Source organism: Lactuca sativa, chromosome 7 (assembly GCF_002870075.4).
Source record: "Lactuca sativa cultivar Salinas chromosome 7, Lsat_Salinas_v11, whole genome shotgun sequence".
NCBI lineage: Eukaryota > Viridiplantae > Streptophyta > Magnoliopsida > Asterales > Asteraceae > Lactuca > Lactuca sativa.
In genome coordinates, this window is record NC_056629.2 from 92,257,188 (window position 1) to 92,329,276 (window position 72,089).

General features: G+C 36.5%; 1 protein-coding gene, 1 long non-coding RNA gene and 1 pseudogene across 3 annotated transcripts; 2 read left to right on the top strand and 1 right to left on the bottom strand.

The window, feature by feature from the left end:
* The first annotated feature begins 10,199 nt into the window (after positions 1-10,199).
* On the top strand, positions 10,200-26,359 carry LOC111883717 (phosphatidylinositol 4-kinase alpha 2-like; annotated as a pseudogene).
* Positions 26,360-37,946: 11,587 nt separating this feature from the next.
* LOC111883740 (uncharacterized) lies at positions 37,947-40,159 on the bottom strand. Of its 2 annotated transcripts, XR_006184868.2 has the most exons (5): positions 39,691-40,159; positions 39,552-39,592; positions 39,337-39,477; positions 39,141-39,245; positions 37,947-38,608 (listed from the first exon to the last, which is right to left on the bottom strand). It is a non-coding gene; the product is annotated as an uncharacterized LOC111883740 (long non-coding RNA). The 2 variants fall into 2 exon arrangements; XR_002847518.3 differs by lacking the exon at positions 37,947-38,608 and having other exon boundaries at positions 39,026-39,245.
* Positions 40,160-41,251: 1,092 nt separating this feature from the next.
* LOC122195069 (replication factor C subunit 3-like) lies at positions 41,252-42,997 on the top strand. Its single transcript, XM_042896540.2, has 4 exons — positions 41,252-41,680; positions 41,888-42,017; positions 42,105-42,168; positions 42,629-42,997. Exons 2-4 carry the CDS (start codon positions 41,897-41,899, stop codon positions 42,702-42,704), a joined length of 261 nt encoding a protein of 86 aa, XP_042752474.1. The 5' UTR covers positions 41,252-41,680; positions 41,888-41,896; the 3' UTR covers positions 42,705-42,997.
* The last annotated feature ends 29,092 nt before the right edge of the window (positions 42,998-72,089 follow it).

A 72,089-nucleotide genomic window follows, 5' to 3' on the forward strand; every position in this document is an offset into this window, starting at 1 on the left:
AAGAAACAGAGTTGTATGATTATTTGTTATTTTTATAGGAATGTATAACCCATGTTAGCAATGTATTATTTTTGTTTAACATTTGAATGATTCTTTGTATGACATTATAATTTGTGCAATTTATTTTATTTTTTGAGTATGAAATTTTATTTTATATTATGCAATGGATTGTATTTTTTGTATATGGTATTTTATTTCTATTATGAGAAATTAAATGCAAATTTAATTTAAAAAATAATAAATACATAATTTTTTTTTAAACACTTAAATTTACGATACGCAAAAATGTGGGTCATCTTCATTTATGACATGGCCTTTCTTGACAGGGGCTTTCTTGATACGCATTGCGTGTCATTAACACGCGCGTCGTAAGGTTACGACACGTGAATGCGTGTCGTAAACGCGCGTCGTAAATGAGCGTCGTAAATGAGCGTCGTAAATGAGCGTCGTAAATGCGCGTCGTCTCACTTTATGATAGGGCCTTCCTTGATGCGCATTTGCGCATCGTCTGAGCCTTTTACGACGCGCAATGAGCGTCATAAAAGGCTGTTTTTCTAGTAGTGCATGTTGGGTCAAAGCTTATGCTTACTTTATTTGACCTGTAACAGATGGAAAACGTCTTATTGGTCTGAGATTCAGTGATGCCTCTGTATAGAGTGACATCAAGTTTTGACTGAACTTCCATATTTATTTTCTCACATGGTAATCCCGAAATGCAACATGCCACTAAATCTTACATTGCACACTCTCCAAATATGATAGTTTTATTATATTGATTTTTGGAAAATATAATCTACATATGTTTTGATTTTTTTATGTAAATTTATCAACCCATTTCCATCTTTATGGAAATAGATTCCACAGTTGATCTCATTATTTGTATCTCTATGCATACATGTTTAAAAAAAAATTCTTAACACTTGTGATGTTTCTAAATATTCCATTTTAATTTTATTGTTTTATAGAATATGGAATTACGAGGAAGCTACTTTGGTGAACAACTTCAGTAATCATGAGTGTCTTGACAAAGGGATATCAAAACTATTCCTGGTGAATGAGCTTGATGAAAGCTTGCTGCTTGTTGCCTGAAGTAAGCTATATATATATATATATATATATATATATATATATATATATATATATATATATATATATATATATATATATATATATATATATATATATATATTATCTCATGCTTACTGATGTAGTTTGTTTAATGTTAATATTATTTACCTAATGAATAAAGGTGATGGAAATGTGCGTATATGGAAAGATTACACTTTAAGGGGTAAACAGAAACTTGTAACTACATTCTCTTCCATTCATGGTCACAAACCTGGTGTCAGAAGTGTGGGTGTTGTAGTAGATTGGCAGCAGCAATCCGACTTTATGGTATCAACTACTCTTACTTTTCATTCACTTTGATGTTTTTTTTGTAGGCTTTCGTTTGTTTATAACAACATATGTTTATGTTTTACTTATTAATACAGTTTGCTTCTGGTGAAATTTCATTAACCCTGGTTTGGGACCTGGATAAAGAGCAAATTGTGAGCTCTATTCCCCTAGCATTAGATTGCAACATTTTAGCATTGGTAGCTTCTCAAGTTCATGGAGGTCAATATGCAGCTGGCTTTGTGGATAGATATGTGAGATTAGTTGACATCCGAATACCTGATAGTTATGTTTGTCGTTTCATCTTAAATTACTCATATATGAATTCATTATTGTTTGTGTTGCATGACCACACACTCGAAGAGTAGAAAGAGTTGTTGGAGGTATAGAAAGAGTTGTGGGAATCGGCTTCCAACCTGGACTCGATCCAGCAAAGGTAAATTTTTATTTTTATTTTTTTGGAAAAATTATAACTTAACGTTTACTTATGTTTTATTTTCTATATTGTGAAATTCATTTCAGATTGTGAGTGCATCTCAAGCAGGAGACATTCAGTTCTTGGACATAAGAAATCAAAGCGACGCGTACTTGACCATCGATGCGCACCGTGGTTCATAACTGAAGCAAACACATATTATCTGCCTATGATGCTGTTGCAAGTATTATAAGAAATAGCAACATACATAACAAATCAAAGAGGAAGTGGATACATCTGGCTATGATGTTGTTGCATGTATTATAAGATTTAGTATTAATTGTTTATAATTTGTTAATATAGCAATTAAAGTTGTAATCATTAAGTCTTTTAATTTCAAGAAAATACATTTGAAGAGGACGAAGGAGAAGCAAACACATATTATCTGCCTGGAGGGTTTGAAGGTCACAAATCTTCAAAAACTGCTCAAAAAGAAGGAAAAACTATAAAATTTATGGGGGGAGATCATATGACATGGGAGGTGATGTGTCATTCATGCAAGCTGCTGGGACCCAACCCTCTATTTTGAGTGGGAAAAGACCTGCCGCCAGTTTAAATGTCTCAATTTCAACAAAAAGAGTGTGTAGCGCTTCTCAAGTCATGAGTTTCTTTTAATGTTTTACATGTTTTGTTTTCTATAATAAATAATATGCAATATTAGCAATGTGTTACATTTACTTACTATTGGAATGATTATTTGTATTTGACATATTAGTGCAATGAATTATCTTTATTGTTTATGGTATTTTATTTTGTATCATGAGATTTTTAATGAGTTATTTAATTTGAAAATTAGTAAATCTATCAAAAATATATAATTTTAAAAACATTTAAAATTATGACACACAAAAATGTGTGTCGTCTTCCTTTATAATATGGGGTTCCTTGATACCCATTGTGTGTCATAAACACGCTCGTCGTAAGTGATGGGTTTAGAGCAAAACATCATTCCTATGGTGTGCATGCAAACCCTAATATCTTTTGGATCTAGTTTGTCTAATGAACATGCAATTGAATATCCAAAGCTATAAACCCTAGATCTAGCATACAATTAATCATATTAACATAAGAATAGGGTTTAGATCTTACCTTGATTGTTATGTAGTAATAACAATCTCAAATCCTTCTTTGTAATGGCTTTAGGAAGCTTAAAGTCACAAGTGTCACTCCTCTAATGGCTCACAAACACCAAGAGCAAGAGGATGAAGAATAAGGAGAGAGGAGGCTGCCCAAAACGTCCAAAAACCCTAGTGGAACTCTTCCCCACGTTTTTGGGGCTTAAGGGTACTATATATACATGTAGGCTATTAGGGTTTTTCAACTAGGAAACCCTAATCTGACTGCTTAGTCACTAAGTAGCCCATGGACCCTTTTAGAATATCCCTTGGACGATTTCTAATGGATTTCCCCATAGAATTCGTCCAACCTATTATTCAAAGGTGATCCATAGGCCAAATGCAATTATCTTATAATTATAGTTCCAGTCTCTTAAGTTTAATTAATCTCTTTTAGCCACAAAATTAATTATCAATTAATTCTTGACTAATATTAATTAAACAATATGATTTCTCCTTTTAATATATTATTCTCATAATATATTAATAAATCATAATTAATCCTTTATCTCCATAATTCATCATATCAAGTTGCTTTGGTGAAGGCAACCCAAAAGGACCATGCACCATCGGGTCAAGTACATACCAAAATAGTAATGGACTTAGACACTAATCCAACAGTCTCCCACTTGGATAAGTCTAATAACCAAGGTTTTAGAACTCGTTACTCGATACATGTTCGGCTGACTACCGAGTAGCGAGTACTCGGGAGTACTCGGATTTGGAAATTTGTGTAGAAATATTTTTAGGGAAATTATATATGTCAAAATCATAAGTTGATTGAAATATATAACAAAATTGGATACATATGAATACACAAAAAATGAAAAACACATAATTGTCTCACTTCGTGAATAATGATTGAAAATTTAAGATATATATATGTAGTAAAAATCGCATGTGTGTGTGTTGAATAATAAATCATTAAGTACATTATACATATTAATCACCGAGTTGACCGAATTTCACAACACTACTCAGTTCAGTAAGGGGTCGATCGGGGAGTACTCGAGATTATGTAACTCGCCTCGGCAAGGGGGGGGGGGGGAGTAGCGAGTACTCGGAGGAGTAATCGGCCAACTCGGCGAGTTTTACAACACTGCTAATAACTATTCTACGTATGACTTCAGATCCTGATCTGCAATCGTAGCTTTCAAAAAACCACTGTCAACTCTGATCCTATCAAAAGCGTGTCCTTTAGATAAGGGATCATATATTCCTCCATTCTAGATATCGTATAGACTGAGACATGGATTTAAATCATTCTCTCTGTCTATGTGTTGTTTCCCGATTTCCGATTACGATGACTGACAACAGACTAAAATTGAACACATCAAATTAGTCCCGGCTTGGCCAAGCGCTTATGTGTCATCACTAAATCATCAAGGGGCCCACAAATATCGCTTTCATCCCACTTTGGATAAAAGGAACGGATAAACTTTGATTCAATACGTGCTTGCACTCACTCACCGAATCACACACAACAATATGTTTTATGACACCAAGTTACTGGTGCGTTTACATATTATCAATGTGTAACCGACTCGCAAGATACAACTCACACATCTCGGTTTCAAGAATATAAGATATTATCGTCTCACCAATCACTCGTGATAAAATACATGAAGTGATCCAAGCGAGCGTAGGTTTAATCCAATGCTCAAATCATATTCATAAGCACTCATGAACGTTGCAGCAAACATTTTCTTATGTCTAATACACTTTAGACAATCCACACACCAATTCAAGACAATCTTCATTCATACCTACTTCCAACATATGAACGACTGTGGTCCGTTCGAATAATTTGATTGTTCTGAACCAATTTAATTATTCAGGAAGTCAAAACATGCAAAGTGAAACACAATAATAATACTAATCCCATATGGCCCCAAACTCTGGGTATAAATAAAACATTTTATTTAATCACCATATTGATTACTCATTATTTGTTGTTTTGGGTGGTCAACTTCTTACTTGAATTATTACTACACTTGTCCCATGCTCTCAACATGCACACAATGTTTACCTACGGTCCTTACTTTTTGAAATAGATCAAATGAACACATTTCCAATCATACTCATTTCATAACTCCCAATCCTTATCATAAGTATAAGAATATCAAATTCTTGTTACTTATTCTAGATTCTAACATTTTATGCAATGATTCTTTCGTAAAGTCATAGCTCAAAATCATCAAGACTTGGCCAATCTCTATCAAAAACAATTCTATAGATATGATGTCTCTCACTCAAAGTACATTCCTTTTAACATCCTTCTTGCATAAAAGTTTCTAATCTAGACATAGATTCTCAATATCCAACTCCCAATATGGAAACATTTCCATATTTGCCATATGACAATTCATTCTTAATAGAATCTTATCTATTCATAATAATGTCATCCAATACCATACTTCCAACTACTCACAAGCGACCAATCCTCAACGAACTTTGGATCGTCCTTTGATAGTTGTTTAATTATCTTAGTCAAAACCGATTCTTGTCCTTTTTCCCTCTTAATGCGCTAGACATTTGGAAAATTTTAGAATGGTCAAATATTATAGCACTTGCAATCGATCCTATACCCAAAGCGTATGGAACACGATGCATAATAAAGATATGATACTCTATCAATCTTCTGCCATAATATTTTATGTGTCACGTTCTCATAATTCGAACTATGAAGAGGAATACCGTAATCATAATCGAAATTTAAGAACACAATATGTATCCTTTGACTAAATTTATCAAAAATTTTCAATCTAAGCTGTAGATTTTGAAACAAAGTACAATATTCTCTCCCTTAATTATAGCAAAACAACTTTTCAACCCTTACGACTTTGCAAAGTATAACTCTTGTTTTCTATAATTAATATTGCAAACTTGCAATACTTGCCTTAATAATCATACAAGCACAAAATTTATGCTCCCACTATCATGATGATTATTATCATATAAGCATAACACTTATGCTCCCACTAGCTTTGACATGTTTTAGAAAACAAATGAACTTCCAGAAAACAATACTTATTGAATTTCTGAAGTTCATATTTCTAATACCTAATGCTTTGATAATCCTTTATCTAAGCTTCTTAAACTTATACACCTTTGCCTTAGATAGCTCATATGTGTGTCTAAACAATTCAGACTAATTGCCAAATCTCACAATTCGAATTATGGAAAGGGATACCGTAACCATAATCGAATTCGAGAATACAATTTCACAATCACTATCTTCTTAAAATCTCTTTTAGTGAAAGCATTTCCTCACAATCATTTTCATGAAGAAGGGAATCTTATGACACTTAGATTTTAATGGTGTATGTGTTCCTATCCATGCGAATTTGTCAAAACTAAAGTTTGCGACAAATCCAAACTCATATGGACCGAACTTTCTCAATGTTGATTTCTTGCCTTATGGTAACACGAGTGCCCACCATGTCTTCCAAGTAGTTAAGCAGCTCACCCTTTCCTATTAATGTACTTTTCATTGATCAAGGTGCTTGCCTTTTATGCGTTCAAATGAGAACTCATAGAACTCGCATGCATAATTAACTCAATTGGAATGGCACAGAAACAAAATAATGTCAACACGATAGGTTGTAAACCTCAAGTCGTGTGCTAGTGATGATCGATAAGGTTTATTCTTGATTAGTTCTTGAAACTTTTCAAGACCATTAAGACTCCCACCGACTCCTTGACATATAAGATTCTTTTGTCAATAAACATTTCTCGACAAACAAATATTTAAGAGTTAGTGTAGCTTTTATCAAAACAAAACACTTCACCAAATTGGTCCTAGTTGGTCTTTGTCTTATCCAATACATCACAACTTTCCAATTTCAAATGTGCAAGAATAAGAAAACCCTTTTCAAATTCCACATTTGATGAATGTTATAAACCTTCTTAAGACTTGTCACTCAATTCACAATCTTAAATCTAAGACTTGATATTGAAACGAAGTATGATTGACTTCTTGATTTAACCATTTCTTCAATTCTTGATTCCTCTTCTCAGACATACAATTGCACTAAGACTCACTTAGAGGATCAATTGAGATATGGTTCTTAATCATTAAGACCTCTCATAAAACATAATAAAAGGTACCCTCCCTTATTCTTAGAATAGAGAAACTTTTATCTTTCTGCCTACTTGATTCTTCTTTATTCGTTCTGCTATTTATTGAAACTCTTTCAATCAACTGAGAATTACACTTAATCTCATAAGTATAATCATATTTACTTAACCTTAGTAAATCATGACGAATATCTTTTTTACTCTTGTGGTGGACTTGATCAACACACAACCTTGTGTACTCGATCTCCTAGTCCTTCACTTGACATTTTGTCAACACATTAGTCTAATTTCCAAATATGTAATTTCTCATTCATCATGCAATCAATCTGTATGATTCCAAGTTTCTGTCTTGGGCGATGAGAAACTTTCCCTATTTGGTAAATTCTTGACCTTTCCACAAATAACATAATTAAGAGTCAAATCCATTATTGCTAATAATAGAAACTTACAAACATCAATTTTTCATATACGCCATTGCAAGGATAAATAAATAATATAAAATCAAAATTTATTTTATTGCGGAAAGTTTTTTCCTTACAATGCAATTCAATTGAAAAACTATGTTAATACATATATCTTAGCAATCTTATTCTAACTCCAAGTAGTTGCTCAAGATTCTAATCTTCAAGTAATGCGATCGAAATCCATTTCTTCACGATTAGATTCCGCTCACTTCTTCCCTTAAGCTTCCTCTCTTTTCTTCGATCCTACAAAACATCGAAATGTAATCTTATCACATTATGTATTAAGAATCTAGAATAGGAACTTAAAAGAGTTAGTTAATGGATTTTACCTAAAGTAGAGCCATACGTTTTGAGTCTCCCATATCTTAGATCTCTTAGGTAAATAGGGCAGCTTCGTCTCCAATGCCCCTTCTCTTGGCAATAAAAACAAATTGACTATTTTGGAACAGCACATGGAACTACTTATGACTTTGCCTTTCTCTTATGATCAAACTTTTCGATTATGGCATGCCTTTCATTGCCATTGCCTATATCCATAGAGGTCTGGAAGGCAGATCCACCAATTAACTTTGCTTTTCCAGTGCGCCAAATCATCGCTGATTCAGCAACAATAAGCATACAGGTGAGATCGATGAGGGTTACGTCGTGGTTCATCATATAGTACCCTCTTACGAACTAACTATATGAGTCATGAAGTGACTGAAGAACCCAGTCAACAGTCAGCTCCTCACAGACAATAGATCCCAACATTCTTAACTTATCAATGTGTGACTTCATCTCTAGGACATGTGCACACACTGAATTTCCTTCTTCATGTTTACATGCCAAAAGGGCTTGAGTGAGTTTGAACTTTTCAATCTTTTGAACTTGTAGGTTAGGGAGAACAATAGGAGGATGTGGATGAAGTGAAGCATGATCTCGTGTTCCTCGATCGAATCGTGGAATATCATCTTCATGTGAAAAGCTTGTTTCACGGGATTTGGGAAGACCATAGTTGTCATACTTTGACATCTAAAAACCGGGAGAAAATTCAAGTTAGGTTGATTAGAATCCTCGATGTGACACCCAAATGAAACATCGAGGCTAGGATCCAACACAATACTCTACAACCTAGAAAAGGGATGTCGTAATCTAGTTGCAGAATATTTGAAGGTAGGTGAATGACGATTCACTAATTTCCACCTTGAGAAACGAAAAAGAAATTTAAGTTTTAAATCTATTGAAAATTCCTAGATCTTTTGAGATTCATTAAACATTTCAATGGCATGTTTAAATCTCGATATGCCCCTCGATTTGTGACCGGGATGCCAAGGATCACAAAACAAGGTGTGAATAACCATGCAAACTTACATCGTGCCCCACATGTTACAATCATCTATTCAATGTGCCGGTTGACCCAACACGCTCCACTAAACTATGACAAACATTGAGTTACCCTTTGCTACCTTTGCTTAAAACCATTTAGCACTACTAGAAAACAACCATTTAATGACGCGCAAACAATGACACTCGCTGATAGAGGACGTGCATATGTGCGTGCCTTAAAAAATAATGTCAGTTTTGCAAAATTTGAAGGATAGAAGGCACGCATTTGTGCGTGCCCTAAAATTAGTGTCTGAAAAGAAAAAAAAAAGCAGAGGGCGCCTTTCATAAAATGTGCGTCGTCTGAATGTGTCGCTTTATAACATTTTAATGAAACACGCGTTTTTAAGGTGGGATTTCACCCGCCTATTGAATCCCAAAAATTAACCCCCCCCTCTTCCAATTAACAAGAAAAGCCCTAGGTCTTCATCTTCATGCCTGCCGCTTAAGAGAACGGTACCGTTGATATCTCTATTGAAGCTGTGGTTGTCGATGATGACGTCAAGTTCAGATTCCAAAGTGATGTACACCGAGAATCTCTCCGGGAGTTGTCGATGATATCTCTACTGAAGCTGTGGTAGTTGCAATGGCTATCATCATTTCCCTTGTTCGCTCTTTCCATCGTCCCCTATGCTCTTCTTCATCTTCCACACCTAAACATCTTCTTAAATCTCGCATCTGCCCCCTTTGGTCACTTTCCTTCTTATTCTGCCTACCTCCTCCTCCTCGCAGTACTATCCTCCGCTGCTGCTACTCACATTCGCTTTCCCCCGCCGCCGCTCATCGCCGTGGTTCATTCTGCTCCGCCACACTACCATCTTCAATGTCGATGGTTTCTGATGATAATCCTCTATTAAAGGACTTTGTGTTCCCTCCGTTTGATGCAATCGATGACTGTCATGTGCGCCCTAGGATGTGTGCCTTGTTGAAGAAGCTTGTAAGTCTGTGTGATTGATTATAGATTTGTGTTTATTCGATTGTTGATTTGGGGAAAAAACATCGTAGGACAGCGATTTGGTTGAATTGGAGAAAACTGTGGAGCCGTCGTGGCTGAAGCTGGTGGAACCGTTAGAGAAGATGCTGGATCGGTTGAGTGTTTTTTGGGGAGCTGTTAATCATCTTAAGTCTATTAAAGATACTCCTAAACTACGTTCTGCTATTGAAGAAATCTAGGTTTATTTCTATTACTTTTCGCTGATATGATTTACCTTTTGAAAAGGCAATATCTATCCATATAGTGATGTCTGCTTATGTGCGTTTATACGTGTTTTCATTTCGAAGGTAAAACTATAGTTGATACAGTATATTATGGAGGAAATGGACGCTAGTAACTCTCGGTGTATGCCATATCATGCAATATCAAGAATTTGTGGATTTGGTCTGACATATCAATTTGTGTACACATGCAGCATCACTAAAGGAGGCTGTTCTTAGTGGTGTCGGAGGTGGGTATTGGCAACAACTCCCTTTGTCACCTATACTTTGTCACACTCACACCCTTTAACTGCACATAATTCACTATTGCCTCAAAATTGCAGAAGTTGGTTGAAGGATACTTGCTTAGAGATGCTCAAAGGAGTGACTGTGTTTGCTCATATTCTAATTTGGCAGTTACAGGTATTTTCAAGGAAAAATTACATTTTTTTCCACGTGGTATGATTTTGTTTTAGTTGTTGTCCCTAACTGATGTAAAATGACTATTTTGCCCTTCTTTATTTTTTGTAATTTTTTTACTATGTGTTTGTTATTGTAATCGTTATTAGTCATTGAGACTTAGGGAGCTTGCCTGATCAAAGGGTTAATCATGGAGGGAGGAAACAAGGGTAGAATAGTCATTCTACACAAGTTAGAGATCGAAACAAAAATAAACTGAAACCACAGGGGCGATCCTGGTTAAAAACTAGTTTTAGGGATGGTCGTGGTATCCATAACTTTTGTTAAACCACAGGGACGATAAATGTAATTTAGCCTATTTTCAACATATGTCTATTGAGGTAATTGGAATGTTTATTGATTGATCATAGGGGGAGACGTGTGCAGCAGAAGGTAAAGAAGTAATAACTGCAAAGGTAAATGTGTCTTATTACCTATATGGCTATATCTGCTTTGCACTAACATCACTTGTTTTTTATGATTTACAAACATATTTCTGAGTTCTGATCATTTTGTCCTTCTCAGACACAAGAATTTCTAGCTCTACTGCCCATTGTTAGAGACCACATAATTGATGGTTTTAGCCCCGAGGCACGTGAAGTATTTCACAGAGAATTTGATTTCTTTGAAAAAGTCACCACTATATCAGGTGCTCTGTATCCACTCCCCAAAGAAGAAAGGAGAGCTGGCATCAAGAGGTATATCTCAGTTGTGTCACAATAGTCAAAATCGGGTCAAGTCTAAGCCGGTCAAGGTCAACGAGTCAAACCGGTCAACTCAATTAAAACCTTGTATGATAGAGTTTATATTATGTAATTACTGTATAACTCACTATTCTAATGAGAAAACACCACTTGGAAAGTTCATGTGTTTAAATTTCCTTAGCATTAGTCTAAACAATGAACAAAAACAATAATACAATGTTGCATACTCATAGGGAGTGCGTAAGATCCTAAATCATGGCACAACGGGGTCTAAAGACCTTGCATTGCGAAGCCGAACGCTCTCATTCATCACACACGAAAACACTCTCAATCGTTTTGACTCTATCTTCCTGTATATCAAATCTCTCCCAAATCTCCCTAAGTATGTCAAATCTCTCCCAAATCTCTCTAAGTATGTGAAATCTCTCTCACATATCTCTTCGTATGTGAAATCTCTCCAAGTATGTCAAATCTCTCCCAAATCTCTCTAAGTATGTGAAATCTCTCTCACATATCTCTTCGTATGTGAAATCTCTCCAAGTATGTCAAATCTCTCCCAAATCTCTCTAAGTATGTGAAATCTCTCTCACATATCTCTTTGTATGTGAAATCTCTCCAAGTATGTCAAATCTCTCCCAAATCTCTCTAAGTATGTGAAATCTCTCTCACATATCTCTTCGTATGTGAAATCTCTCCAAGTATGTCAAATCTCTCCCAAATCTCTCTAAGTATGTGAAATCTCTCTCACATATCTCTTCGTATGAGAAATCTCTCCAAGTATGTCAAATCTCTCCCAAATCTCTCTAAGTATGTGAAATCTCTCTCACATATCTCTTTGTATGTGAAATCTCTCCAAGTATGTCAAATCTCTCCCAAATCTCTCTAAGTATGTGAAATCTCTCTCACGTATCTCTTCGTATGCGAAATCTCTCCAAGTACGTCAAATCTCTCCCAAATCTCTCTAAGTATGTGAAATCTCTCTCACGTATCTCTTCGTATGCGAAATCTCTCCAAGTACGTCAAATCTCTCCCAAATCTCTCTAAGTATGTGAAATCTCTCTCACGTATCTCTTCGTATGCGAAATCTCTCCAAGTACGTCAAATCTCTCCCAAATCTCTCTGAGAACGAGGAATCTCTCTCAAATCTCTCTCGAAATCTCTCCCAACTTTCTATAATCACTCGGGGCATCCCGACCCTCGAATTTGGCGAAAATAGCCCAAGAACGGAAGTCTACGCGAAAAACGGACTTAAGGGAACGAACCCTTCCGAGCCGAAAGTACTATTCACGAACCGAACCGAAAGCACTATTCATGAGGGTCCGAACCGAAAGTACTGTTCATGAGCTGAACCGAAAGTACTGTTCATCCGAACCGAACCCGGCCATGAAAGAGATCCGAACCGAACCACGCAAGGAGGAAAGGTCCGAACTGAACCTCACATGGAAGGAAGGTCCGAACCGAAGTTACTGTTCACTACTGTTCACCACAGTAGCTTCGGTTCTAGCCACCCTTCGGACCGAACTCCACCTTCGCGTCGGATAGCTGCCTCGGACCGAACCGCTTTCCGCTTCTCGCCTTCGCTTCGGACTGCATCGCTTCCGAGCCGAGCTCGCTTCGCCTTTCGCCTCCCCGCCTCAGCCTGCCGCGTCCGAGCCGAGCCACCCTTCGCGCCTTCGCTTCCGGATTCAACCCCAGCGTCCGAACCTTCGCCAAGAGGACCGAGCCTCGGCCGAGATCCGAAGGGTCTCGCTGGGCAGCTCGGATTTCGCCTATTTTTACCCATTTTTGCATTTTAAACCCATTTTTGATTATTTTAACATGGGATTTTCACCCAAAACTTTATTTTTAATTATAGGACCCCTAAATTAATAATTTAATCACATTTTAAGGGTAAAATTTTATTTAAAAAGGGGTTGGTAAAGTACAAAAAGAAGAAGTGTTGACCTTACCCTAGTTATGACGCAAGCAACCCCCATGTCCACTCCATGACAACCCACACTCCTCCCCACCATACCTTGTACCTTTTTACCTCCCTCACAAGCCACCTCCATGCTTTGAGAGCTGGACATTCACCCCCTCTCCCCTCTTTTCTCTCATTTGTTCACACTTTCACAAGAAGATCAAACTCCTTTCTCTCTCACTCTCTCTCTAGAAATCCAAGATTCAAGGGCTGATTTTGAGAGTTTCCTCCACCTTTGGTAAGCATAATCCATTTCCCTTATGATTATCTCAGTTATTTCCACTCAAATCATGGATATCTTACACAAACTCCATTATATTTGTGTTAGAGTTTCGAATCTTCAAGCGATCCTTCTAGTGTTCTTGGATTGAACACTTCTTTTCTTCAACACTTATCTACTGAAATCACATAAGGTGAGTTCATACCCCTACATTTTCATGTTTTCTTAAGTTTTTAGGGGGGGAATACAAGTTAAAACACCAAGAACATAACTAAAACTTTCTAACAGCTTTCATCAGAAAAGTTGGACTCCATTCACGGACTGTTTTGGACACCTTAAACATTTTAGTTTTCAAAACTGTTTTAGGTGCATATAGTTCCACTTCTTAGCTTTAAAATGACTACTTGCACAACTCCATACGATTTTTCTACAAATTATGGTGATTTTTACAAAACTGCCTATCATTCCAAGCACCAAACCGGACCAGTCTGTGATTATGGACTTTTTCACCCAAGTTGGAGGTCATTAAAAATCATGATAAAAATTAGGAGTAAACTAGACACATTTTGGGAACTCTCAGAATTTACGGATTTAGTTTTCGACTTCGTATGATTTTTCTATGGCTTTTCTAAAACAGTGCAGGAAGGTCTAAATTAGTTAACATCATATAATTTTCATAACACCTTGTAACATGTTGAGCAGGGTGCATATTATTACGTGTTCATGTATATTTGCAATATAAGACATTCTTGTGTTAGTATCCAGACATAAACCTGTTAACAAATGGATTTTTACTAGACAAAACATAGATTACACAAAGCGTTATTATTGAAGTATATCCATTACACACAAACGTTAAATAAACTATATTAAGTAAAAATTACGTACTTTACTGTTACTACCTTCGTTTTGGCCAAACTATAATAGGTATAGTTTACGATGGATTTCAATATGCATACATTACAAAAAGGAAACTTTCATTATGATTAAGTGTAAATTCGTTAATAACTTTGTGAGTCATCCTCTTCACATAAATCATAAGTCCTGTATTGTAACCAGAGTCTCCTGGAAGGAGAGCGTGATAGTTGTATATAGATCTATATTGGGTTTGACACCCCACACCTTGCTGCTAGCTACAGTTGGACCTGCAGGTCTACGGGTGACAAGTGTCATTTCAGTTCTACGACGCCCGAAGAACGTCGTATTCGGCCACCTAGGTCATAGTATGGTTATAATAGCTCACAGAAAGTATTAACAAACTTAAAAATATACGAGAGTTTCATTGATATCATACGCGTTTGTGTTGAAATGAACACACATTATTTTCTGTAAATAAGAAAGATTTCTCATATATTTCAGTCTTTGGATACAAGACTACATTATTCACTTTAAGGAAAATATCGGATTTTTCTGGAACAACTATACAATTACATGACGAGCTTTTTCATAATTATATACAAAAACTTATGAACTCACCAACCATTGTGTTGACATTTTTTTTCAAACTGCTTGTATTCTCAGGAAATCGCTAAACAGGTAACCAAATACTTTTGAGGATGGGACGTTGAGGCGTCAAACTTATCTTATTTTGTCAACATATTGTAATTGAATTTCAAACATGTAATACATACAATGATGTAACTTTTTCAATTATATATATGTTGATTGTGTTTACTTTCATCACTATTACCATTGTTGTTATGATACTACACATGAAGTCCTCCATCCCTGGACGTTTCCGCCATCCTTGGTTCAGGGGTGTGACAGATTGGTATCAGAGCACGGTTTATAGTGAATTAAGTATATCAAACAACATAGGATATACAAACTATAAACACATTTGGGACTAAGAGTCTCTGATTTTAAAACATTCTAACCGGTTATACTTTTCGAAAACGAATAAGTTCTGTTTAAAAGTATACCTATATGCATTGCATACGCGCGTAGTGTCATAACTAGAAGAACTTAAACTAAAAGAAGAGGAGTTGAACGCTACGAGTATGCCTTGGTATAAGTAATCAGTTTTGGGAAGGATATAGCCTGATCAACTATATTAGTCCGGAAAGTGACTTACTCATACCGGGGGATAGCCGTAGGAGGGCAACAAGTCTTATAACCTAACTTCACCCTACAAAGAGTGCTATAAGAACCAAACCTAAACATTTAAAATACTATATGAGTATTTGTATGTTGCTATATCGCAATATTATTAATATCTACTACTATCCGCTTCTTACCCCTCTATTCTCGCGCAGACATCATGGCAGGATTTCACCTACCAGGAGACCCATACTTTCCCAACCAGGGAAATGCTGGATGGATTGAGGAAGAACCCGAAGAGCTGATTGAAGAGGATCCCGAAGAGGATCCCGAAGAAGAGCCCGAGGAAGAAGAAGAGGAAGTAGATGAAGAAGAAGAAGAAGAGGAAGACGACGAGGTGGACATGGATGAGGAGGAAAGTGAAGAAGAGCCTGAGGAGGAAGTCTTCAACCCTCCTTACATTGCTAGGGTGCCTGCAAACCGCTGGGGGCACAATGGGCCTGAGCCCCGTTGGGCAACCATGATCGAGAGGTGGAGTCGGCAACAGCACCAGAGGTCACCCTATGGCGACCAACGAGGTTATTATGACCTCAGCCACGGAGGACCGGCTGACAGAGCTCTCCCCGTTATGACCCAGCACATCACGAACTTGGGAAACCAGAGTAGGGAAATGGCAGACCAGATTCGAAATCTCAGCGCTATTACGGCTGCCACCGATGCACGCACCCGGGATTTGGAGAGGGACTTCTATCCATTGGACCGACTCATCGAGGACCTTACCGCCGCTCGAGCAGAGGTAAGGGAGTACCAGGTGAGACACGCAGCCCTCGAGGAGAGGGTAATCGCGGCTGAGCGCCGGATTGCGGAGCTTCAGGGAGCCTCGACCTCATCCCAGGGCCACCATGGATCAGATGCTTCACGCCACGAGTAGTTTTCGCGCTACTTATATTTTGTTATAAATCTAGGATTTCGAGTATGCGTTGGTACTACTCTTTGTTGCGAATAGGTTGACCTTGCGACTAAGTGATCCCACTAGTCAAAGGGACTTTTGTACTGCCAAAACTTTATCTTTTACTATGATGTAATGTAGACCCTTATGAGGTCAAATTCCTAAGAATATTATGTACTAGCAAATCATCAATGAATGTGGTTTGTATTTTATTTCTTTTGATGCTGACACAAACCAAGCACTTGACTCTGCTGGAGTCAACACTAATTAATTCATAAGATTAATTGCATAAACTTGACAAATAATTGCCTTCTAAATTAATAAACTCGGACAAAATACAATTGAAATGAAACAAGTAACGCTCGACTCGTTTCACCATTGAAGTCTTACCGTCAAGCCTTTCTTTTTATTTTCTTATGTCAGAACCATGCCACCAAGGAAAAGACCAAGACCTTCCGAAAACTCAGCACCACCCACTCCGCCGCCACCTCTGGAGTTTGATCCGGTGATGTTTCAGGCTGCAGTAACAGCAGCCGTGGCGGCAGCAATGTCGCAAATGGGTACAAATGGTTCCGGCGGTTCCGGATCCGGGAATACTAACTCAAATCAGGGGGACAGCACAGGGCGCATCAAGGAGTGTTCATACAAAGACTTCACTAATGGCAAACCCGATCCTTTCGACGGGAGCGGGGGCGTCATGGCGCTGATGCAATGGTTCGAAAGGACCGAAGCAGTCTTCGAAATCTGTGCTTGCCCCGAGGAAAGCAAGGTCAAGTATGCGGCATTCACTTTCACAAGAAAAGCTCTTACTTGGTGGAATGGCCGAGTTAAGTCACTTACGCCTGCAGTGGCTAACTCCATCGGCTGGGAGAACTTAAAAGCGCTGATGCTAAAAGAGTATTGCCCGAGGGGAGAAATACAAAAGCTCGAAGAGGAACTATGGAATCTCAAGATGTCGGGGATGAATCTCGAAGCTTATACCGACCGATTCAATGACCTAGCACTCCTCTGTCCTGCAATGGTCACTCCGGAGGAGAAAAAGGTAGAACGATACCTTTGGGGGCTGTCACCCCAGATTCATGACAGTGTTCTGGCCTCGAAACCTACTACCTTTGAAAGTGCCAAGGAATTGGCACAACAACTTATCGATCATAGGGCCAGCCGTGGCGCCATGGTCGCCGCCACCAACCAAACGAAAGGAGGAAACAACAAGAGGAAGTTCTGGAACATTAAAAAGAAACAACCGGTGCAGGACCCTGCAAAGAAGCAACGGACAGTTGCTGTCCGTGTAGCCACTACTGCTTCTGCTCCAGCGCCGCCAAGGCCATATGCTGGAAACCTCCCCAAGTGCAACAAGTGCAACTTCCACCATACCGGTGCTTGTCGGGAAATGCACTGCAGAAACTGCAACAAGAAAGGGCATACCGCTCGTTTCTGTAAAGCGCCAGCACGATCAAACAACCAAGTTGCCAATGCGGGGGCAAGCCAAACCTGCTATGAATGTGGTGAAGCAGGACACTTCAGGAGAGACTGCCCCAAGGCACAAACTCCTAAAGTTGGTGGTGCAGGGAGAGTCCTGACGATGGGACACGGAGAAGCAGTCAAGGATCCCTCGGTGGTTTCTGGTACGTTTCTCCTCAATAACACATATGCATGCGTACTATTTGATAGTGGAGCAGAGAGGAGTTTTGTGAGCCATGAATTCAAACAATTACTAAAACAAACCCCTCTTTCATTAAAAGATACATATGTAGTAGAAATTGCTAATGGGAAAGAAGAGCACACTAATGATATATACTCAGGGTGTACCCTCACTCTAGACAACCATTCGTTTAAAGTAGACCTGATGCCGGTCACAATAAAATGCTTTGACATAATCATCGGTATGGATTGGTTAAGTTCACATCGTGCCGACATTCTATGTTACGAAAGGGCCGTTCGCCTTAATCTGCCGAATGGCGAAACCCTCTTTATCTATGGCGACAAACCCAGTTCAAATTTGCAAGTCATCTCTTGCGTCAAAGCCCAAAAGTACCTCCGAAAGGAGTACCACGCATTTCTAGCCCACATAGTAGATACGAAACGAGAGGTGAAGGATATCAACGACATTCCCGAGGTGTGCAACTATCCCGATGTATTCCCCGAAGATCTTCCAGGTGTACCCTCCGCACGACAAGTCGAATTCCGGATCGACTTAATCCCAGGAGCTACCCCCGTCGCTAAGGCTCCATACCGTTTAGCACCGGCAGAAATGCAAGAACTTTCCATCCAGTTAAATGAACTGTTAAGCAAAGGATTTATCAGGCAAAGCTTCTCACCCTGGGGAGCACCGGTCTTGTTTGTAAAGAAGAAAGACGGATCTTTTCGCATGTGCATAGACTACCGGGAGCTAAACAAACTCACTATCAAGAACCGATATCCCTTACCCCGAATCGATGATCTCTTTGACCAACTCCAAGGAGCAAGCTACTTTTCAAAGATCGACTTGAGGTCGGGTTATCATCAACTGCGAGTACAAGAAGAGGATATCCCCAAGACTGCGTTCAGAACTCGTTACGGGCACTATGAGTTTGTGGTAATGCCCTTCGGATTAACGAACGCACCGGCAGTATTTATGGACCTGATGAATCGAGTGTGTCGACCCTACTTAGACAAATTCGTGATTGTGTTCATCGACGATATTTTAATCTACTCCAGAAGCGAGGATGAGCACCGTCAACACCTCCGGCTGATCTTGGAAACACTGAGGGCCGAGAAGCTTTACGCCAAATTCTCAAAATGCGAATTCTGGATTAGAGAAGTGAATTTTCTTGGCCATGTGGTTAGCGAGAAGGGGATACATGTGGATCCCGTAAAAATCCAAGCTATTAAAAACTGGTCAGCACCTACAACGCCGACGGAGATTCGACAATTTTTAGGGCTCGCCGGCTACTACCGAAGATTCATACAAAATTTCTCGAAGATCGCCAAACCACTCACCACCCTGACTCAAAAAGGTGTGGTATTTAAGTGGGGAGATAAACAAGAAACCGCCTTCCAGACGTTAAAACAAGCCCTGTGCAGCGCACTAGTTTTGTCTCTTCCAGAAGGAACTGATGATTTCGTGGTATATTGCGATGCTTCAAACCAAGGCCTCGGATGCGTGCTCATGCAGAGAGGAAAAGTCATCGCCTACGCATCGAGACAGCTTAAAACACACGAAGTTAATTACACCACCCACGACCTTGAATTGGGAGCGGTAGTGTTCGCCTTGAAGATTTGGAGGCACTATCTCTACGGCACAAAATGTACCATCTTCACCGACCATAAAAGTCTTCAGCATATCCTCAATCAGAAAGAGCTCAACATGCGACAACGGAGATGGGTTGAACTGCTAAATGACTACGAGTGCGAGATTCGATACCACCCGGGCAAGGCCAATGTAGTGGCTGATGCCCTAAGCAGAAAGGAATATTCGGGCCGCCGAGTAAAATCCTTAACCATGACCATCCATTCCCACCTGGCCACACAAATTCGGGAAGCTCAAGTAGAAGCCTTGAAACCAGAGAATGTGGCGGGTGAGGCATTAAGGGGAATGGATAAGAACTTAGAAGTCAAGGACGACGGAACCCGTTATCTTAGTAACCGGATCTGGACACCGAAGTTCGGTGGGATCCAAGACGTGGTCATGAACGAAGCACACAAGACTCGATACTCCGTTCATCCTGGGTCAGATAAGATGTATCTAGACCTCAAGAAGTTATATTGGTGGCCGAATATGAAAGCCGAGATTGCTACATATGTGGGCAAATGCCTGACTTGCGCCAAGGTCAAGGTGGAATACCAGAAACCCTCAGGACTACTTCAACAGCCTGATATACCGGAATGGAAGTGGGAACAGATAACCATGGACTTCATAACCAAGCTGCCTAAGACTGCGAGCGGGCTTGACACTATATGGGTGATTGTAGACAGATTGACCAAGTCTGCACACTTCCTACCAATAAAGGAAACTGACAAGATGGAGAAGTTAACCAGAATATACCTCAAGGAGGTTGTGCGACTGCATGGTGTACCAATATCTATCATCTCAGATCGAGATAGTAGGTTCACTTCGAGATTTTGGCAGTCCCTGCAGAAATCCTTGGGTACTAGGCTAGACATGAGTACGGCCTACCACCCACAAACTGACGGGCAGAGCGAGCGCACTATACAGACATTAGAAGACATGTTGAGAGCATGTGTGATAGACTTTGGTAAAGCGTGGGATACCCACTTGCCACTGATCGAATTCTCCTACAATAACAGCTATCACACCAGCATTAAAGTCGCTCCATTCGAAGCTCTTTACGGACGCAAGTGCAGGTCACCCCTATGTTGGGCTGAAGTGGGGGATACTCAGTTGGCTAGGGAGCAAATTCCGGATAGCACCCTTACTGGTCCTGAAATCATAAGGGAGACCATAGAAAAGATTGTTCAGATTCGAGAAAGGTTGAAGGCCTCCCGTGATCGACAAAAGAGTTACGCGGATAAGCGACGCAAACCTTTGGAATTCCAGGTTGGTGATCGTGTGTTACTAAACGTTTCCCCTTGGAAAGGAATGATACGCTTCGGCAAACGGGGGAAACTAAACCCGAGGTACATTGGACCGTTCGAAATCCTCGCCAGGATTGGTCCTTTGGCGTACAAACTTCGATTACCTCAAGAACTCGATAAGGTACATCCCACCTTTCACGTATCGAACCTGAAGAAATGTCTGTCCGACGAGACACTTGTGATACCTCTCGATGAGATTGAAGTTGACGAAAATCTCCACTTCGTGGAAGAGCCAGTAGAGATTATGGATCGGGAGGTCAAAAGAACGAAACAAAGTCGTATTCCCATCGTGAAGGTTCGATGGAACGCTAAACGAGGACCTGAGTTCACCTGGGAGTGCGAAGACCAAATGAAGCAAAAGTACCCGCACCTTTTCCTAAACCCTTAAAGCCCTGGCCAAAGCGTAAATTTCGGGACGAAATTCCCTCTAACGGGGGGATGATGTGACAATAGTCAAAATCGGGTCAAGTCTAAGCCGGTCAAGGTCAACGAGTCAAACCGGTCAACTCGATTAAAACCTTGTATGATAGGGTTTATATTATGTAATTACTGTATAACTCACTATTCTAATGAGAAAACACCACTTGGAAAGTTCATGTGTTTAAATTTCCTTAGCATTAGTCTAAACAATGAACAAAAACAATAATACAATGTTGCATACTCATAAGGAGTGCGTAAGATCCTAAATCATGGCACAACGGGGTCTAAAGACCTTGCATTGCGAAGCCAAACGCTCTCATTCATCACACACGAAAACACTCTCAATCGTTTTCACTCTATCTTCCTGTATATCAAATCTCTCCCAAATCTCCCTAAGTATGTGAAACCTCTCCCAAATCTCTCTAAGTATGTGAAATCTCTCTCACATATCTCTTCGTATGTGAAATCTCTCCAAGTATGTCAAATCTCTCCCAAATCTCTCTAAGTATGTGAAATCTCTCTGACATATCTCTTTGTATGTGAAATCTCTCCAAGTATGTCAAATCTCTCCCAAATCTCTCTAAGTATGTGAAATCTCTCTCACATATCTCTTCGTATGTGAAATCTCTCCAAGTATGTCAAATCTCTCCCAAATCTCTCTAAGTATGTGAAATCTCTCTCACATATCTCTTCGTATGTGAAATCTCTCCAAGTATGTCAAATCTCTCCCAAATCTCTCTAAGTATGTGAAATCTCTCTCACATATCTCTTCGTATGTGAAATCTCTCCAAGTATGTCAAATCTCTCCCAAATCTCTCTAAGTATGTGAAATCTCTCTCACATATCTCTTCGTATGTGAAATCTCTCCAAGTATGTCAAATCTCTCCCAAATCTCTCTAAGTATGTGAAATCTCTCTCACGTATCTCTTTGTATGTGAAATCTCTCCAAGTATGTCAAATCTCTCCCAAATCTCTCTAAGTATGTGAAATCTCTCTCACATATCTCTTTGTATGTGAAATCTCTCCAAGTATGTCAAATCTCTCCCAAATCTCTCTAAGTATGTGAAATCTCTCTCACGTATCTCTTCGTATGCGAAATCTCTCCAAGTACGTCAAATCTCTCCCAAATCTCTCTAAGTATGTGAAATCTCTCTCACGTATCTCTTCGTATGCGAAATCTCTCCAAGTACGTCAAATCTCTCCCAAATCTCTCTAAGTATGTGAAATCTCTCTCACGTATCTCTTCGTATGCAAAATCTCTCCAAGTACGTCAAATCTCTCCCAAATCTCTCTGAGAACGAGGAATCTCTCTCAAATCTCTCTCGAAATCTCTCCCAACTTTCTATAATCACTCGGGGCATCCCGACCCTCGAATTTGGCGAAAATAGCCCAAGAACGGAAGTCTACGCGAAAAACGGACTTAAGGGAACGAACCCTTCCGAGCCGAAAGTACTATTCACGAACCGAACCGAAAGCACTATTCATGAGGGTCCGAACCGAAAGTACTGTTCATGAGCTGAACCGAAAGTACTGTTCATCCGAACCGAACCCGGCCATGAAAGAGATCCGAACCGAACCACGCAAGGAGGAAAGGTCCGAACTGAACCTCACATGGAAGGAAGGTCCAAACCGAAGTTACTGTTCACTACTGTTCACCACAGTAGCTTCGGTTCTAGCCACCCTTCGGACCGAACTCCACCTTCGCGTCGGATAGCTGCCTCGGACCGAACCGCTTTCCGCTTCTCGCCTTCGCTTCGGACTGCATCGCTTCCGAGCCGAGCTCGCTTCGCCTTTCGCCTCCCCGCCTCAGCCTGCCGCGTCCGAGCCGAGCCACCCTTCGCGCCTTCGCTTCCGGATTCAACCCCAGCGTCCGAACCTTCGCCAAGAGGACCGAGCCTCGGCCGAGATCCGAAGGGTCTCGCTGGGCAACTCGGATTTCGCCTATTTTTACCCATTTTTGCATTTTAAACCCATTTTTGATTATTTTAACATGGGATTTTCACCCAAAACTTTATTTTTAATTATAGGACCCCTAAATTAATAATTTAATCACATTTTAAGGGTAAAATTTTATTTAAAAAGGGGTTGGTAAAGTACAAAAAGAAGAAGTGTTGACCTTACCCTAGTTATGACGCAAGCAACCCCCATGTCCACTCCATGACAACCCACACTCCTCCCCACCATACCTTGTACCTTTTTACCTCCCTCACAAGCCACCTCCATGCTTTGAGAGCTGGACATTCACCCCCTCTCCCCTCTTTTCTCTCATTTGTTCACACTTTCACACGAAGATCAAACTCCTTTCTCTCTCACTCTCTCTCTAGAAATCCAAGATTCAAGGGCTGATCTTGAGAGTTTCCTCCACCTTTGGTAAGCATAATTCATTTCCCTTATGATTATCTCAGTTATTTCCACTCAAATCATGGATATCTTACACAAACTCCATTATATTTGTGTTAGAGCTTCGAATCTTCAAGCGATCCTTCTAGTGTTCTTGGATTGAACACTTCTTTTCTTCAACACTTATCTACTGAAATCACATAAGGTGAGTTCACACCCCTACATTTTCATGTTTTCTTAAGTTTTTAGGGGGGGAATACAAGTTAAAACACCAAGAACATAACTAAAACTTTCTAACAGCTTTCATCAGAAAAGTTGGACTCCATTCACGGACTGTTTTGGACACCTTAAACATTTTAGTTTTCAAAACTGTTTTAGGTGCATGTAGTTCCACTTCTTAGCTTTAAAATGACTACTTGCACAACTTCATACGATTTTTCTACAAATTATGGTGATTTTTACAAAACTGCCTATCATTCCAAGCACCAAACCGGACCAGTCTGTGATTATGGACTTTTTCACCCAAGTTGGAGGTCATTAAAAATCATGATAAAAATTAGGAGTAAACTAGACACATTTTGGGAACTCTCAGAATTTACGGATTTAGTTTTCGACTTCGTATGATTTTTCTATGGCTTTTCTAAAACAGTGCAGGAAGGTCTAAATTAGTTAACATCATATAATTTTCATAACACCTTGTAACATGTTGAGCAGGGTGCATATTATTACGTGTTCATGTATATTTGCAATATAAGACATTCTTGTGTTAGTATCCAGACATAAACCTGTTAACAAATGGATTTTTACTAGACAAAACATAGATTACACAAAGCGTTATTATTGAAGTATATCCATTACACACAAACGTTAAATAAACTATATTAAGTAAAAATTACGTACTTTACTGTTACTACCTTCGTTTTGGCCAAACTATAATAGGTATAGTTTACGATGGATTTCAATATGCATACATTACAAAAAGGAAACTTTCATTATGATTAAGTGTAAATTCGTTAATAACTTTGTGAGTCATCCTCTTCACATAAATCATAAGTCCTGTATTGTAACCAGAGTCTCCTGGAAGGAGAGCGTGATAGTTGTATATAGATCTATATTGGGTTTGACACCCCACACCTTGCTGCTAGCTACAGTTGGACCTGCAGGTCTACGGGTGACAAGTGTCATTTCAGTTCTACGACGCCCGAAGAACGTCGTATTCAGGCCACCTAGGTCATAGTATGGTTATAATAGCTCACAGAAAGTATTAACAAACTTAAAAATATACGAGAGTTTCATTGATATCATACGCGTTTGTGTTGAAATGAACACACATTATTTTCTGTAAATAAGAAAGATTTCTCATATATTTCAGTCTTTGGATACAAGACTACATTATTCACTTTAAGGAAAATATCGGATTTTTCTGGAACAACTATACAATTACATGACGAGCTTTTTCATAATTATATACAAAAACTTATGAACTCACCAACCATTGTGTTGACATTTTTTTTCAAACTGCTTGTATTCTCAGGAAATCGCTAAACAGGTAACCAAATACTTTTGAGGATGGGACGTTGAGGCGTCAAACTTATCTTATTTTGTCAACATATTGTAATTGAATTTGAAACATGTAATACATACAATGATGTAACTTTTTCAATTATATATATGTTGATTGTGTTTACTTTCATCACTATTACCATTGTTGTTATGATACTACACATGAAGTCCTCCATCCCTGGACGTTTCCGCCATCCTTGGTTCAGGGGTGTGACAAGTTGTTTCACTTATATATTGATTAAATGTTATGTTTTCCTGTTTTTAGCATATAGTAGTTTACTGGTTATTAATTTTATAAACGATATGGGTACAGAGGGTTGGAAAAAATTCAGTTACCTGGAGATGATTGTTATCTACCAACAGCTCCTAGTAAGCTTGTGAGGGGCATTTAGGTCAATAGTGGAATCCCTTTACAGTCGGCAGCAAAAGTCCCAATTATGATCACTTTTGATGTGTTTGATCGAGATGGGGACCCAAAAGATATAAAACCCCAAGCTTGTATTTTTAAGGTAAGCAATTACTACTCATCACCTATAAACATTGGTTTAATTATTAGATGTTTATCTTTATGTACTGTAGGTTGGAGACGACTGTAGACAAGACGTGCTTGCTTTACAAGTAATCTCACTTCTGAAAGACATATTTGAAGGGGTTAGACTCGCTCTTTATTTATATCCACACTCGTCAATTTCATGTATTGTGATGCTAAGTTTCAATGGTTTTTGTTGTTAAAGTTGGCACATTTTCATAAAGATATCTTGGAAGTTGAAGAGAAGCAGTTGGTGTTATACGCACAAATGGCAAGTCTTGTTAATATAATACTCCAGTGGTCTACTCTCAATATTAAAGAGATTGCAAAGAATTTCTCCAATGTACATTTCTATTTTTTTAAAACAAAACGAGAATAATTTCTATATAATTTTATAATACATTTATTTTAATCGCACACAGCTTGCATGCAATGCACATACAATTTGTGACAGTGAGCTGATACCATTTGGAACTGGACTATATCCCGTCATTTCCATTATAATTCACAGGTGACTTTAGGGGTAAAAATGGTATTTTCTTCTTTGAAACTTCACTCACATCAACTAACAAATGACTTTGATTTTACAGCTGCTCTCCAAATTCAGTTCTTGTATTTGAAGGCAGAATGGCAACTGTACGTGCTATGCAAACAATACCAAAAGGCAGTGAGGTATGTTTTTCTTACAATCCTTCTACATTCTTTTATTTTATTTGTATACTTGAATCAGTTGAATGTATTTAATCCGTGACTTATTTGTGATGAAATCTATGAATTTGTGGTGAAATGACTAAAAATCTTAAGTCTGTGGAATATAGTCATATACATCATCATCTTAGCTTATGTTATGAAATATGTGTATGCTGTTGTAGCCTTCCATGGCAGGGGTTAAAAGCTGGCACCAAGAATTAAGCAGAAATATGATAAAATTAGTGAAAAAAAGATGCTTACTCCCATTGAGGTATTAATTATTATTTACAGCAAATGTACTTTTAAGTACTTATTCTCTTTAAGTTTTATTTTATTTATTTACTTCTACCTTACAGGTGCTTTGCAAATCTTATCCTACTGAATTCATACAATATTTCCATTATTGTCGATCTTTGCGATTTGAGGACAAACCAGATTATTCTTACTTGAAGAGGCTTTTCCATGAACTTTTCACTAGAGAAGGTAGAATTTATTTATATTTTTTAAAAAATTAGATTGCTGTATATTATTTTCTTAAATACGTATGCCGTATATTGAACAAGAAGTGTTCATGTGTCAAATTTTCTTTATTCAGTTTATCAGTTTGACTATATATTTGACTGGACCATGTTAAAGTATCCCCATGTGGGCTCCAATTCTAGAGGAAGGGTAAGTTATTTGTTTGTTAATTTTCTATCTTTTCTGAAATACTTATTTATCTTTATTATGAGGAGACAACTACAAAATTAACATTGAACCCTAGAATATCAGCAGAGAAAGCAGAAAGGTCCATGGACCCCACCTCCAAAAGCCATTGACATCTCATCATCTCCTCCAACACCATCTGGGACCCACGCAACCCCTATTACTGTCCCCACTCCATCTCATAATCTCACCACCTCTTCAGTCCCTCCAGGTCCAACTCCAGTGAGGGGCATTTTAGACAATTCAGTCTCAGTCTCCACCATCCCTTCCTCACCTATAAACAAGGAAGAAGAAGTCGGAGGATTCCCTGTTCGTAAATCATCTCCTACCCTTAGTGAATCTGGATTAAGGAATCTTGGGAGGGGCAGTTTGACCAGTTTGACAAGTCAATCTTCAGTTACTGTCCCTATCAACCCTACGAATAGTAACATTATTTCTACCAATAATTCCCTGGGTGTTGGTCAAGCTTCTAAAATGGCTAAGAGGCCTATGTTAGGGACATATGAGAGAATGGTTCAACAACATCCTCCTGTTTCATTTTTGAGTAGTAGAATGATGTTGCCACAAAGTGGTGTCAAAAGTACTGATGGTGATAATGGAAATGGTGGTGAGGGTGGTGGCATGGGCACAAGAGTCTTTTCACCTTCTGGTGTTCCTGGCATTCAGTGGAGACCTGGTAGTTCCTTCCAAACTCAACATGAAGGGGTATGCTATATATATTGCTATACTATACATTGTATCTACATTAACTAAAATACTTTTTAAGTTTTTTTAATAGGAACAATTCCGTGGAAGAACTGAAATAGCACTAGATCAAAGAGAGAAATTTCTTTAGAGATTCCAACAAGTACAACAAGGAAGCAACACCCTCTTCGTATGCCTCCTATTTATGGAGGAACAATTCAATGATGTTAAGGACTTCATTGATGACTATGTGGAACAAAACCAGGTCATCATATACTTTTTTCCCTTTCACATTTTCTCAATAGTTTCTTTGAGGTTCTCTCCTCTATGCCACCTTGTCAAATTCATGATAAAAGATTCTTGTTGTTTTCACATTTTAGAAAGCATCTAAAACCACCACAAACCATTGCATCTGCAGGAGGATTTTGATGAGTTTGAGGATGTTGATATGTTATACAACACCTTATTACTAGACAAAGTAGAAGCACTTGAAGATCTTGTTATCATTGGTCCACCTGGCCTCGTTAAGGTAACAACATATCTGTTGTTCAAACTTCAAAACTCTACTTGAATTTATATTCCATTCATCATCTAGAAACTAGTTCCAATTAGAAACCATGTTAACTTAGTCAAGATAGTTGGCTTAACATATATTAGTTTTTTTGCAGCTCTCAATCTGATCTGGAAGCTAATTTTGATTATTGAGTAAAGACTTGGAGTTGAATTTGATTTAAATCTTGCAGCATTATCAGCAAGATGCAGTAAAGACTTGCAGTTGAATTTGGCTAAGTCATTATTGAGTGAGATGGGCCAATGTACAACTATTTATCCATATAATCAGCTGTTTGGAGCATTAGTTTTAAAGAATTATGAAAAGCAAGATGCAACTTTACTTAGTTGGAATTTGATGTACATAGTAGATTAGATGCAAATTTATATATTGTAAGAAATAGAATTGTATGACATTAAATTTATGCAATGGATTCTATTTTTTGTATAAGATATTTTATTTTCTATTATGAAACATTAAATACAAATTTAATTTGAAAATAAGTAAATCGATAAATAATATTTTTTTAAACATTTAAAATTATCATACGCAAAAATGTGTGTCATCTTCATTTATGACATGGCCTTTCTTGATAGGGGCTTTCTTGATACGCATTGTGTGTCATTAACACGCGCATCGTAAGGTTATGACACGCAAATGCGTGTCGTCTTCCTTTATGACAGGGCCTTCCTTGATATGCATTGCGTGTCGTAAATGCACGTCGTAAATGCGCGTCGTCTCTCTTTATGACAGGGCCTTCCTTGACGCGCATTTGCGTGTCGTCTGAGCCTTTTACGACGCGCAATGAGTGTCGTAAAAGGCTGTTTTTCTAGTAGTGTAGTGTGCCGGTTAACCACACATGCTCCACTAATGTCTTCGCAAGGGCACAAAGTGTAATTTCATGGAATTATGTCAATTCACTTTTGCCTAAAGTAACTAAGATTGGGAATTTTGTAAAGGCATTTAGTTACTTTTTTACTTCATTATACTTATAATGGAAGGTTTCTGTCCTATCCTACTCGTTCAGCTAACGACCCTCCACTAGTCAAGAGTGCGGTGGGTAAGAGTGGATACCCATTCAATCGCCATTTTATAGGCAATTTCCTTAAACACCCCATATAGACTAGCTTCGTGAATGAGGCCTACTAACGGTAAGACTATCTGTTTACTCATACGTATATAATACTAGACTTTTAATGTTATATATAGTATAGGGTGTATTTTATACTTTTAAAATACTAGGTGTTCTAATTTAATAAATTATACTTTTAATTTAATTAAATGGAAACCAAAACTTTATGGATTTATTAAATCTCTTTTAATTATACACCTTAATTAATTAATAAAACCATAAGGGTGTGATTTGAACTTTTCAAAACAATACTAGGGTTTTAGAATTTAACATTTCTAAATTAAACTTTTAATCAACTTTGAAATTCCAAAACTTGAGGGCAAGTTTTTGAAACATTTCAAAACATTAGGGTTTAACTTATTTAAATTTCAAAAACAAAACTTTTAAGTTCAAATTTTAACTATAAAACCTAAAGGGATTAACTGAAACTTTTTCACACGATAATTCAAATCTAAATTACAAATAATCAAACTTTATCTAATAAAACAAATGATTATCTAAAAATTTTGACAATTATCTTCAATTTTGGTAAGGATAATCACCAAATGTTGATAAAAATCGAATTTTATTACAAAAACACGTTTATGGTAATTATCCAAAGCCAAAACAGGAAGAAAATCGCGAATATGAGCTGTCAGACCCTTTGACTCGTCGATTCTGGACCTGGACTCGTCGAGTACAGCCGATTCGGCGAGCTCACCAACTGACTCGGCGAGTCAAACACTCAGGAGCCAAAAATTCCGATTTTAAGTTAATATTCAATAAAATAAGCATCAAATACATCAAACAAACAGCCATGGCTCTGATACCACTGATGGGTTTAGAGCAAAACATCATTCCTATGGTGTGCATGCAAACCCTAATAGCTTTTGGATCTAGTTTTTCTAATGAACATGCAATTGAATATCCAAAGCTATAAACCCTAGATCTAGCATACATTTAATCATATTAACATAAGAATAGGGTTTAGATCTTACCTTGATTGTTATGTAGTAATAACAATCTCAAATCCTCCTTTGTAATGGCTTTAGGAAGCTTAGAGTCATAAGTGTCACTCCTCTAATGGCTCATAAACACCAAGAGCAAGAGGATGAAGAATAAGGAGAGAGGAGGCTGCCCAAAATGTCCAAAAACCCTAGTGGAACTCTTCCCCACGTTTTTGGGGCTTAAGGATACTATATATACATGTAGGCTATTAGGGTTTTTCAACTAGGAAACCCTAATCTGACTGCTTAATCACTAAGCAGCCCATGGACCCTTTTAGAATATCCCTTGGACGATTTCTAATGGATTTCCCCATAGAATTCGTCCAACCTATTATTCAAAGGTGATCCATAGCCCAAATGCAATTATCTTATAATTATAGTTCCAGTCTCTTAAGTTTAATTAATCTCTTTTAGCCACAAAATTAATTATCAATTAATTCTTTACTAATATTAATTAAACAATATGATTTCTCCTTTTAATATATTATTCTCATAATATATTAATAAATCATAATTAATCCTTTCTCTCTATAATTCATCATATCAAGTTGCTTTGGTGAAGGCAACCCAAAAGGACCATGCACCATCGGGTCAAGTACATACCAAAATAGTTATGGACTTGAATAAATATTCTATAATATCCCGCTAATCCAAGAAATCTTCAAGTTTCTGAGGGAGTTGTCGGAACCGACCATCACATTACTGCCTCGATCTTGGATGGTTCCACTACAATACCATCCTTGTTGGCTAGATGTCTGAGGAATTGAACCTCTCTCAACAAAAACTGGCACTTGGAGAACTTCACATACAACTTTTCCCTTATTAAAACCTCGAGTACTTCTCTTAAGTGCTCCTTATGCTGCTATTGAGTCTTTGAAAAGACCAAGATATCGTCGATAAACATGATTACTAATCGATCAAGCATAGGTCTACATACTTGGTTCATTATATAACTAAATAGAGACCAAGGATACATATATTTCTTTGTTGGAGTCCCTCATGATGTCTTTACGAAGAGCTTTAGTTTCTTTATAATTTTGTAGATTTCCAAACAAAGAATAATCTCATTGTTCTTGAGAACATCATCATGATGTTCCCAGCTTTTCCCAAGAGAATCTAAGAACTTCAAGACCAACTGAGGGGAGGGCTTGACAATCCCAAACCTGTGCATAGCATTCACCAAACAGTTAAACCCGTTAAAGTTTTGGGTTAGAGACTCACCTTGCTGAGCAAATAAATGCTCGTATCTCTTGTTGAGACTGTTGATAGTTGTTGCTTGAACTTACACAGTTCCTTTATATGCCTCAGTTAGTGCTTCCATCATTTCTTGAGCAGATTCACAGTGCTGAACTAGATGATACACATGATAAGAAAGAGAGTTTCCTATGGCTTCCCTTTCCTTAACATCAAGACTAATATGTCTTTTATCATCATCGTCATAGCTAGTCTTTTGCTTTTGTTTCATTGGTCCAAAAGGATCATACATAGGAATGTGTGGACCTTTGTCGACGATGTTGAACACATCAAAGTCCATGGTTTCAAGAACAATCATAGCCTTTGATTTCCACATTGCAAAATTGTGTTCATCAAATGGGGGTTCTTGTTTAAGGCAGACGACTTAGGATAATAAGAGGAAGACATGATAACTTGAATGTATTGTAAACCTGCTCTGATACCAAATGAAGGTTTGTATTGATCGGATACACTCAAGTATGAATAATAAAGAACAAACAAAGAGTAAACAAGAACATAAAAACAAGGATGATCACAAAAATGTTTTCACTAAGAAAAGGTTCTCAGAAAGAGAACAGTCTCACAAAGCGAGGTACAAATCTCTACTAGGGTTTAACTCTAATAGTATACTATATACGATTATAGAAATAAAGATCCTACTATGTTAGGATATATTCTAATCTATGTAAAGTATGATCCTAATCACTAAGATTACGGATCTGATATCTATTCGATAATCACATAGTATATCTACCTAATATACAAACGATCACTAAGATCATGGGGATCTCATTGTTGCTGATCAAGCTAATGTTGGCACTGGTGTTGATTCTGGCGCTGGTGGATAGTGTGTTATGTGATTGACTCATCAGATTATAAGGTGTGACCTTACACATTTCTTGGGCTGGACCCCCTGAATATTTGACTGGTGAAGATGTTGGGGTCGTCCGCCTCTTTGTGTTGATAGCAGGAGGTGGGGGTAGGCTCTAACCATTGGAGATGGATGTAATAATGCTAGAAGTGGATTTTGGTAATGAAGAAATTTTTAGTGAAAAATGTGTAAGTGACTTCAAATCTGAGAAAAAACTTTTTGAATTTCTTTAAGAAAAAAATGTAATAACACCACTTGTCCCACGGATGGCGCCAAATTATTTTGGTAAAAAATTGATAAACTGGTTTCATAACAAAATTAGTGTGACGTGATGTTTAAAATAAGATATATAAAATCAAAGTGTTTAAGATCTTGAAATGTGCTGAAATCGTGGGCAGGCCCAAGATCCTTGGAAGAAAATAATGATATTTAGGAAACTGTTTATCAAAAGAGTACTATCTTTTTATGTAAATAAGTGTTTTGAAGAATTTGAGAAAAAAATATTGTTAAAGTTGTTTAACAAGCGAATTCGTATAATGGATCTCAATGTATTTAAAAAGATACCAAGATACCATAAGAAATCTTAGTAATTTTGACAATATAATCAGATTAACATTTAAGTAAATAAGAGAAAATGTTGTTATCAATCAAACAACATTAAATAAAATAAAAGTAAACGCAAGAACATAATGATGTACGATGAAAGCCCTTAATCTTTTTGGATTTCCAGCATAAAACCTCAGGAGGTGATGAAATCACCTACCTTAGAATTTGTATTAATTGAAATAAAATTACAAGTGCTAGCTGATCTAGTAGTAGGAGTAGAATGCTAAAGTCCAGAGAGAACGAGAGTAAGAGTAGAGGTTAGAGCGTGTGTGTGAATGATGATTAATTAGGCTTTTATACATAGTGACAATAACAAATATTATGAGATTCAAAGGATCTTCCTTGATCCATGCTTGACCCGATTTTCTCGATATTCTTCAACATTCACAAGGCATTGACCGTGTGCCTTGGATATGGTCTGTTCATTTCTAGTCAAGTTTATAGTTCCTGCATAATATATTACAAGAAACACGATGACAGATAAATATATTGTCTAAATTCAAGATCTAGGTCTTGCTTAAGATGTCAATACAAGTTCAAGATATAAAAATAGTAAGATGAAAATTCTACCCATAACATAAAAGATGTCGAACATAAAACATAATACCCATTTAAGTAAAGTGAGACAACCTCTAATGTAAAGAGGTCTTAGTTTCCACACATAACTTAAAGGTGAGCATCAACACCACTTTTTTACAAGCATCAATATAACAGATATTATCACCAATAGACAACCAAAGAAAAGTAAAAGGAGTTTTAATTGAAGCACACCCAATATTTGTAGCCATTTCTTGCACTACCGAGTACTCGACACATATATCCAACAATTTACTTTTTTTAAATTCATCTTTAGACCAGATACAATATAAAATCGAGGAATAAGAACAATTTTCATAATATTGGAATGCGACCACTAACCCAAAAAAAAGTCGCATCATTTGTATAAAAAAGTTATTTGCCAATACACATGTTAATACTAACATGCTACAATACATCTAGTGTACGTATATCACATTTGATTGTGTGCAATGCCATAACTTGAAAGTTGACGCTTGATTGTTTTTTATAGTCTAGGTCTGAGAGGTTTGAAAAATATCTTAGAGAGATGACATAGAAGGAAAAAGTTACTCTGTTTTTCTACCCTGTATTCTTGGCTTTTAAAGATTCCAATTTTGAACAAATTATTGATAGATGATTACTATTCTAGAAAATTATGACAATCCATCTAGAAATTCCCTTTAGTCCACATCATAAAAAGGTTAGTCATGTCATTAGGTACATGTAGTTCCAGTAGAAAATCTAAATTTTCAGAACAGTAAAACAAAATCAAAACTTAAGCGTTTAAGCCTCTTAAAAATGTTAAAGTGGTCTAGGGAAACTGCTATAAATCTTATTACTTTTAGACTTTAGTGAGATTATTCCAAAGTTGCATGTCTATATAATGAAATTCACGTAGAAAAATAAAATCATCATAATATTATAAAACCCAACTTTAGCTATTTCTTCATTGTAATATTCTTCTTTATCTCGCTTTTTGCTACCTTATTGATATAATTTCTGCTATAAAAATGGGTGATCCTAAATACATCTTCTATACTTAATTTGTATACTCCTACCTATGTAAATAGAATATTTTATTTATGTATTGTGAGTGGCAATGTAATGTGATTATGTAAAGATGATTAGATATAAAGTTTATAAAAAACGATAAAAAGTATAAAAGAGAGTATAAATAATAAGACCCCTACAAAACTTAAATAATATTTCATACCATTTCCTAGAAATAAATCAAAGGCATTTGGAATTCAAATTGGTTTGTGGTTTTAGATGTGAAAAGAATAAATCCGAATAACGAGATAGCAAGTTGAATTCATTGACCAATAGTACTTGCATTATAGAGAAAGAATATCGCATCCACATGTTTATGTCATTTATGTTTATAATGATTTAGGGAAGAATGATGAATACCTATAACAACCAACAAGTTTTCTAAAACAAAATAGTGGTAAGGTGTGCTTTTCCGAAAAAAAAAAGGGTAAGTTGTTGGGAAATATAATAGGTGCTAATAATTATCTTCATACTAAACTCGTTCGCTTACCAACATAATCTAATTGAATATAATGACTCATGTTATTTTTTGATTTCATTTAATTAATGCTAAGAGAATTATATATATATATATATATATATATATATATATATATATATATATATATATATATATATATATATATATATATATATATAAAAGCTGTTTACCCACGCCAAACGACAGGTGCGAATAATTTTTTCAGAAATTAGTTTCTACAAACGATTTGTTTTTTTATATAAGTTTTGAACCAATTTCGATTTTTAAAATCATTTTATTAAACTGATTTTTGTTATAATAAATTTGGTTTTTTTGAAGTGAACTTTAATTAGAAAACGGATTTAAGACCGCTTTGATTCGGTTATATTAGAAAAAGTGAAAAAAAAAAAATAGTTTCATATATATATATATATATATATATATATATATATATATATATATATATATATATATATATATATATTAAAACCTATTACTAAATGTCGGTTCGGTTTTAACCTACCTGGTAGATTCATTGACCAGTGGAGGTGGCGACAGATTCATTGATGGAATGGATAGCAAACTCTAAGAGGACGGAGAATTCACCAAAACTCTAGGAATATTCGTGCTAAATTCACCTTAATCCTAGGAAAATTTGGCTCCAACTTCATAAAACCCTCATAAATTCAGGCGTGGGCTATTTAGGGTTAGAATTGTGGTGATAGAGTTGAATGATGAAGGTGGTTGTTCAATGGTTGTGAATGAAGACAAACAGTGGCGTTTGTGGTGGCTTTGGGGAGTTGATTGTTGTAGATTGATTCATTCGACAAAAGAGATGTTGACGATTGTAGTGTTCTTCCACAAGGAACGTCGTTACGATGCAACTGTAGAGAAAAGTTGTGTTTTTGCAAGAAATATATTTTTAGAAACATGTTATAGTCTAGAGAACACAATGCATTATATCAAAAAAAAAATATGGTTTACATTTTTGGATTAGTAAAAATAAATGTTGTTGATCTAGGTTAAAAATGTCTGGGGTTGTTAATTTTTGTTCATCGGTTTATCTTTTTTTTTTTTTTAAAAAAAAAATAGTTTATTTCTGATACTCGTATCATATTATAAAGAAAACATAATTCATTCAACAATAATTTATTACATAAAATAGTATCTCTTGTCGTGTTGAACTATTCCCTTTTTTATGATCGGGGTTATTCCCTTTTCTATGAATCCCGTAAAATCTATAACACAAGTTGGAGCGGGCGCATGATTTCACAGTAGAGTTGCACGGTAGTAGAAGAAAAAATAAAATTTTCGAAAATTTTTGAAAAATTTTCCACTAAGGCAGGAAAAGTCACGGATTGCCTGTGCCATCATAGACTCCCTAGGTCTGCCCCTGAACACAAGCATTAGGTAACAAACATTATTGGTAATTTGTTTTTTTTTTGTAGTTTTTTTTGCCCCACCTTCCGTTTACAATAAACCAATAAAAAATGAATATGACAACATCATTTATTTTCTTTTTGTATCCCACGTGAAGTGCATTGAAGACCAATAAATATATTTCTTAAATTTTTTATTTTTAGCACTTACCTGAGTAATTAGATTAGAATTTGATGATGTGTCATCTTTTCCTTTTTGCTTTTTCGACGACATCTGTCACATTTTCTATTATAGATCAAGTTGGCTTTTATAAAAAAAATAATACTGGTGATATCAAACTCTATAAACTTCGTATCCTAAATTAAGATCAGCTCATCATTATAAAAGTTATACTTTGATAAAAACACAAACATATATAAATTATAATTGTAATTAAAGAATACCATAACAATTAATTGTTGCTAGTATAGTAATAATAGCATAAATATTATATTCATCTATATTTTTTTTTTGATAAAAATAATATTTATTTATTTATTGATAAATTATAAAATATAAAATAATAAAATATTTCAAATTAGTTGATTATTTATTTACTGTTTAGGCATGCTAAACTTTCTAGACAATATAGTTAATTCATATAAAACATAAAAACAATATATGATATTATTACTAAGAAAAACCCATGGCAAATCTAGTTTCAACTTAAGGGTAGACTCATAGCATGAAACTCCCTAAAATACATATTACATACACACAACTTGCAAAGTGAATATATGAGCAGATTCATAAATCATGTTTTGTGCAATAAATGTCAGCATATTTATTGAATTTTTTCTTATAACATTGTAGTTTCAAAAATCATGTGTAGTGCACAAAACACACTTCTACTTTTTAATAAAAATAAATTAAAATAGCATGCTACAGTAAACAAATAAAATAAAGTAGGTTGCTGTGATTATCGAAAAAATAATACAAAATAAAAAATAAATAAAAGTAGGTTACCAAAGGCCACTTTAAAACACTATGTTGTTAGCTCCTTTAAATGAATTTTGGTTGTTGACTTCACCATGTGATTCCGTTTAAGGTATATGAAGTTTAGGGTGCAACCAACATTGCGACCTACGAAAAATGCCTTAAGAAGGCTTTTTAAATTTGCTGATATCAGTTGTTAAAAACAATGAAGTGAGCTGCCATTTTTTCTTATAATTTTCATTTATTTAACAACTTCGTTATTACCTTTTCAACAAACCATGGACAAAGTCAAAATAAAAGAAATAAATATGACAGATAGTAAAACCTCTATATTTTAGCATCATAATAAGCTTAGAAACAAACAAATTAAGTTTCCACATTTACCCTTGAGATCCAAACTTGAAATTCAGATTTAAACTTTTTCTAATGCTTTACTTTAAACTTTAAACTTCCCACTTCCTACCTTTTTCCCTGATGAATTTGATCAAATTATGAGTTTTTCGGATTTGTCTCTTTCAAAGCTAGTATATATTTCTTTTCTCACATTTTCCACCTTTTAGGGAAACCCCTATAGCATGTCTAAAAATATTTGTTCTTCATTCCGCCACAAATTTCTCACTCAAACCCATTAAAAAAGGTTTGCTAAAATGAAGGCATACACTTCTAGTGATCCTGGACATTGCTAAAACCATCTTTAGAATTGTTGCTAAAACTTGTTTAACCGTAATAGCAATATACTTGCAATTGTACGCTTCTATTTTTTGCATAAGTTTAACATGCTCCATTCAGGCTACTTCCATTTTCTTTGGATTATACATGATGTAGGACATTGCCAAAGTGATCAATGTAGTGTCGGTTCCAAGTTCTTGCACCAATCGAAAACTCTACTTGAGGTAAAAAAAGTTTAAAATATGTCATCAATAATAAAACAAAACATACCATACTACACTTGATTAGTTTAACTAAATGCATACCTGCATATTTCGAAAACCTTAAAAGAAGATAAATGAAAAATAAATAGTTACATGATTTCATCTAAAGTTAATCAACACATGTATATCTTCACCTCATGATCATCTAAGAGATGAAGGTCACCAGATGTAAGTAATTACTTTGAGTTCAACTTAAGAGCTGTACAATCATGAGAACCAAAAGTTTAGCAAATAAGACGACTTTCATTTTATAGTTTTATGGATTAAAAATAATTATAGATTTTCTAACCCGACCACCCTTTCATATATAGTAATCCTAATCCTAATTCATATTCACATTATCTATTAAACTCAAATCACACCCAAGCATAACTCATTATTCCAACCTTTTAGATTTTCATAGAAAAGTTCAAACATACACTTAGAAATTATAGCAAACAGATGAGTTGCCTAAACTAAAAGTAAGAAAGAAAGACCAAATTACCCTTATACTGTAATTTCTTCCCATTTCCGTTCTTGAACATTCATCTTGAATCAACCTCATGTAAGGGTGCTATGATGCTTGTTAATTAATGACTTCTTTGGAACTCTGCAATAACCAATTTTTTTTATTAATAATGAGGGATTTCATATAGTAATTAAGTCATTCACACAAATGATTTGAAAAAAAAAACTCAGACCTCGTTTGTGGATAAAGAGAAACAAATTACACTAACCACTCTCCAGGATCTAAACAACATCGATTCTGGAGATATTACACATTCAAAACACGTTGATTCATTATTTTCAAATTTAGTTCATAGCCATCATCGCCAACACATCTAGAAGTTGTCAAAAAGGGAAACAGATAAAAATCATTGAAAAGGGAAAATAACAAATCAAAAGGAAAACTAACCATCCTGGATTGTATAACTTCAACCGATTGGAGAAGGGCGTCTGGAGAGTGAACGGCGGATTAATGTTGTTGTTGGTAACAAAATTTTGAATTGGGAAATAAGAGTAGGAAAGGATAAAGGTTGATATTTTTTCCTTACCTAGAACTAATGGCTGTAAGACATCAATGGTGACAATGGCAACGACCGGCGGTGGTTGTTATGCTTCCTTAGAAATTGAGCGGTGGTAGTCGACGGTAGTCTTCAAAAAACCCCCGAACACCAAATAGGGCGGTGTTTGTGGAAGTTTTGTAGGTGGAAATAACATCAGCAACCATGGTTTATAAGTAGTAATAGACCCAAATATCAAACAAAACAAAAGAAACTTACACAGATACAAGAACAATGGAGGGGAATGGATACCAATTTACCGATGGAAGCTCTAGGATGTAAGATTTGTTGTTGCACTTTCCCTTGCCTTGGGTTTGGAGAGAAAACGCAGATGACAGGAGAGAGAAAGAAGAGGAGGCAATGCAAGTTGAAATGGGTGCTAGGGTTTCTAAATAGATTGTTGAAGAGAGCTCAATTCAAAATTTCAATTAAATCAGAGATGAACGAAGATTGAGGGATGAAGAACAGCTGTCATTGACCGAGAACGTAGGTGATCTGGTATTATTTAATTTGAATTTTTCAATGGCCAGATAAGATATGATTTTTCGGGGAATGCATAATGTTCTTGTAAATGTTGCTTTAAGGGGTATACCTCTTAAAATTCAGCATTTAAGGCTAAATGTTTATTAAGGTATATATATATATATATATATATATATATATATATATATATATATATATATATATATATATATATATATATATATATATATATATATATATATATATATATATATATATATATATATATATATATATAGGAAGGATCATTTGAGAACTCATAGTTTCCCGAGAACCTGAGAACTAAAAGTGGACCTTTAAATTAAAAAAAATCAACGACTAAGATCTTTTATGGCACTTTTGTAAATAAAAAGGAAAAAAACACGGAAGGGCATCTAAAAAAATAACATAAGGATATTTTAGGGATTTAGAAATTATCCCCCAAATAAACATTCCCTTTTCCCAATTATTCATTGGCTCCATCGACCTCCTCCCTAATTCCATCGACTAGGGATGAGCATAGGCGGGTACCCGCCTCATTTGGCGAGAACCGGAACCGGAACCGGAACCGGCGGTTCCTAGAAAGTTAGAACCGGAACCGGAACCGGTCTAGGCAGTTCTTCAATTTTTGGAACCAGTCCCGGAACCGGCGGTTCCGGTTCCGGGAGCGGGTAACCCGGTTACATCAACGTTATTAAAAATTTTCAATAAAACCACAATTTATTTCGGTCGGAATCAAATAAATTCGGAACAAAAACGGAAAAAATCGGACCAATATTTTCTAAATCGGTCAAAATAGCGCACGCATATATTCATACTATATATATATATATATATATATATATATATATATATATATATATATATATATATATATATATATATATATACCGGTTCCGGCGGGTACCCAGCGGGTAGCGGTTCCTAAAAAATGAGAACCGGAACCGGAACCGCTTAAGGCGGTTCCGTAACTTTAGGAACCGGAACCGGAACCGCTTAAGGCGGTTCCAGTTTCAGAACCGGCAGTTCCAAGGCGGTTCCGGTTCCGAAAGCGGGTACCCGGTTCTGATGCTCATCCCTACCATCGACACCTCCCTCCACCCCTACCCCCCCTCCGCCTCCAATCCCCAACCTACCTGTATCAACGACCAGCACAGTCCATGATTCGTTGTTGTCGATCATCTTGACTCCATTGATGGTGCGTTCTCTTCTCCTTCATACATAGGTCTATAGAAGACCACTCATACATCGACCTACCATTCTCTTCACCGAAGATCCTCCAGCCTCCCTCTCATCTCTGTCAACCATCGATAATTTATCATTAATCGAAAAAATACCGATTAAGCTCATGCATCGCAAATACACGCCTAGTTGGAAATCCATTTCTACAAAATCAGTTCTTCAAAATCGATAGTCGATAGAGCTTTGGTATCGATTTTCTAGTCATGATATCAAGAAGTTAGGGCTTAAATCATTGAAGGTAATCTAAAATTGATTCACGTGTGGATTTTTTTTCTCATCTATTGAGTCAACCAGTCACATACCCTGCGGTCTATTTTTCTCTTCTTTACTTCTTCCTCTTACAGGTTTCTTATTTTGCTTACTTGCCATATGATTTAGCTTACAAAGTTACAGTTTCTATAATGCTTATTGTAATGTAATGTGTTTATGTGTTTGATTCATGCAGTCAACACATATGGCTCCTCAGCAGATAACTGAAGAAGTTGTATACCTCTGCACAGGCAATCCGTTGCCTAAAGACATTGAACATATATCTTACTGGCTTCTAAATGAATCATTTTCATTTAGCTTTCAAAGTATCCATCATATTTTATTTTCATTTCAAGGCTTCAGTTTTCTTTTCTTCTTTCTTTTCTTGTTGGTGGTTAACTTTTTTTTTACAGAAATATCTGATATCAAGGCAAGAAAAGGATTGGCTTTAGTGGACATTGTAAGAGAAGTAACCATGTAAGTCTTGTAATATTTGGTTAAGAAGCTACATCTTGGTGATATCTTCACACTTCACACCATTGCTTGATTTTAATTCAAATTCTAATGTCAACTCCCAATTGAATCCGCTAAATGCACATAACCTGTTTGATAAATTGCCTCTGAATGACTGAACTTCCTTCATTGTTTATATCAAACAGCCATTCTATCTGTTTTCCAAATTGAAATTCTATAATTGTTTGTGCATTTGATAATTCTAACTAATGCACATTCCCTCACCATGATTACACAACATTACTTTGTTACATTTGGTGTTTTTATGAATCTTTTAGCTTATTTAAATCCATAAAATGATTTCAAACCAATCATATTTGTTGTCCTTAAGTATACATATTGAAGCTATCTGGGATTGTGGGATTGTTTCATTAGCTCTTATAATGGGATATAAGCTTTTTTTAATAGTTTTAAAAAATTACAGGCACCCCACTATAGCGAAATGGGTCACCCGACAAGCCTATATTGTGCAACGCGTGTGGGTCTCATTGGAGAACTAAAGGATCACTTGTAAACTACACCCCACTTCATGCGAGATCTGAGCCTGATGATTTTGAGGATCATAGAGTTTCAAGAGTGAAGAGTATATCCATTAAGAACAAAGGATTTCAAAGAGAGATGGAATTCCTGGTCTCCGAAGGACAACTCGATTTCAATATGCTAGTGTGGAATATCCCATCAGAGTATAACAATCTATTTCTTTTGGATTTTGGTAATTTTGCATTGAGAAAGATGTATATTTTAATTAATCTTTGGGATATTTTCTGTTCCATCGTTGATTTCTGATTTCAAATTGTTTTGAGTTTTTGGTCTCATTAATTTAAGGTATGTGTTCACATACCTTAAATTAGACTAACACAGGATGTAAAAAGTTGTGTTACCATAGAGTATGAATCACAGTGATTCATATATGAATCATATTTGATTCACATGTGATTCACATGTGAATAATGTGAATCGCATGTGATTCATATGTAAATCACATTTGATTCACATGTAAATCACACATGATTCATATGTAAATGACATTTGATTCACATGTAAATGACATGTGATTCACATATGAATCCGCAGATTCATGTGATTCATATGAAAATCAAATATAATTCACATATGATGTCATATGTAAATGTGATTCATATGTGAATCACATGTGATTTATTTGTTAATCACATTTGATTCACATGTGAATAATGTGAATCACATGTAAATCACATTTGATTCACATGTAAATCACACATGATTCACATGTAAATGACATGTGATTCACATGCAAATGCCATCTGATTCATATATGAATCACTGATTCATGTGATTTATATGAAAATCAAATGTAATTCACATATGATGTTATATGTAAATGTGATTCATATGGGAATCGTATGTGATTCATATGTTAATCACATGAAAATCACATGTATTTTTGTAAGTGTTTTTGCAACAATTATTTTTTTAAATTTTCTTCTAGATTTGGAAGAAATTGTGGTGAATATTGAAGATGTGAAAAATGATAAATTGAAGAAAATAAGGAAATATTTACACGAAGACATGAAAACGATATGAAATTTGTAGCATTTTTTGTTTTTTATATTTTATTTTGTATAGAAAAAATACTTGTACCATTATGTTTATAGATTAATTAATAAAAATAAGATTTTTTGTGATTTACCTACGAATACTATAGTATAAGAAATATACATATATGCATTTGAAAAAATATGCATATATGTACCTAAAAATTTAATTTTTTAAAAAAATACAGTTTTTTTTAATTGTAGTTATTTTTGTAAAAAAATGTTACGTTCTTTAAAACACTTGTAGTTTTTTTTAATTTAAAAATGTAGTTTTTTAATGCAGTTGTTTTGAAAAAAAAATCCAATTGTTTTAAAAAAAAATGCAATTTTTTTTAAAAATTATAGTATTTTAAAAAAATATATTATTTTTTTTCACTTTTTTTTTTCAAATATTCATGTTTTCTATAAAAAATTAAAAAATCTGCATCTTCTTTTAAAAAAAAACAAACGAAAAATACTATATTTAAAAAAATCTGAAAATTTGATTTATGATGTAAATTTTTAGACATTTATATTAATATATTAAATAACACAAAAAATTAAACATTAAATGAGGTTGGTAAGATGACGATCATGTCTTTAATAAATTACTTTTGATCCAATGTTCCACTTTTAGTTCTCGGGAAACTATAAGTTCTCAACCGATCTCACCCATATATATATATATATATATATATATATATATATATATATATATATATATATATATATATATATATATATGCTACCTTATGAATAGTAAATTTGCATGTTTTGTTGTCAACTTTGCCCGTTGTTTTTCTAGCAATTTTTGACACTTTTAGTCATTGGAATAAATATTTTTATATTTTTAGGAACCTTTTAATATTTAATGTTTGGCCACAACACTTTAAGGAATTGATAATTTTTGGTCATTTTTCTAAAAACTTGCTAATTTCAACCCCTTTAATTCTTTAGGCATTTGGTCCTTACAGTCAAAACTTTTACATTTTCTTTTATAAAAAACACAAAAAATGGCCTGAGGCGAAGCCCAGGTTTTTCCGCTAGTTGTTAGTATATGATTTAAATTGGATATTCCACCAGAAAAGTAAAATAAAATAAAGTAGGTATATCATGTACAAATAGAATTCATTGGTATGCATGGTTACTTAATGAGAGTCTCAAAGTATTTAAGAATGTTAGAGAATTTGAGCATCTTCATTTTAACAATTCAATAAATTTGTTATGAATAATATATATATATATATATATATATATATATATATATATATATATATATATATATATATATATTATCTTCATAAATAGTATATATTTTGATTTGTCTAAGATCTTACTTACTATCTTGCATCTTGACACCTTTGTTGAAACATGGAAGTGACCCTCTTAAACTTAGTCTACCACAGCTCTCAAGGATCCACAGTCAAGCCCTCATTCGCAGCCTCATCCGAAGTCATCAACCCAACCGTAGTCTTACTTACGTTACTTAGTTTAACTTTATCTATTTTTCTGTAATACTCTCTATTGTCCGGTATGCCTTGCCTGGCTACTCTTAGAGATGTGATCCAATGTAATTTTTGAGTCTCTATATATAGAGCTCATTCTTTCACAGTTAATAACAATCTGAACAATCTTCAAGTCTATGAATTACATCTCTTCATTATACATCTCATATCTCTTCTTACTCTTAAAGTTCTCTAGAACGTAACTGATAATTACTTCTCTTTGGAGCAAGTCATTCATGACTTTATCACTAAGCTTGATCACACTCACTAACTTGGTCTGAATGCATTCCATGATATGAATCAACTTATGTGTATACTTGATATATTACCTGCTGTCATTTATATTTCCTTGCATTTCCGCAACTAACTCTCTAACTATCTAACTCGTTAACTTATTATTGTTGAGTTTTTAGATCCTTTGGGATTAACTATTCCGCAACTATACTTGTTCTAACGTTTGTTCAAGTGTGTCTCAAGTTTTTCTCTCAACAATTGGTATCCAAGCCATAGTGGTTGCTTTTTGAAAAACGAACATCTGATTAACAAAGGGCCTTCTATACCACTGAAGCTCATTTCTTAACAAAAAAAGAAAAAAAAACAAGGGAAAATGGCACAAGCACTATCTTTGAATGTTTCCAACAATGTTGGTGGTTCAAATCGAGCTCCAGTATTGGTGGCAAATTAATACCATCACTGGTGTCAGATAATGGAATGGTACTTAAAGAGACTTGGTAGAGATGTATGGCGGTCCGTAGAAGAAGGACCACATGTCCCCGTTCTTACACCTGTTCAAATTGATGAAGCCACAGCCAGACTAGGAGGAGGACAACCAGTCATGAATCTTCCCACCAAAGATGATCTCGATAAAATGGAAAATGATGTTGTTGCTTTTTATGAAATCTCTTGTGGAGTTGCTCCTGGCAACTTCGACATTATCATAAACTGTAAATCAGCAAAATAGATCTGGGATGTTCTCAAGAATTTGTACGAAGGCTCAGAACAAGCTCAAGATAACAAGCTCATAACTGCACTCAATGAATTCAACAACTTCAAAGCTTATACTGGCGAAAGTTTAGAAGACTCTTTCAAAAGGTTCAATCTGATAGTCACTAAGTTATCAAATGCTGGCACCGTCCGCGATAACCGTGAAACAAACCTTCAATTTCTCAACGGTTTGGGAAGACATTGGACTACTGCTAAGATGATAGTCCTAGGGGATAGAAAGATTCATTCATTGTCTCTCTACAAGGTCTACGGGGAACTACAAACACAAGACTCTACCGTACTCAAAGACTGTGCTGAATTCAGAGGACCACTTGCTCTTGTAGCACAAGCTCCACATAATCAATCTTATTCTCCCTCGTACGAAACTACACCACAGTCATATGAAGACGACTCAGAGTATGATGATGAAGAAGAATTTCAGAAGGCTATTGCTCTTGTTAGTCAACAGTTCAACCGGATACCACCTTCTTCTTTTTGAAAAAATCAACAATTCAACAAACCTCCTTTCAACCGTAACTTCAACCCACAGAATAATCACTCTCGTTATCCTAAAAGTTCTCACCCACCACCACAATCTCAAAATACTCAACCAAAGGAGACACCGCAGTCCATTCAAACCTCTGACTCTGGTACTCCCTCAGAAGACAAAAGTGATGTTATTATATGTCACAAGTGCAACAAAGAGAATCATTTTGCAAAAGATTGCAAAGCAAATGTGGTGAAAGACAGAGCATTATACCTTATAATGGCTCAAGAATTGGAGGAAAAGGAAAAGGCTAGGGCATACGTGGCCCATGTCAAAAGAGACCATCAAGTTTGGTCATCCAGAGATGAAGAAAAAACCATCAGCAATATCAAAGGAAAAGGAAAAATCTGCATGCTAGCAACTGCTGATGATGATGGGTCTACAAAGCTGGAAAATAAGTACTGCTACATGGCAAAGGATGGAACACTAAGCATCGTCGAACAGGTAAAACTCATGATTCAAACTCTAAACTATAACATGCATGACTGTCAACCCTTCATAGACAATCTTAATGACACATGTGCTGCTGTCCTTACAGACTACAACAAAGCCTTAGATGAGAAGAACATAGCGTCCCAAAGATGTTTCATGTGAGAGGACGACTGGACAACAAAAGACTCAAAATGGCCATGTTAGAAAAGGATTTAGAGTTAGAAAAAGATGCAAGAATGTTGAGTGAAACACAACTAGAGATAGCTTTGAACCAAAGAGATTTAGCTCAGAGTGAGATTGTACGCTTAAATCTATTAATAGAAAAATTGTTCAATGAAAGTGAAGCTATTGAAAATTTGGTTAATAATGGAACTGTGGACAATACATACAATTGGGTTGGTCCAATGGATATCCTACCGCAAAGGATTCCACACCCCGGTTTAACAAAGATCGGTTGTATGTCCCTCCGGAACGAGAATTTCATTTTCCAGTCAATAACAAGACCTTTTCTGAAGACATCAGAACTCACTTCGGTAGACTTCATAATCTAAGCAATAATTGCGTCATTGAGGAAATTGTGCCTGAGGTTTCAGGTCACACATGTGATCAAACTCCTATATGTGGCACAATCTATTCAAATTCTCAGACCTCATCAGTTGTTGATGAAGAAATTGTCATAGAAAGTCCCAAAGTCTCACATGACTTTCCGTCTCTGCCCTCAGACTACTGTGTCTTTGAATGCAGTCATGAGTCACAAAAGTCCAACAAAAGTCCCATTGAAGTCACAACTCAGACTTACTCTGTGGTAGTCAAATCATCCTTACCACAATCCATAATAAAAAGCTCTGTGACTCTTCAGCCAATTCACCATGAATAATGCATAGAGAACCTTGAAGTAGGTCAATGCTCTCAAAACCCTAACTCTTCATGTTCAGATGAGTCAAGCCTTCGTTTTCAAAAATATACAAAGGTTTCCAGGAAACCACAACTGAACACTAATGACTGCGGTTCTCCAAAAATCTTAGCAAAAAAGGCTTTCAAAGAGGAAGTTCGATCCCAAGGCACAAATCGAAAAAAACTTTTCAAAAAATAAAAGACACATCAGATTACCAAAATCTAAGAGTCCAGAAAAGTTTGTTTTTGCTCACTATTTTTTAAAAAGCTCTCCCATCAAGAAAACATGCAAAAAGAAATGTACAGTTTCAACATCCATTCCTAACTCATCTGACACAACCCAAAAGAAAGAACGGTCTTTTCGAAGCAATGGTTTTCAAATATATTCCTCAGATGATCCAAAATGGAAGGGTATCTTACCCATTCCAACACGTTTAAAATCACATCAAAATTTCAATAAGTGGAAGGGCATTTTACCAAATCCTAGAAAAAGGTCCAAGGTATCTACATGTGCTAAATCTTTTTCGAAACAAGCTTTTTCAAATTCCAAAAGCACCAATGTCAGATATTACCAACCTCAGACTGGTCACAAGTCTACCTCATCCTTCCGACCACTGACCAAACTAAGTGTCAAAACAAAAGACAAAATTTCAGCTTGTCAATGTCAATGTAATTGTCAAAAAGGTTTATCTCATGTCAAATTTGATCCTTTTCAGAAACCTCGTAACTTTTCCAAAAAACGCAACACTCCAAAAACTCACAAGCACCCAGGACTAGGTTTAAAAGTTGACACAAAACCAGTCCCTGCAACCTCGATTCATGCATCAATCAAAAACTCATCCTTTGTCCTAGGCTCCAAACTAGTTTGGATGCCTAAACTGATCGTGTAATTCTTAGGCCTTGTGCAAGGAGGAACAAGAAGAAGAATGGTTAATCGACAGTGCCTGCTCCTTGCACATGACAAGAAGGTTACAATACCTTCGAGATTTCAAGCAAATTTGCAATGGTGGAAACATCACATTCGGAAACAATGCGAATGGGATAATCCGAGGTTATGGTGTTCTTACTATGGGAAACTTCTCTATTCAAAAGGTTGCTAATGTAGAAGGTCTTAAACACAATCTTATAAGTGTTGGTCAACTATGTAAAGCAGGCCATCATGTTGAATTTGATAACCAATTTTGCTATGTAATGTCAAGCGATAGGAGCACTTGTCTGATCAAGTTCAGTTCTGAAGGTACTATGTATCCTCTGGATGTATCTTTGATCATAGGCAAACCGCTGTTATGCTTCCTATCCAAAGCAGTATCCGAAGTCAGCTGGCTATGGCACCGCAAGCTAGCTCACCTCAACTTCAGATACATCAACAATTTGGTCACAGGCGAACCAGTCAGAGGTCTTCCAATTCTCAAGTTCAGCAATGATACTCTGTCCTACATGTAAATGTGGAAAGCAATTCAAGGCAAGTCACCCACGGTGATTGACTCCTCCATTTCTAAACCTTTGGAACTCTTACACATTGATCTCTGCGGTCCATCTACCGTATCCAGTCTTCATCACAAGAAGTACATACTGGTTATAGTGGATGACTTCACACGTTTTACATGGGTCTTCTTTCTTCGACTCAAGGTAGAAACACCACAGGTGTTGATTAACTTCATCAAGGAAATTGAACTTCAGATCAAGTTACCAGTTAGACGTATCCGCAACGATAATGGAACCGAGTTTACTAACCATCTCCTAAATAATTTCTTGGTTTTTCGAAGGCATTACTCACAAGTTCTCAACTCCCTATAGACCGCAACAAAATGGGGTAGTAGAGCGAAGGAACCGCACTCTAGTAGAAGCTGCCAGATCTATGCTCAACTTTCCTCACCTTCCTCTCTACTTCTGGGCCGAAGTAGCTGCCACAACCTGTTTTGTACAAAACCGAAGCATTGTGTGCAAACGTCTCAACAAAACACTGTATGAGGGCCTTAACAACCACAAGCCAAATGTCCGTTTCTTCCATATATTTCGGTGTAGATGTATCGTAATCAACAACAGAGACCACCTCAACAAATTCGCACCAAATTCTGATGAAGGCGTCTTCCTTGGCTACTCCACTAACAAGGTTTCTTATCGAGTTATCATTAGACGAACAAGGATGATAATTAAAATCTTCGATGTGAAATTCGATGACTATCACATCTGCAACACCGCTCCATCAATCGAAACCACAACAATTATAGAAAGTGATATTCTTGCCTCTTTGGGTCCGTTAAATCTAGTTGAAGTAAACTATGACGATATCTTTGACTCGGTAGATACAAGCAAGTTATCCGAAGTTCTTGTGTCTCTAGAAGCTTAGCAACAACATGCTGATGTATCTAGTCCAACACTGTCCGATGAAGTATCTCTAAATACTTCCACTTCGCCGGTTAAGGGGAAAACTAAATTCCGGACCATACAACAACCATCGAGGTTCCAGTACTAGAAGATGCAGCTCTAGTTCGTAGAGAGTTTCAACCATAAAATGTTTCTTCGGATTCGGATGATGAAAACATAGAGAACATTGATACAAGAACAAATTCAAGGATTATCACACAACCATCAACAATCTAGGGGGAACCTTCGTAGGTTCAGGGGGAACTCCCGTCTGCACTCCAGGGGGAACCTTCACCATCTGCCCAAGAACTGATCCCTCCTTCCCAGTTCAAGACAATTCAGCAGGATGTTCTCAAGTCCAGGGGGAACTGCCATTTCCAACCGCAAAGTCTTCTGATATTGAAGATATTCCCTCCACCGCAGCTGCTGATCATCTGCAACCCCGTCTACATGTGTGGACGAAAGACCACCCACCAGGACAAATCATCGGCAACCCATCTGTAGGAATCCAGACTCGATCATCCAAGGACTTATTCGATCACTGTCACTACGCAGCGTTTATGTCCTCGGTCGAGCCCCGAACGATCAAAGAAACATTACTAAAACCAGATTGGATATCTGCAATGCAAGAAGAGCTAGAAGAATTAAAAAGAAACAAAGTATGGCAGCTCGTTACGAAGCCGAAAGGCCACACCAATGTTGATACTAGATGGGTGTACAAGAATAAGTTGGATGAATCCGGTGCGGTCGTCATAAACAAGGCAAGAGTAGTTGCCAAGGGATATAGTCAACTTGAAGGTATTGAATATGATGAAACATATGCTCCGGTAGCACGATGGAAGCCATCTGGATCTTCTTAGCATACGCAGCTCACTAGAACATCAAGGTTCCTCAAATGGATGTGAAAAGTGCTTTTCTCAATGGTGAATTAAAAGAGGAGGTTTATCTTCAGCAACCTCCAGGCTTCGAAAGTCTTGAATTCCCATACCACTGCTACAAGCTTGAAAAAGTAGTCTACGGTCTAAAAGAACCCCCAAGAGCATGGTACGAGACTCTCTCTGAATTTCTTGTCTCGTTCGGATACAAAAGAGGAGTGATTGATCCCAATTTATTTAGAAAAGCAAATGGTGATCATATTATGCTTGTACAAATACATGTGGATGATATTATTTTCGGCTCAACTGATAAAAAAATGGTGAATGAATTCGCTAAGCTCATGACCAACAAGTTCCAAATGAGCATGAATAGAGAGATTAACTTCTTTCTAGGAATTCAAGTGAAACAAATCCCTCAAGGGATATTCATTCATCAGGAGAAATACACCTCTAAACTATTAAAGAAATATTCAATGGACAACTGTTCTTCGGCTAAGGTCCCCATGGCCTTCGGGTATAAGATATCTCCTGATCCCTCAGGCGAATAAGTTGATCACAAGACTTATAGAGGTATTATTGGCTCATTTATGTACCTCACTGCAAGCCGACCAGACATCGAGTTTGCAACAGGAGTATGAGAAAGGTACCAGGCTGACCCAAAAATGTCACACATGACCGCAGCCAAGCAGATTCTATGGTACTTAAAGGGTAGCAAGACTCTTGGATTATGGTACCTCGCAAGGAATGACTTCAGCCTACAAGCATTCACTGATGTGGATCACGCCGGATGTAAACTGGATCGTAAAAGCACCTCCAAAGGATGTCAATTTCTGGGTGGAAGACTCGTCAGCTGGTCATCAAGAAAACAAAATTATGTATCATTGTCTACTGCTAAAGCTGAACATGTGGTCGCAGCCAACTGTTGTTCACAAGTCTTATGGATGAAAACACAACTATTGGACTACGGATACAAAATGCTACAGATACCAACCTATTGTGACCTTGAATGTGCTATAGCGATTTCTCACAATCCAATTCAGCACTCCAAGACCAAGCATATTAAACTATGATATCACTTCATCAAAGACCACATCCTGAAAGGTAACATTGAACTAATTTTTGTCCATACTCATGAAGAGATTGTTGATGTATTCACAAAGGCACTTGACTCTACAAAACTCAACAGTTTCTTACAAATGTTAGGAATGATGAATCCAGACCCACAATTCTTTTTCAATTGATAGGTACCGCAGACCATCGTTGGTCTCTGTTGCGGTCCTAATTGAAGTTATTTATGATATATGGTTTTGATATATCATGTGTACCGCAACCATATATCATACTTAACCTTCAATGGTCCTTATTGTTTGTTATTACTAATCTTTGTTCAAGTGTTCTCCTCAATTCTTCTACCGCAGTCATCCATTCGATGCCAGATGATCCATCTGCAATGAAGTTTCAATCCGCAGTCACTTTGATTGATTTTCAAACTGTTTTATTAATTTTTGAATAATGCTGTGCTATTTAATGATCCTTCATTAAATAGAGAAAAACATTAAAAAAAATTTTCTTGGTGTAACTATCCCATTCTTTTGTATAAACCTTGTGTCAGACCAATTTTAGGTATGATGAAAAAAATAACGATTTCCCAAAATCAAATCCTTTAAAATTGTTCCTATTACCCCAAAGCATCTAATTCGTTACAACTTCCCGTTTACACAAAGGATTAATCCCACCCTCACCACACGTTCTTCAGGCGTGGTTTTGAAGTCTGACATTTCATTAAATGCTAACCCTTTTTTGTAAATCTCAAAAATATAGATTAAACCTTTTTCTTAATCGGTGGCTGAGATTTTCTCTCTTAATCCAAGAAAAACACCTAAATGTTTTACCTAATTTCACTTAGGGTAAAATCATTTCCCGTTCCAAATTAGCCACTATAAGACCCCCTTTTTCTTCCTCAACAAAAGTTTACACTTTCTGAACCTCGAACCTTTTCTTGCACTCTGTTTTCTCTTGCAAAACTTCTTCAACTCCTACAATGGTGAAATCAGGCATCTCCAAGAAACACTCCAAGGCATCTAGATCAGCAAACCCTACTGGTTCAGACTCTGCAAAAAAACACCCAATGCCAACGATTGCTTCAAGAAATTTTAGGGCTGTGTTCGAAGAGCATTCCTTCTATAATTCTCCGACGAAGTTGATGATCAAGTTTCTCTCCAATCACCCACTTTTTGGTCCCTTCGATTCATTCACAGATATGGTTCCTCTTTCAAATCTTTTCAAATGTGCCTTCTCAGCGTATCGACCCCTCAAAAATACTCAAGAAGTGCACTGAATTTGGTAAACGATTCTTTGGTCATTCTGACTAAAAGAAAAGTTCCTCACTGCCATTAACCTACTAGTTCATCCTTCAATCAAGGTTTTCACTCCAAGTATGGCAGACATCCTTTCTGCACTCTACTAGATGGGTTACCAAAAGAAGACCAAAGGTATATGCGAGTTCAAGAAAAATCAGCTGCCTGCGGTATGGCAATTTGTTTGTCACTTTGTGATCCACAGCCTGTCCGGCAGAACCGGAGGCACTGATAATATGGGTCTCAAGCTCCTCGAGTTGGTGTAGAGCATCTTCACTGTCCATGATTTTAACTCTGGTCAGATCTTGTGGGATGACTTCTTGCAATACATTCCCAAGGAAAGTCCAAGGGAGAACCCTACCGAGATCACGTTTGCCAGATTCTGGTCTCTATGCATCTCAGACCTTCATACGGATGCAAGACTTAGCATGTGCAACGACATCAATCTCTTCATCACTAAAGATCTCAAAAGGTACAATCCCTCTACTAATCAATCTGCTTTTGGACCTATCAGACGACTACCAGTCCATATTGTTTCTACTCTTGGTCTTGAAACTGCTGATGTCTCAGACCATATTGAGGCTACGGAAGGTATTGCCGCATACCTTTCTACCCCGCCTCTACAAATCACATCCACACTCACTGTCCCTGGTAGTACCGCAGTCCCATCCTGCATGACTCTATCAAACCTGTCTTTATCACAAAGACGCAAGCAATTAGCCTCAGCTCATCAAGGCCCCTGCCACACCAAGAAACATGGAACTCCTAAGAAAAAGGATGCTCCCAAGCAAGCTGACCCTTCAAAGAAAAGAAAATTCATCCCAACTGTGCCCAAAAACATCGATCCAAATGAACATCGATCTCACTCTCCCTCTATAAGTGATTCTGATGAGGACGATCAACCCATCTCGATCCTCAAGAAAAGAAAAACCAATCCTACAGACCAAATACGTGACCAGACTGATACCGCAGACTCTCTAAAGGCTCTAGTAGTCCTTGGGGTGGCCGCACACCCATTCAACACCACTATCGAATACTACTCAGACACAGAAAGTGTGTCTATTTCACCGCAACGTGGGGACTCACCCCTAGTTCACTCCTAAGAGGATGGAACTGGTTCCTGCCCTAAGGTCTCCAGGGCTTCCCGTCTACACTTATTTTCCCCTGAGGAGTTGAAATCCATTCTTTTGTCTCTTACCCAAACACTTCAAACACCTTCCCAACCGCAAGGAAATTCTTTAGCCTTTTCCAGATCTGAGTCGAGGCCAGACTTGACCCCAGGTCAAGGAGACCGAGGAAGCTCAGGAAATCCTACTATGCTTACATCTGTTACAGGTGGTTTAGGCATGGTGAGCACCAATGTGCAAGGATCCGTGAACCCGAGGGACACCTTAGTGCGTTTTGAAGGAATTGACAAAATTGATCTCAACGATTCATGGTGTAAGTATCAACCAACTAATGATGATGAATCCAAGAAATATGCCGCTTTCCGTAAGGCATTTCAAGAAAGAAAGGCTCGTCAAAAAAAGCAGCTTCAACAGAAACAACAGGAAATTCAATCCGTAGCGAAGTATTGGGCAGACGTAATCAATAATGCCAATACTGTATCTACAATCAGCAAAGTTCAAGCTTTGATGGAAGGAATGGCCGACACAATCCGCAAGGCTCAAGTTGCGATTGCTGATCAAACTCCCTCAAAGCCCCCTCCAACTCCAACTGCTAGAGATTCTCAAGACGAAGGCACCGCAATAGAAGTCAGCTCCGCTCCAACCTTTGGATTTGATGATATTGATCTAAATGAGGTAAATCAACCTAACCCTTCTGATGATGATCTAATGATGTTTGATGAGGAAGAGCAATCGAGTGGTTCTCAACACTCAACCTCCAAGCCCAAGGAGAAAAAGAAGAAGAAGAATATGGTTGTTTCTAAAAAAGAATTTTTGAGTCTATAATCCAAAGTAGATCAAATTCTTACTGCGGTCAAATCCACTCAACTGCAATCGGAAGACTCTCCAGGACCGCAGTCCTTAATCGAAAGGATTAAAAGATTGGAAACCCGGGAATGTTTGGTTGCTGAGAGGATTTCCCTCAAAGTGGAAATGGGGATTCGGTCTCTCGACAACACTCGACAGGCTGATCAAAAGCAATTCAGGGCTACTGGGGAGCACCTCATCTCTAAGGTATCCGCAATCAAGGAAAATTTGCAAACAACCATTGCGGACCAGTCCACTCTCTCACAGAAGCTGATAGCTGAGACACACATTGCTTATGAGTCTACTATCTTAGTCTTTCATATAACTATCAACAGACTTCAACGATCCTTATCGTCCAACTTTCAGGGCCCTGAAATTCTACAACTCATAAAGGAGATTCATCGGCTACTCTTCAACACCGCAATCCCAGACAATCAGTAACTGGCTGATGTTCTTAAAGCTCACTTTCAGGAGGTGTGTGCCAAGGTCGATGGTCTCAAACAATGGCTTGAGGAAGCTCCGAGTCTGAACTCCTCAAGAGGGGGAAGTGAAGAAGAACATCGTGAAGAAGAACATCATGAAGAAGACCATCACTCAAATAGTGCTTCTCATCATAGAAGCCCTCCCATTATAATTGAAAACATTCCCTCACCGCAACCATCTACTCACCAGAAATCACCGCAAAATCCCTCACCCTCTCAATAGAAAATTTCTCCTAAACGACCTAAGACTCCTCCTCACTTCAAGAGTCTAGCTCCCGACATGTCATCAACAAGCTCCGATGACTCTCCCATCACAAAACAAAAGAAAGTTGACTGGAAAGCGACTAAGTTTGTTGAACTCGTATGGAGAGAATTCGGTTTTGAAACCAGCATGGTTGAATCCTTGATCAATTCTTGGATCAATCCCCACCACAAACTTTTTGATGATGACTACAAACCCTACCTTACCTATGCTGAGCCCCCTTCTGATGGCTACTGGGATGTTCCAATCTCCCCAAATGGTAAATATTTTACTGTATTTGAGCAGTTTGACCGTAGCCTACTGGATCATAGAAGACTACCTATGGAATTCGAGAGACTCAATCATTTCCATGCTAAACATGCCTCTTCCATAGAGAAAATCTGGTCTAACGATAGACCATCCGCAGTCAAGAACTTGAAGCCCCGGAAATTCATGAAGGCTGACTTCATTCAATACACACTTACAAGAAGGAATCAGGACTATGTCCACACCCAAGATGACTTCCCATGTATGAACCCATAAGAAGTCTTTCTGATAGCAAAGGTGTTCCGAAAAAAATGGGAAAAGTATCCAAAAATGATGATAGCACTTGAAAGGGCAAGCATTTTTATGAAGGAAACCGTCTGCGACTTTGCAAAGATTGATGTGGACATCCATCCTATAATTCCCAAGAAGTTCGATCTACCACCACTTGATCCTGTACCGATGCGTACCGAAGGTTATCAAGAGAGATCCCTAGGTGCAACAAACTTCCCTGAACTTGGAATCATTTTCAAAAGAAGGTCGATCAGATCAAATACTTCATTCCCATAACCTCCATGAATCGTCTTACAGGGAAGCAGCTTGAAATCTATCGAACCGTAGTAGAAAAATCAAAACACACGACTGCCAAAGTCAAGTTTGTGATTTTAAGAAGGATCACCTAGTTGGAAAATATCAGAAAGTTTTGGTGGATTCTGATCAAGTTTCTAAAACTTTATAAGTGAAGAAAAGTTAAAGATGTCACTTAGGGGGAAATTGTTAAAACATTGAAGTGACCCTCTTAAACTTAGTCTACCGCAACCCTCAAGGATCAGCAATCAAACCCTCATCCGCAGCCTCATCCGAAGTCATCAACCCAACCGCAGACTTACTTACGTTACTTAGTTTAACTTTATCTACTTTTCTGTAATACTCTCTATTGTCCACTATGCCTTCCATGGCTACTCTTAGAGATGTGATCCAATGCAATTCTTGAGTCTCTATATATAGAGCTCATTCTTTCACAGTTAATAACAATCTGAACAATCTTCAAGTCTATTAATTACATCTCTTCATTACGCATCTCATATCTCTTCTTACTATTAAAGTTCTCTAGAACATAACTGATAATTACTTCTCTTTGGAGCAAGTCATTCGTAACTTTATGACTAAGCTTGATCACACTCACTAACTTGGTGTGAATGCATTCCATGTTATGAATCAACTAATGTGTATAATTGATATATTACCTGCTGTCATTTATATTTCCTTACATTTCCGCAACTAACTCTCAAACTATCTAACTTGTTAACTTATTATTTTTGAGCTGTTAGATCCCTTACGATTAACTATTCCGCAACTATACTTGTTCTAACATTTGTTCAAGTGTGTCTCAAGTTTTTCTCTCTACAACCTTGATATTTATCATGCCTATCTATGTATCTAATAGCCTGCCAAATCTCTCTCTCTCTCTCTCTCTCTCTCTTTTTAATTTTTTTTTTACTTTTATTTATTTATTGTTGAACATGACGAGAAATAAGTCACAAGCCAAAAACCAAGTCAACAATACGTGGTCAAAAGTTTTCACTGATTATTCTCCTACATTTGAGAAATCAGATTGGGGATAAGATGACGATTTTAGAATTTTAGGAGAGTTGGTTATTTGTTGTATGTATAAATAGACAAGTTTGAGAATATTTCACACTTTATTCGAAAGACACTCTCTAGATTTTTTTTCGAAGCTCTATAACTACTTGTAATCTTTTTCTTCTAACAAGAACTCCATGGCATTATGCCTTTCGACACCTCTCGAGGTTTTCTTCTAGATTTTTTGAGTGATCAAGAGTATTCCTCAAAAACATCATGTGTTGCTTTTTCCTTTTTACATTCATATGTATTGAACTCTATCTTGAAACATGACACCCCATTTCTAAATTTAGCTCAACCAATATAAATCATTTTTTGACAAAAACGGTTTGGCGCCCACCATAGAGTAAGTGGTGTTTCGATCTATAATTGTTTTCATTTTTAATCATTTCCTAATCAATTTCGACCTTACCAAAATCAACCTCTAGCATCACTCCTCCATCTCTTATGGAGTAAGCCTTCCTTCTCCGCCTAGTGGAACTATTGCTAAAAATAAAAAAATATGGATGTAACTAGAAAAACCACATTCTCGAGTGCCACTAGTGGAGTAACTAAGGAGGATCCTGTCATGATTTTTAGTACTAAGATCCTCTCTATGTTCAATCATATGAAGTAGAATGAACGTCCCACAATTCGAGATAATCAAGAGATCCTCATTATTAAGGGGATCTAGCAGCGAATCGAAGCATACTATTGGAGAGATGTAAATGTAAAATAATGAAAGGCTGTGGTGTCAGTACAATGTAAATGTAAAATAATGATCGAAATAAGATAAGTGAGTTACAAGGAAATCCTTGATCCTTTATAGGATCTAGGACATAAAACCTTGGGAGGTGATAATGATCACTTGCCTTGATGTGTTTTATTGATTTAAAACTGAAATTACAAAGATAATTAAGGTAATACGAGTACAAGTGTAATAGTAGAGCTAATTGTGTACGTAGTGTGCCATTTACAAGTGTTATTTATAGTCTAAGTTAACAAACAAGAAGTCCGAGATTTCTAGGATCCTCCTTGAACAGGTATTTGCATGTTGTTTGACAGTATCCCCGAGTCTTAAGCTTGGTTGAAGTGACTTTCATTGAGAATGAGTCTTGTGTTGACTAGTTCTACACATATGAGAAAAACAAAGTAGAATACAACGGATACAAGTGTTAGGAAATATTAGTGGTAATAATCAAGATCCTGGGATATGTTTAATGATCATGAGGCTTCAAAAATATTTAAGGATTCTGACCCTAACAATTGCCCTGAAATTATACCTGAGAAATATAAACGTTAGTATCTAGATATTTAGAGGTATAATTTTAAAGTAAAAAATGAAGTAAAAAACTCCAATGGATAAGGTAATTCGAATTTCAATAGGTAGATTTCTAGCCGTTGGAATAGGTCAAATCATCATTCTACCTTCCCTTGATTCTTGTATAAATAGGGTATACAACCTCTCGATTTCAGCTAATTCTTTAGCTTTTCTTCTGGAAGTTCATCGAATATCGTCCAAGGCACTATCTTTGTTTGTTTTCTCCTTCCTAGTTTTCTTTTTCTTCTAAAAATGGCCAAAAAAGGAGCTCGCTCTCACGCAAACATCATAGCTATACCTGATGATGATTTCGTAGATCAGAAACTCAAATCTTACAAGGAAATTTGTACCTCTGATGACGAGAGTATTGAAGCTTTGAGTTCGATTGAAACCTTTCCCGCTAGTACAATTTTCAAAGCCTTTGATGTCAGCTTTGAGTTCGATTGAAAACTTTCTCGCTGGTACAATTTTCAAAGCCTTTGATGTCAGGATTCAGCCTGATTTTATTTCTTATTTTTGGGTTTGTTTTCCTGAGTATCCCTTTACCTTAGGCCTTACTTATCCCTTTTTCGGAATTATTTCTGAATTTTTTGAAATTACCAAGATCTCATATATCCAAGCCATGCCAGCCGTTTGGAATATCCTTTATTGGATTAATAATCTGAACCGCTCCATGGGTCTCAATATTGGTCTAAATGAATTAGCTTATGTTTACGACCTTTCTACCTTTGGGAATTTGCACTTCCTGTTGAAAGTTAAAACCGATATATCACCTCATGTACTAAAATCCATGCATAACGATGGTGGTTGGAAAGGAAGATAATTTTTCATAAAACGTGACTCGATTCCTGATGGAAATATTTGACCTCAATCTTGGGTTAAGAAGGGTGGGGTTTCTTATTTTTACATCGGGGATCCCAATATTCACACTTCTTATTTTGTTTAATTTTTTTGTAGCTTTCAAGTTTGACCACTTAGTTACCCCCGATATAGACACATAAGATAGGATCAGGAACTTCCTTGCTCTGACGAGATTGACAAGACATTCAAGCTTGATCCTTCCATTCGTCAAGAAATCTAAGCTCTATCATCTTAATGGCTACTGGTAAGGATCCTCGATTACTTTCATCTTCAGTCTTGACAAAATTTAAGGATTTCTTTACTTTTCCCAGGATCCAAAGGCGACACACGCCAATGCTCATTTCTCCATTTCTGATCTTGACACGGCTATGTCAAGTGGCCATATATTTGTGAAGAAAGAAAAGACTAGCTTATCCCTTGCCTCAAAAAGGCTCCTATCGATCTGACTATGAAGACACCAGGATCCCAGAAGGGGAAAACTTTCGAAGCTACAGCCTTGAGCTTGGAAAATCTTCAAGCTCAGGATGCACTTCAAAAGATGGTTTCCTTTTCTCAAGATGTACATGTTAGTGTTACTTTTTTTTTGCTAACACTTTTCCTTTCACTCTTTCTGATGTTACTCTTGTTTCAGGTCTTTGATCATGCTTCCACAGACTTGAGGATCCGAGGTGAAAAGGTTTGAACAAGCTTTAAGGGAATAAGAAAAAGTGTGGAGACGGCCAATGAGGATCTCCTAAAATGAGTGGAACTTATGATCAAGGAAAATATTAAGAAAGTGGAAGAGCACGATGCAAAAATGGCGGAGGTGATCGCCGAAGTGAAGGCTAGCATCGTCATAGCAGTTTGGGAAGCCAATATCAAATTAGCTTTAAGATGTGGCCAACGTAGGATCACGGAATCTAGCAGGGTGGCATGTAGCACTATCCGAGTTAAAGGGAAAAATTGGCAACACTAGCATGGATCCTGAGAGGGGGGGGGGGGGCAGCAGCCAAAGGCGGGTGAGGAGATGAAGACCTCATGCAATGATGACCAAGCCATGGTCTAGGCTTGTTAAACAAAATCATTTCACATGACTTCGTACATGATAATTTTCATTTTTTATGGAATTGATGTATAACTCTTTCTTTTATCTATGGTTGTTTTATATTCTATTGTTTACATGTTTAGTTTATGTGGCCGTAACAATTGGATTTCTAGGTATCCTTGCACAATCAAAATCATAGAAAGAACCCTGAACAACCTGAAAATATGTAGTCATCAAATTGAGATCTTAAAATAGTTAACATCTTTTTAAGATAATAAGACTTTGAATATTATGTAGAAAATATGATTTTAAAGGATAGATAAAAACTATTGTGCTTTAGGACATACTTTATGAGTTTTTGTATGGAAGGATCCTCACTTGAAAGATCCCTTTTAAGCTTCTACTTAACGAACCTAGGGTGATCCCTCTTTAAAAATTTACAAATATTAACCCCCATTTTAAATGCAACAGAGGAGGATCCGTATTTGTAATAATGCTACAAGCCTTAGATGTTTCTTAGAAAAATATCATCTTTTAAAAACACGATTATGTTTAACAAACTTTTGGGGAGAATCCCAACTTATGATAACACGTAAGTGTTATAAACCTTATGAAATCACTGGGGAAGATCCGAACTTAAGATAACATGTAAGTGTTATAAACCTTATGAAATCTCTGGGGATGATCCCAACTTAGGATAACACGTAAGTGTTATAACCTTAAGAAATCACTAGGGATGATCCCAACTTAGGATAACACGTAAGTGTTATAAACCTTATGTTCAAACGTTAGGATCTTGACATATGTTCAGAGATAAGAAGGTTGCAAAGTCACTAACACATGAAATGATCCCCTTGTTCACATCTGATAGTAAGATTTCGTGTGTCCAAGTGAGATGTAGAAATCTTAAATTGTATGAAAGAGGTATTTAACTTTTTAAACCTTAAAGGGGATCAAGCACCCTTAATTGTAGGAGAGATGATCATTCTCTGTTTGTATTTGTCTGGACAATTATACATTACAATCGCCAAGATTACAGACTCATGTATCTATTGGGATGATTGAATGTTAGGATCCTACAACACTTAAGTTAGTATTGGATTTCGAAATAATAAAAAGAATTAGATAAAAGTATAGGGTAGAGAGAGTGTACCTTGATCCTGGTTGAAAAGGATTAATACAACTTACATGAAGTACGCTTTTAGATGGATGAAATTCTAGGATCTCAGCAACATGTTCCCTTCAAGGGTGGCTGGCCAATATGATCTATTTCCTTCTTTCGAATCAATGAGATATGATCCTTCCCAGTTAAGTGCCAATTTGCATGCACTGGGATCCTTGGTATTTTGGAATGTTTTACTAAGTACCAAGTCACCTTGCTTGGAACCTTCTAACTTTGATGTTCTTGTTATAGGCTTTAGTGATCCTCTATTGATGAACAACAATGCGGATCCGGGCAAGACCCCTAAGTTCATCGATAGTGTCAAGATCCTGGGCCAGGATATCTATCCATTTCGAGAAGTAGTTCGTCATCAATATCATGATTACCTTTCCTCCGGTAGCATTTTGTATCTTGCCAACCATATCCATTACCCATTCCATGAATGTCCAAGGGGAAATGATAGGATGCAACGGTTTTGTAGGCTAATGAAGGATGTTACTATGTATTTGACAAGCATCACATCTGTGCGCATGCAAGAAAGCATCGTTTTTCATTGTTAGCCAGTATTATCAGGTCCTTAATGGTTTGGAGCATAAGGATCTGCCCCCAGTGTGGTTGCCAAAATCTCCTTCGTGTATATCTTTTAGGGCTTCTACAGCTTCATGATTTTCTAAGCATCTATGGTATGGACCTGCCATATATTTCTTGTATAGTTTCTCTTGGATCATCACAAATCGTGAGATCTTCATCTTGAATGCTCTCTTTTTTTCCTCTCTTGGGATTATTCCATTTTGGAGATAGTCCATTATGGACTGGATCCAAGATTTGGAGTGCTGCTAAGGATCCTGAATGTTAAGATCTTGATGAATAGGATCCTAAGGAAACGGTTGAGGGACAGGGTCCTCGATTATTACCATATTGGTTGTTTGGCAATGGTGATTGGCATCATCTGGTTTATTGGAGGGATATTCTAACGCTGGGATCAATATATGGGTTACAGGAATCCCGACGGAAGATTTTAGTGCGTCTCCCTCAACATTTTCTTCTCTGGGAACTTGGCTCCGGCTAAAAGTCTCGAATTTGGAGGCCAGATTTTTGAGGATTTGAAGGTATAGTACTAGTCTTTCGCCTGTAACTGTAAAGGATCCATTAAAATGATTAGTTAATAATAAGGAGTCAACAAATACCTGACCAGCAACAATCCTATAATCAATGCTTCGTAGTCTGTGACAAACAGTTACATTCAATCTTGTAAAAGTCAACCAAAGTCAATAAAAGTCAAACATGTCAAATAAAAGTAAACTTTGTTGTTTTGTTAATTTATTAAAGTTAAATTAATAATCTCTATGTGTATAAACCTTGGATTAAAGGTTTTGTGAGGATTAGAAGTAAAAATCACTCAAGCCGAAAACCCTCGCACATGTCTAAACCCTCGCATCGAAAATCCTTTTCGGCCACAAACATGCGAGACTGCTCCTTCGGACCGAAAAAGCATTCTCGGTCATAAACCCTTCGGACCACAATCCTCGCATGTTTCAAGTTCTCGTCCGAAAACCATCCAAGTTCTATCCACTTCACACTTTCCAACCAAGGTGTCCCATCACGATTTCGACCTTATATATATGGGGGTACTGAAATTGTCACTTCGTTCTACAGCTTTCAGCCGAAAACTCTTCTTTTCTCTCTCAAAGCCACAACCGAAAACTCTCAATTCCCTCTCAACTATCATCCGAAGATCACTTGTATCTTCATAGGATCATACCAAATTCTTCAAGTGTTCTTCATTCCATCAAGCAATCATCATCCAAACTCCTTAAAACCCAACCAAAAACTCCTTGATCTTCTTGGTTTCACTAAGAACACCAAGAACACACTTGGATCATCATCTGAACGAAAACTCAAGACTGACCAAAAACTGCAAACAACCTCACGGTTAACTTCTAGTCCTCTTTTTTGTAAGTGATTCTTACATCTAAGGCTATTCCATAACATATTTATCACCATACTTGATAATTATATTCATATATATTGCGCGAAAATGCCATTAGGACTCGATTTTGTACGGGATCTTACTTGTGGAATTAAAACTACCTTTTTAGATCTTCACTAGATTACTCACATAAGGTGTGTTCATACCCCTAAGTTTTACCATTTTCAAATGCTTTCAAGGGGAGAATACAAGTAGAACACAAAATATTTGTGTTAACACTCACATGCGATTACAAACCATTTTTAAGATACTATTGCTTTTATAAACGTATTAAACTATTTCTAAACTGTTTTCAAACTATTAAATTGTTCTTTTTATCAAATCATATTCATATATATATATATATATATATATATATATATATATATATATATATATATATATATATATCCTTATGTATAATTAGGATTTCACAAACTTAGGACCATTGCTTTTACCTTGACTCTAGTTTCCTGTTTGGTTGTGGGCTTAGGGTAGGATCACCAGTCCGACTATCAATTAAACCTTAATTATACATGCCAAGCATATGTCACTACTAGAAAAACAGCCTTTTACGACGCTCATTGCGTGTCGTAAAAGGCTCAGACGACGCGCAAATGCGCGTCAAGGAAGGCCCTGTCATAAAGAGAGACTACGCGCATTTGTGACGCGCATTTACGACGTGCATTTACGACGCGCAGTTACGACACGCAATGTGTATCAATGAAGGCCCTGTCATAAAGGAAGACGACACGCATTCGCGTGGCATAACCTTACGAAGTGCGTGTTAATGACACGCACTGCGTATCAAGAAAGCCCTTGTCAAGAAAAGCCATGTCAAAAATGAAGATGACACACATTTTTTCGTATCATAATTTTAAATGTTTAAAAAAAATATTATTTATAGATTTACTTATTTTCAAATTAAATTTGTATTTAATGTTTCATAATAGAAAATAAAATATCATATACAAAAAATAGAATCCATTGCATAAATTTAATGTCATACAATTCTATTTCTTACAATATATAAATTTGCATCTAATCTACTATGTACATCAAATTCCAACTAACTAAAGTTGCATCTTGCCTTTCATAATTCTTTAAGACTAATGCTCCAAACAGCTGATTATATGGATAAGCAGTTGTACATTGGCCCGTCTCACTCAATAATGACTTAGCCAAATTTAACTCCAAGTCTTTGCTGCATCTTGCTGATAATGCTGCAAGATTTAAATAAAATTCAAGTCCAAGTCTTTACTCAATAATCAAAATCCCAAGAGCAACATCCATTGTAGAGGCAAGTTCATTTTCAAAACAAAACATAGTATTTATAATGATAAGAATGGGGAGGGTATACTGTAAAAACTTAGACATGGCTATAATGGAGATAACAGGGATATATATATATATATATATATATATATATATATATATATATATATATATATATATATATATATATATATATATATATACCTTAAACAAATTAGCTTCCAGATCAGATTGAGAGCTGCAAAAAAAAAACTAATATATGTTAAGGTAGTATTTGGAGGATGTAATATGATGACATACCCGTCCAGAAGGCTATTATGTATGAGCTTGACCAACACCAAGGGCATTATTGGTAGAAATAATGTTACTATTTGTAGGGTTGATGGGCATAATGTCTCCTCACTTTGTTCATGTACTAAAGCTCCCTGTTGAATATATTATGTTTTTCTATGCATATGGGAACATGGGGAGGCATCCTATGGGGTTAGATTTGTCATTTGACATACCGGTGACTGAACTAGAGGTGAAGACAAAGCATTTTCATGAAATTTTTTGTTCATATGAATTCCTTCTACATAGGGTATTTAAGCTAACTAACTTGACTAAGTTGACATGGTTTCTAATTGAAACTAGTTTCTAGATGATGAATGGAAGATAAATTCAAGTAGGGTTTTGAAGTTTGAACAACAAATATGTTGTTACCTTAATGAGGCCAGGTGGAATTAGCAACCATCAACACCAATAGGCCAATGCGGAGCCTTAGCTGCAACATCCAGATATTGCATAATTGCTTGCTCTGCCTTACTTATAGATATTGAAAACCCTACACCACGACACAACACAAAGATATTAGCCACTTTTTTTGCATCAGAAAACAAAATGAACTTAACAAACCTCCCATATCAAGAGAAGTCATGAATGACCCTGCATACACTGTAACAACAGCTCCATGTTCCAACTGTAAAATAAGAACAACCTTTCCAGCAACAATCATCAGTTCCATTACAAGTGTCCCCCCTAATCTGAGATTTACAATTTTCAAATCACAAATCCAATTTTTCAAAAAGAAATACATAATTAGCAATCTTATTTACTTTGAAAAAAGATAAAACAATATGCATATAGATAGCTTCTGAGTTCTGACTTCCCTTAAAATGTTAATGTATAGGGTAAGATACCACTTATCAAAGGGCAAGAAGCAACTAAGCAAGAGAGATTACATTGCATATCCATTAATCATAAGTACAACACGACTCCCACATTTAATTGGAACATAGTTAAGGTTCATATTTAAGATAAAAGTGTATATTTATTGGTTATGGTTCATATGAGGTGAGATATCGCTTAATCGATTTTTGGATGGAAAAAGTTGAAGGCTCGTTAGAAAAGCAGAGATATCACACTCAATGAGAAATATAGTAGGTTAGTAATATATATACTTTTTTGTATGTGTCCCAAATTATATAAATTTGTTTTATTTTATCCATGAATTTAACGTGGAATAGAAAAAAAAAAGTAATATACTTTTATATATTTGTTTTACATCCAGTTTTGTTTCCTACAAAAATGTACTATAAAAATATTATACAATTGTAGGAATCCTAATTCCAATACAGACAATATTAGTATAGATGTGTAATGGAAAAATTTAAGTCAAAAAAGGGGGAAGATATTGTATGAGAAGAGCGATAATTAAATAGAACTAAAGAAAAAGGATGAGGTACCAAATGTTCTTGTAGAGGTTTTTTTGAAGCATTTGAGGGAAATTTCCGGGAAGCCTGACTATTTGACGACGAACAACTGCTTGAAGCCATATAATGCCTTTGAGTGACCAAAATGCGCTCCGAGCCTTCACGGAGATATTAATATCAGTAAATGTATCACACTTATTACACAAGACATAAAAAAAATGATGATAAAAAAAGGATATACGCCATTCCAAGACCTCTCTTATGAAATCTCACCTCCTTACTCTTAGGACACTCACAAGGGAACAAGAGTTATTATTGTGGGTTATATATATATATATATATATATATATATATATATATATATATATATATATATATATATATATATATATATATATATATATATATATATATATATATATATATATATGAAATGTTCCAAAATTCTTAGTGTTTGTTAGATTTACAAAGCTACATGTACCTACTGTTTTTTTTAAATATTAACATACCTCACTACACTAAATTCAATATTTTTATATACTAGACTAACAATGCACTATGCGTGAATTATAAATTTTTTTATAAATTAGATAAAAATGTATTGTGCGAATTAGCTATGTATTTCCAGAATTTAGTTATGTAGTTTTGGTTCTACAACAAATTTGTAGAAAACATTTGTTTAGCTTTTATGGCTTATGTCATCTATTTTTTACCATTTCATCACTTATATAGCTATTAACAGGAAAAAAACCAAACGTGATATAAGTTATACACAACGAAGGTCTACAACAGAACAAAAAAAACTTTATAATCAAATGTTTGTATTTATATTGGTTTTTTAATTAGACACCGGGTACCCGAAACCGGAACCGGTTCTGACGGTTCCGGGAGCGGTTCTAAAATCTTTGGAACCGATTTAACCGGTTCCAGTTCCGGTTCCAAAATCCTAGGAACCGCCAATTCCGGTTCCAAAAAATTTGGTCGGGTACCCTCTTATGCTCACTCTTACATATAAAGCTAGAGTTGTTTGTTGTCGGAATCGGAATCGGAATCGGAATCAGGAACTCCACCATGAGGTAACATGGATGCCCTTTGAAAAGAAGCTGCACTCCTACAACAATATAAACATATTGTATTTGTATTATGTCAATTAGAAGCAAAAGACATAAATACCCTCATTACCTTTTCTCAAATGAGTCAACCACAAACGTGAATTTGGATTGAATTCCAGTGGCTTTTCTCAACAACCTATTTCCAAGAATCACTTTATCCACTGTATATATACAAAAGCTGTATCTTTGCAACTTTTGTAATAACACTTATTGGTATAGAAGGAGCACCAATTTCATCCAAAACTTCCTGAACCTATATGTATCATCAAATTACCAAAATACCCATAAACCATTTAAAATAAATTGAAATTTATACCTCTGGGGTTCCCACACATTGTCTGTGTTGTCTTCTAGCAAATCTGGCCCCATAAATTTATACCTGAGATGAATGATTTTTATTTATTGAATAAAGAAGATAATAAATAATTAGACAGTAATTACTAATTAGTAAAAAGTAAATACCACTTAATTCCATCAGATGTGGCTATTGCAATATCTAAGTTTTGTGTAGTGAAAATTGAAACAGTGTAACCTCAAAACTCAAAAGTCCCTTGATTCCAAAAATCATTTTTTCATTCAATCTCTTTTTCCATCACTTGTAGAGCATGAAAATAGGACCAACAAGTAATGAGTCAAGATTATTTTCCCCATGATTAAATGTTCACAATTTTTATGAAAAGATTCAGAAGCAACGTTCCAGAAGGAGTATGATTCAGTGCAAAAAGATAAGTATGCTCAAGTCACTACTCATATTCAATGTATCATTAATCTAATATGAACAAATTCACTTTTGTTAGATATTATCATGGTCTATATGTAATGAAAACCTAAGCATTCTCCCAACTATAATTAGATACAACCTGTGAAATTGAAAGTCTCAAACATGACTAAGAACTTAAGTAATTATAAGAGAACAGTTATCATTTTATTTCGTAGCAAGTATAAATGCAAATCAGAGACAGCTAAAAGGCAATTGCAAAAATCACACACAACATAAGCATCAAATTAAAGCAATGTATCTATAACCTATCACAAATTTGCTACCGAACCAAACTTCAACCAATCAAAAGCAAATGGAAAAGGTCATGTGTTTGACTCCTTCATACACAATAAATTTTTGTTAACCTGGACTTGTATGAATGCAAAAAGAAATAAACCATTTACATGAAGGAGCATGCACATGTACAATAAAGCTGAATCAATAAATAGTAATCGTTGAGGTTTACCGAGTTATTTCAGCATGTCGCTGTGGCAATATTGGTGCTGGACATACTACAAGAGTTGAACCAGTAGGAATAGGGGAACTGGTTGCTTGACTCAGTTCTAAGCAAAATGGACAAATGTGGGCCCCATCACAGATAACGATTTTGGAGCCTTAACTTTTGCGTTTTCTTGAATCACCATTCAGGCTTTCTGAATCTTTTATTGGTTTTGAATTTGTTTCTTTATATGGATAGCCTACACAATTTGCATGTCGCCAAGCATCACAGACATCACATTGTACCAAAAAAAAACTTTATACTTTGAGATTTCACTTTTAGCCCCACACACATGCTCTTTCTTCATTCTTTTGATGTTAAATTTCTGCTCTCCAACAACTTGTATTTTCTTGTTTCTTATATCATCAACATGTATGTCCGATTTTCTATTGTGCAAATATACAAGCAAGCAGCTCAATGGTTTTTCCTAGACCCATTTCATTTGTTGTTTTCATAGAAACAAATCAGTAAAAACATCAAAAAAGATATATGAAATATTATAAAACCAATCGGATTCTTCTAGAATTAGGGTTCTAATATGGCTTAAGATATCAGGGAAGAAGAAGAAGAATAAGTGAAGAAATTGTATGTGTTCTAAAAGTGAAGAAATTGTACGTGTTACACGAAAAATTAAGATATCAGGGAAGAAGAAGAAGAAGAAGAAGAAGAGACTAGATGAATAACGGTAAGCACGACATACCTTAGTGCAACCAGAAGAGAAGAATCAGACCTGCTTCATTGAATAGAATGAGATATTTCTTGAAATTGGACCTAAGGCTTGTAAGCAGAACAAAAAATCATGACAAATCATGCTCAGTAAAGCATACCTTAGTTCAATCCGAGCTAGGGCTTGTAAGGCCCTAAATCGTCAGCGCTGTGTAGGATGAGAAGCTGTAAGGCCCTAAATCGTCGTCTCTAGGATAAAAGTAGACGGAGCATGTAAGTTCTTCACACTTTCAAGCATAATTGTAACCCAATCGTCGGCTCAAGCATAATTGTAACCCAATCATAGTCACTCAATGCGAAAATATGTGATTTTGGAACGGCAGAACTCTGTGGCGAAACCAATAGCAACTTGGAACGAGATTCAAGTAAGCCAAATTCAAGATTCATGAAATTCTAGGGCACATGTGGCTACATGTTGCCTGAATTTCAGTCTACCGGAGTTCCGACAAATAAGTCCGATTTGTACGCTTTCGGAGTTGTACTTCTTGAGATATTGTCAGGCGAAGAAGGCAAGTGAGGAACGAAGGAAGGAGTGTCGATAACTAGGCAAGGCGGCAGTCGAATCTATGGAGGGGGAAGAAAGGATCGTAATTAGGGCAAGAAGGAAACAAAAGTGGAGGATAAAAAAGAAGGCGGGTGTTCAAAATTTTAGGGATTTCATTTTCCCCCTGTCTACTAAACGCGCTTTTCATTAAAATTATAAAGCGACACTCATAGAGGACGCCCATTTAAGATACAACGCCCTCCGTGTTTTTAATTTTTTCTCGTATGACGCTAATTTAACGGCACACAATAATGCGTTACCTAAATCGTTAAATTTTTTGAAGAGATGACACTTTTTTAACGTCACTGTCCATTGCGTAACATAAATCAATGAGTGTCGTGGTTTGCGCGTCGTAAAAGGCTATTTTTCTTGTAGTGTGTATGAGTATTAAACTTATTTCAATATCATTGTCGATCAATTCAGTACAAACATAACATTAGGAAACTATAATAGGTGTAGTTTTGAGATCTATTCACACTATTACTAGTTCAAAATACATTACATTAATCAATACATAATTACAGACTACTTTTCATTGCAAGTACATTATTCATTTACAAGAACAAGTGAACATATACATACTATACGTAAACGAGTTAATACTAGAATGTGAGATACTACATCATGTTGCTTAGTAATATCCTTGTTATGTTATGATTTATAACCAGAGTCTCTTGGAGGGAGAGGGTGAGTTTGTGTATAAATTTATACGGGACTGACAATCTTGCACCTTGGCTGTTAGCTACAGTTGGGGCCGACAAGTATACGGGTGACAAATGTCATAACTTTTTGACGCCTGAAGAACTTCGTGTAGAATACTAGTCAATTAAGTATTGTTGTAATC

Excerpts from the sequence above, each read along its gene's own strand:
- LOC122195069 (XM_042896540.2), top strand. The coding sequence starts at position 41,897 with ATGGCTCCTCAGCAGATAACTGAAGAAGTTGTATACCTCTGCACAGGC. Across the intron at positions 42,018-42,104 it reads ATTTTCATTTAGCTTTCAAA|AAATATCTGATATCAAGGCA; the intron begins GTATCCATCATA and ends TTTTTTTTACAG. Across the intron at positions 42,169-42,628 it reads ATTGTAAGAGAAGTAACCAT|GCACCCCACTATAGCGAAAT; the intron begins GTAAGTCTTGTA and ends AAAAAATTACAG.